Raw genomic sequence first — 72,089 nt, 5'->3', positions numbered from 1 at the left:
TGTCTGACTATTCATGGCCCTGTGGACCATACTGTTCATGGGTTTGTTCTTAGCAAAGATGCTGAAGTTGTTTGCTATTTCCTTCTCCAGCCATCTCCTTCTCTTCCTTCTTACAGAAGCTTAAGTGACTTGTCCAGGGTCACACAGCTAGTAAGTGTCTGAGGCTGGATTTGAACTCAGATGTTCCTGACTCCAGGCTCAGTGCTCCATCCACTGAGCCACCTAGGTGCCTTTCACAACCCATAGCATGTCTTAAAAGATCTTTCTGTTTCCTCCCCTCTCCATGATTTAACACTTTCCCTACATTACTGTTGCTACTTCTCAACCTCTTCCCAAACTTTACTGAATTAACGACCAAGCAGAAAGACACTTGGGATCTTTTTTGGGGGGGTGGGGTGTCACCCAGCTCCTACTAGAAAAATGGAAAATAGTTTTTTATTGCCATGCTATACTCCAGGATCCAGGGAGAGAAGATAATAAGAGCAGTGAGCCAAAGGAAATCTCAGTTTGTGGACAAATGAGCTGAGAGGGGGGAAAATGCTTAGGCAAATGACTCCAAAGACGAGGCTTCAAAGGAGCTCAAGGTTGGCTGTGGTGTCAGGTTACAAAGATCCAGTGAAGCTATTTAAGCTTACCTGTAAGTAGTTTGTTTTGAATCCTGCTGATTTGTGGGAGCTGTCCAAAGTACTTCATGAAACCTATAGTGAAAATTCACTTGCTTTGTTAAGGATGGTGCCCAAAGTGGGCTAAGAAAATTCTGTCTTCTCACTTCTTTTAATTAAATTTCTCTGTCTCTATGTTTCTACATCCTTTGTAAACATTCGATTGTTTTAGATATTAAACTGCACTTTCTGTTTTCTTTTCACTTTTATTATTAACCAAGGCATTTGTTAAATGTTAAACTTAATTTTTCAAAAATAGAAAGCTATTTTATAAGAAGAGGAGGGTAAAGGCACCGCTGTTGTAAATATTGGCGATATTGTCCAATGTTTCCATTTCCTTAGGAGATTAAGATTAATATCTCTCCCCTTCTCTCTGAAAACAAGAAGTGGTATCCTGAAATGTAGGTCTCATAAAAAATTTCAGATGTTGCTCCAGCCTAAATACAGTTAATTAAAAGCTTGTCTCCACCTCAATTCCTAATGTCTGGAGAGTACCAATCGATCATGAGGAATCAATCAGATAGGGAGTGGTGTTTATTTTTCTTTTCCTTTGTTCACAAACTTGCAAATAATCGATGGGCAAATCGAGCCTCTGCTCGGCGTCTAATCGACTCGCTCTTTGGTCTAAGGGAAAATGACCTTGGGGAAGGAGAACGAAGACTTGGAGGCTCTTTTGAAGCCTTGCTCGAATTTTCCCTGTACGAGGAGGGGCAGATTTCGTTTAGGCTCCCGTGTATTAGAAGTGTCAGTGAGCAACACAAGCGAGAAGTGGTGATTGTCCAGCGTCTGACCTATGTCTCCTGTTCCTCCCAGATGTCCACTGTTCTCCCTTAGCCTGAGACAGGCAGAAACAAGGGGAGGGGGAGAAATGCCCCATCCTTCATAGCGCGAATAGCAACTAAGCCTGCTTTGGGGCAGGGGCAAAAGGTTTCACTCCCCAAGAACCATGTGAGAGAGCTGTTTGCGGGAGGTGTCAGACAGAGAAAGGCGGCTCCAACAGCGACTCTGGGGAATGCGAGCTGGGATCCCCCAGTATGCTTACTTAGGCGAATGGAGGTCTTGCCATTCAGCGCGCCCGGCTCTGGGCGACAGGGTCAACATTCCCCACTGACCCCTGGCGGGCAGGTCCCCTCTTCAGGACCTCATTAAAAGCATCCAGGCACTTGTCTCGCATCACTTGGCAGCCTGGGGGTGGTCAAGGAGGAGCCAGGCCTCTGGCTACAGAACACCTTCCCCCTTTTCCTCACTTGAAAAAAGCCAACGTCCAGTTCCCAAGTCAACAATTCCAGAACCAGGAGGAGAAAAGCCTAGCACATCTGGGGCCTGGAAGGCAGGGGGCGGCGTGGAGGGGGGGGGTGGACAGTGGGAAAAGCAGCATAGGAGCAACAGCGGGAAAAGGGGTTTCTGGCCAAAGAAGACCTAGACCTCTCCGTGCAGTGGGAGAGCCCCAGCTCCTGGGCCAGATTATGCTTCTCTCTAGCCGGCTTCAGGCTTGTCTGCCCCCATCAGCTTTAGGAGCAGGGACATTTGCCAAGAGTCCTCGGTGCAACTAATCCTGTTGTCTGCTCTGGGATCAATCTCCATGGCCGCCTACTCCAAGGCGGGGCTGGGACTGGGTCTGGGGCCGTAGTGGGCAAGCTGAGCGCCAATTTTCCCGTTTCCTCGGAGCCGACGGTCAGGCATCCCAGTCCGCGGCCAGCCCGCCCAGCAGCACCTTGGCGGAGAGGACTCCATGAGCCGGTGCCGCCGCGGGCTCCACTGCCCCCGATGGAGCGCCAGGACGCGTTCGTGGACGCCGCGGTGCTGGACTTTGTGGCCGATCTCTCCCTGGCGTCCCCTGGAGGCCCTCTTCTCTATGACCTTGCCCCCGGGGCGTCTCTGGGGGAGCGCGCCCTGGCCCTCAGAGGGGGCAAGGCGCAGAGCTTGCAGCCCTTCGAAGAAGAGGAAGAGGGGGAAGAGGAGGACGAAGAAGACGAGGAGGAGGAGGGAGAGGGGGACGGGGAGGGAGATGGAGGTGAGGAGGGGGAGCCCTTACGGGGTGCCTCACTGCTTCTGGGTCGGCCTAAGAGGAAAAGGGTGATAACCTTGGCTCAGAGACAGGCGGCCAACATCCGCGAGAGAAAGAGGATGCTCAACCTCAACGAAGCCTTCGACCAGCTAAGGAAGAAGGTGCCCACCTTCGCCTACGAGAAACGCCTATCGCGGATCGAGACCTTGCGCCTGGCCATAGTGTACATCTCCTTCATGACGGAGCTGCTGGCCAGCTGCGAGAAGCAGGAGGCCAGCCAGGGAGCCCACCCTTAGTGAGAGAGAGCCGGACGACAACAGAGTGCTGCCAGCTTAGAGATGAAGGGGACAACTTGGCGGCCCAGGCAGAAGGGAGCTCTCAGACCGAACGCCGGGCTTTCTGGGCCACAGAGAAACGTAGCCGCCAAACAATTCTGGATAAGCTGCTCCACCTAGAAGCCACCCCATTCCCCAAAGCCTAGCTTGCCCCCAAATTGTAGAGACTGTAGATTTAATATATGGAAATCTTTCTATGTCTAACTGGTGTCGGGAGGAGAGGGGGCGCTTCTCCCTAGTCTTGGGGGGGGGGGCGGCTGCTTCAGGCGAGTATTGAGATATTCCTTTGCGCTGTCCCCAGGTTGTCTTCTGGAGAGGGATTTCAGGATAGTTTCCTGGGTGGGATGGAGTTGGGGCCTTAGCTTCGCCTTTCGCTCTGAAGTGTTTCCTTTTCTCCAACTTTTGTGCAACTAAATAATAAAAACTCCCACTTGCTTCTTTTGAAGCCCGAGCAGTTGATGGGGTGTGGCCGCTGACGGCGGGGGGGGGGGGGGAGGAGGAGGAGGGCTTTCCCAGTCGGGAAAGACTAGACTAAGGGTAGGGAATGGGGTGATTATGCAGAACAAGGGAGCCCAGATTAGTGACCTGGGGTCAGTCAAGCAGGGGTTAGGAATGGTTATGCACTAGAAGCACGGTGCAGAAAGGGAAAGCAAGAGAGAATCCTACCTCAAGGACAGGGGGGTGGCCAGGGAGGCAAGTGAGGAAGGGAAATCTGGCCACATCAGCCTGGAGATTCATTAAATTCAGGTGGCAGAGGGGACCGAGTAATAAGTAGATGAAAATATGGATGGAATGTGAGAGGGTTGAGCAATGGACAGATGAAAACATAGAAGAAATGACAGAAAAAGAGAGGGGAAAGAAGGGATGGAGACAGATGCATATGGTCTTCCTTTGCTATCTCTAAGCCTTTACAATTCCCTAGCAGGTGACTTAAAAGGTAACCAAGCAGAAGCCAACTCCTTGGTATCCTCCACTTATTCCTGAGAACTCTACCCCTTCCTTTTACCTCACCCCCATCATGATGACTAGAGTGTGGGCCAGATAAGATTGCTTGGAAATCTAGGTTAGGCTTCCTTTGGTGTGTGTGCGTGTGTGCGTGTGTGTCTGTGTGTCTGTGTCTGTGTGTGTCTGTGTGTGTCTGTGTGTCTGTGTGTCTAAGTGTCTGTGTGTCTGTGTCAGTGGCTGTGTGAGACTAACAAAGATAGGAGATAGAAGCCAGAGAAAGGCCAAAGACAAACACATGGGTAATAGGAAGACTGAAACAGAGAAATAGTAAGATGTTGCGTCAGACACAGAGGGACAGATGAACAGGAACAGAGAGAGAAACAAACAGAATATAGACTGTCAAGCAGCTAGACCTCTTGCTCAGGACTGGCCACTGCAGACAGGGACGCCTCAGTCTCCAGGAGGAGACTCCACTTCTCCCCTATATCCACCTTCCTGCTCAGGAGCCGCTGGGCCCCAAGCTCTGCAATGGGATCAATCTTTCTGTCTTAGCCTGGAGGGCTGTTTTTTATCTCGAATTACCTCTGTTTAACATTCTGTCTTGGGAAAAGGAGCTGGGACAAGGCAAAAAGGAAGAGACGCTTAGCTACCCACCCCAGTCAGGGGAATAGCTTGGACAGGCAGGGTGAGCAGAAGCCACTGTTCCCCACCCCCTCTCCTTCACTGCCTGTCATCCTCTATTCCTATCCTTGGCATTTCAGCGCTATCCTAAACTGGACCCCTCCAGGAAAAGAAATGTGAAACTTCCCCAAAGTCCAAAGAATTAAGAGCTTGAAGGTACCTGGGAGATCAGTTAATCTAATGGTCTCCCTCATTTTACAAATGAGGAAGCTAAAACCTAGAATTGGGGGGGGGGGGCTTAATTTGCCCCAAGGTCACATGGGTAACTTGAATCTGTTATGTCTGGGACTTTGGAGTCATCTCCCTCCTACCTCACTTGCAAATCAAGGTGGAAGCTTTTGTTCTATCCTTTTCAGGCTACAGACCCTTTTCCCAATAAAGCCCTGAGGGTTTCAGGGTTTCACTTCTCCTTTCCAGAGCTGGGGGAAGCAGTGGGCCATTTGGAGCTTCCAGCAGGAGAAGAGATTCTAGAACAAGTCCTAACTGTAAGTACAAATGAATTTTAGGCAATAACTCTCATGCTCTAACCCAGTGGTTCATTTTCTACTTTGAGGGAAATCAATACCCTGCCCTGTTCTGGCATAAATTGTGCAGATGAAGAAATATCACTTTTCCTGGGGGCTGTTTTCATAATCCCAAACCTTAGCTTTTCTGCTAGGATGCTTACCCCTTGAGTTTGTCAGGATTTCTATGAAAAGCAACAATATCACCTAGGACAATTTAACAGTTTCCTAGTTGTGCCACTCAATAGATGTGTGACCTTGGGTGAATCACTTCCCTTAATTTGTTTGTTTCTCAGTTCCCTCTTCTATAAAATGAGGTGTTTGGGGCAGATGATCTCTAAAGTCCCTTCCAGCCCTAGCTCTGTGATTCAGGATGGATTTCTTCTAGCCATGATAGTCTGTGTTTCTGTGCTACAGACTGTGTACTTTTCACTGTCAATGATAGCCTGTATTATTGTAGATAGAAACGTGATGAACACTGTCACCATGGCCTCATGTATGGATGTGAATGCCCATCTGCACAGCTGCCTTGCTATTTCCACCTCCTTTAGTTGACCTGTTGGTTGACCTCATCAACAATGACATAGGCAACAAGGTTTTTCCTATCCCCATTGAGAGTAATTTTTTAGATTCCCCCTTAGCCCCCTTTATTTAATGAGTAAAGGGGTCAGATCCCATTTTATTTAATCACTAAAAATATGTTGTCTTGGGATAGTTTTTATTCAAAGATCAAATGACTGTACTTTTCGCTTTATAAAAGGGTGTATATATGGGAAATGAAATCAGGACAACTAAATAGGGACAAAAGTTCTGAAGGGAAAAAAAGAAGAAAAAATAAATTGATACATTTTTAAAAGGTGAGGTTGTACATTGAGGTTTTTTCCCTTAACAATCTAGAACATGTTTAACATTTTAAAATTGCTCTTCTCATCTACCTTTCCTAGGTTTCTTCTTTGCTTTCTTCCACTTCTCTCTTCTTTATTCCCTCTCTTCTACTAGACATTTTATTTATTTTTGGAATTTCACTGAAGCTATTTGAATGTTTGGTCAGTTTCAGGTAAGAACCTTTCTTGATCTGTGGGCTTAATGTAAAGGGACAGGCTCTCAATTATTGGAGCTATCTAAAATGGGGGGTTCTGACAGAAGTTGGGTGCTGGGTGACCCACTTTTTAGATATGTTATAAAAAGAATTCTTATTCAGAGATGAGTTAGGTCTATATGTCATCTGATGGCCCTTGCAACTCTGAGATTCTCGAATTTTGTGGTTCTGCTAATATAAATATAGGAAGGATTTTTATTGGTTTTTCTTTGAGTTTTGAAAATAACATTAGAAAATATTCAAAAAATGAACTATACCCCTAGGTATGTTAAAGATAGAAACATGTGTCTTTCTTTCACCTTCTTGTAGGTTGTAGGTTGTTCTTGACATATAGGTAATGAAGAAGAGTCTTATTAAAGTTCTCCTATCATCCTTAATTCAGTCTTCCCAATTTCTAGTGGAATAAACCACTCCAGAAAATTTCCTCTCAACCTAGCTATACCTTATTTCAGTATCTATTCCATAAGGGCTAATTTTATTGTTTCATTATTTGGAGATACATCCAGTTTCTTTTCAATTAGATTCAGTGAATTATGTCATCAGGACATTTAGGAGCATAATGATAATCATCTGTGGGAATCCTAAAGGGAGTAGAGACTAAATAAAATATGATGAAGTAGATATGTGGCTGGCCTCAAAGTCAGGAAAATAAGTGCTCCAAGCCAGCTGTAAGAAATTCACTAATCTCCCAGTAGCCCCAGACAACTCTCTAAAACCTGCAGAGAAAGGACTGATTTGAATTGGTAGAGGGAGAGGCTTCATCATGAGTTCCTTTTACCAATATGTCACCACCAAGAGCAACAAGGTTCTCCAGTTTATCAGCAGTTTTTGCTATCATCAGGTTAATTTCTTCTAAATTTATGTATATTATCCAGAATAATGTTTGTATCTTTTGATCTTTCAGAGTCCAAAGTACATTAAAGAAGGGTCAGCTTCACAATTATATTTCCCTATGAGACAGGATAGCTAAGTGGCAACAGTGAATAGAGAACCAGGCCTGAGTTCAAATCTCACCTCAGATTCTTTGTAATCCTGGGCAAGTCTGTTAACCCTCTTTGCCTTCCTCGTCTGTATAAAATAAGCTGGAGAAGGAAACGGCAAGCTTCTCCAGTATTTTTGACAAGAAAACTCAGAATAAGGTCAAAAATAGTCAGACATGACTAAAAAAGACTGAATAACAACTAACAAGACAGGTAGGGTCAATATCAAATAACTTTTATATTCCAGTGCTTCAGTGGAAGAATTTCATTCAGGGAGAGGTATTGTTTCCATCAGTATAGATCATAACCAACTTTCTTAACCAGTGCATTTCATGTCCATGTTTTCCTTTAGTAAAATAAGGTCTTCGATCCATTTGGGGGTACCAGAACAAAGGCAAGAATCTCACAACCCATCCTGTCACCAACCTCCTTTTCTGAAGGAATCGTTTTTAGAGGGTGTCACTTACTCTGCTTTGTTTTTGCTGGAAGTCCTTTTTTCTGGTTCCATTGATCACAAGCATGGCAACATTGACAGGAACAGTTTCTCCAGTGGAATGGCAACTGCTCATAGAAAAAAAAAAAGGTTTCACATTCAGAGTATCAATAGTTACATTAATGTTCATACATGGTGTAGACTGTGAATTCTTTGAAAACAGGGAGTGTTTTTCTTTGTATCCCCAGCTCTTAGCACGGTACTGTCACAAAGTAGATGCTTAAGAAATGTCAGTTAACTGGTTGTTTTTTTCATATTTTCTCCCCTTTTTTGCCAGTGCACCATCATCAGTGGTGTAAAACAGAAAGGAATTTATTTATAAACCCCCTACCATGTACTATGTGCTGAGGATACAATTTGAAAAACCAAACAATGCCTTCTCTAAGTGAGCTCATAATCTAGTTAGAGGAGACATAATAAAGAAGGTTTCAGAATATGTAGAGACATTGGAAATGGGCATAGGCTGAGGGACCTTTTTGGGCTTTGTTTCATGTGTCACCATGACCAAATGGACCATTTGTAGCTTCCTAAGTTCAGGGGACATACCTTTCCATATCTATCTGGGTTCTGTTTCTCAAATAGCAGAGGTCTGTCCCCTTGAATCCTTTACAATTTGGGAGGTCCTGTGCAAATATCTGCTACATTAACATAGCTTTGAAGAACATATTGTGATGACACATCAGAGTAGAGAATGTGTGGAAAACGATTACTGAAATCATTGAAACTCGAAATAACCAAATGACTTACTGAAGGTCACAATCAACTTGGACGTAAAGATGGGTTTTTCCCAAACCTAAATCCAGTATCCATTTCCTCCCAGCCCCATTTATTCTTATGAGTCTTTCCAAGATTAAGGGACTTCACTTCAGTGTAGTTCTCTCAATCCAATCTCTCCACAGTCTCCATGCATTTACAACTGTGAAAAAAAATACTAATAATCACGGATATTTCTATAATATTTTAAGCTTTGAAAAAACATTTTCCACATAGTGACTGTGATGTAGGACATATGAATATTCTTATCCCTTTGTAAAAGATGAAGAAATCAAGGTTCAGAGATCTAAAAGTAACTTCCCTAAGTGACATAGAAAGTATCAGTGAAGGATTTTCAGAACAGAGGGTCAAACTGGGTTCCAGATCTAACAAAGTTTCTGCGATAGCACACAGACATAGTTGCTAGAGTGTTGGAATTTGAATCAGACAGACATTTATTCAAATTCAACCTCGACCAATTATTAGCTAGATTATAGTGGACAAATCTCTTAACTTTTCTGACCCTCAGTTTCTCAATCTGTAAAAAGGGGAATAATAATACCAACAGAAGCTCCCTCAAAGGATTATTTTGAGGCTCAGAGGAGACTCGAAGGTGTTTTTAAAACTTTAAAGTGATTACATACATATATGTGTGTGTGCACATGTGTATGTGTGTGTTTTATACGTATGTATACATGTATATGTACAGAGAGATAACCAGCAATTACTAACAATATTATTACAATGACTATAACTGTTACTGCTGCTGCTGCTGCTGCTGCTGCTACTACTACCTACTACCTACTACCTACTACCTACTACCTACTAGCAAACATCCATACCAAATAATATAACTTTGAGTACCAGAATGCATCTGATTCCAGATGTAACCAAGGTTACTCAGAAATATTCTTCTTGGCTATACCAACAGCCACTTCCACTCCAGTAATAGACTCGTCAAGAAACCTTCTCAAAAACTAATGCTATTTCTACTACATTAGTGGCCAAACTCCAAAACAGTTGTGGTATCACCAATGGGGAAACACCCTTTGCCTGGAAAATGTATTGGGCAACTTATACACACCTTCCCACCTTGCATCACTCCCATTCTTGGCCTCCCGCAAATTGTCCACAAAGGGCCTCACTACTCACCACCCACAGTAAATATCATGGTAGAGTCAGTTACTATGGTGGAAGGAAGAGCCAGATAATCACAGGGTTTTGAAGACTTATGGCTTTGTGGAACATATAGTATCCAAATTCTATTTTTCATGTTGCTTGTAGGAATATTTGTTTACATATTTTTTACTTTCTGAAGGCTGTTTTGGGATTCCAAATGTTTTTCACAAAGCTACCAAATTGCTACTAGCATTCACATATCAAAACCAGAAAATAGGTCCTAATTAAATCATATAGGAAAACCATTTGCAAGCTTTCCAAAAACAAATAAAAATAATCAGAAGTCTTTGCTACTAACAGACAGTCCTTAAATCAAATCTCTTAGAACTGAGTAATGGAATACATGGAATAAATACGTGAATAATGGAATCAGGATTCTCATAGCCTGAGAGTGCCTGCATGGGTTTCCTGGCTAAGACCCCTGATTTCTGTTCATTATCACGTGCATCAGAATTTCCATTATTGATGTGAAATGGTTCAAAGTCTATAACAGATTGGTAGAATCTCCACTAGCTGAAACTTGATAAGAAAGGTTCTAGCTTAATGACACATTTTAAAAATAAATACATGAATCTTTCAAGGATATTTCATTTTCATTTCCTAGATACAAGAAAGGTTTTAAGTATATATTATAAACTCTGCAATTTAAATATGCTCATATTTTAAAATTGGATATTTAGTTTTTTGAAGATACAAATGAAATTTATTTTAAAAAAATAATAAAAGATAGTTGAGAGGTTAATGTGAAAAGCTACCAAACAGGGGTAAGTCTGTTCCTTTAAGGAAAATTAGTATTTTGTAAAAATGTGTCTGTTTTTACATGCTTTTAGTAAAGTGTTCAGGCTCTTTGTTCATCTGAAACTTGGCCCAGGTTTACTCAAAGGTTCTCTGAAATTTGCCAGTCATTTGGGTGAAGGTTGGCCTGGTTTTTGGTCAGCGCCCTCTCTTCCTGTGGATACAAAGAGGTTCCAAAGCAAGAGTCAGCAGTCCTGACCATCTTGTTTTGAATTTGGGGTTTCTTTGAATTCAAAGTTGAAAACCAAACCTGGTGGAGGAGGATGACGGAAGGGTGGAGTACAGTAACTTGAAGGGAACCAGATATTGGCAAGTGGGAAAAAATCACTCCAAGCTCCCATGTCAAGTCAACCATCATTTGTTAAGTACTTACTGTGTTCCACTGTGCTTAGTGCTAGAGTTACAAACACAGACAAAAACCAAGGTTCTTACCCTCAAGTAATTCACCTTCTAATGGATAAAACAACATGTAAAGAACCACATACATGTAAGAAATATGCAGAGTAGTTAAAAGATGGCATTCATTGATGGGCTAGAAAAGCTTCTTGGCGTAAGTGGGATTTGAGGTGAGTTTTGATGGTGGTCAGGGAAACTAAGAGCTTTAGGTAAGAGCATTGAAGACATGATGGACAGCCAAGGTAAAGGAACAAAGAAAAGTGCTGGAGGTTTAAATTTGAATAAATGCAAGTAGTTCAAGTAAATTAAAAGAAAAAGTCTCTGGAGGAGTGTAAAGTGTGAAAAGACCAGAAAGTTAGGAAACATGAGGCTGAAGAAAGCATTGAATGACAAGCAAAGTAATGTATTTTTTATCTTGGGTTTAATTTGTAATTCAGTAGTCAAGGAGTAACTTGTGCAGACCTATACTTTAGAAAAATCACTTTGCCTGATGAGTGGATAATTGGTTAGGGTGGGGAGAGAAATGAAACAGGGAGTACAGTTAGAAGGCTAATGCAGTAGTGTGGGAAATATGTTGTAAAGAGAAATATCAAGATTGGGCATGTGGGGTGAGAGTCAGGAGTCTAGGATGACATTGAGGTTGTAAGCCTCAATGGGACTGGGAAGATGGTTGTGTCCTTGACAATAATAAGGGAGGTCAGAAGAAAGGAGTATTTGAGGGGGAAATATAATGAGTTCAGTTTTGGACATGTTGAGTTTGAGATGCCTATGAGATATCCTATTCAAGATGTCCAGAAGATAGCTGGTGATGCAGTATTTTAAAAGAAGAAAGACTACAACTGGAAAGGAGAGAGAGAGAGAGAGAGAGAGAGAGAGAGAGAGAGAGAGAGAGAGAGAGAGAGAGAGAGAGAGAGACAGAGACAGAGAGAGAGAGACAGAGACAGAGACAGAGAGACAGAGACAGAGACAGAAACAGAGACAGAGACAGAGACAGAGACAGAGAGAGGATTCACTTCTATACACATGATAATTAAACATGGCAGCTATTGAGTTCACCTAATTAGATAGTACATACAAATGGAATCGGGTCTAGGACAGAAAGTTGGGAGACATTAAGATTTGTCAGGAATAATATAGATGAAAAGGAGACTGGGCGGGCATTATTGGACATATGAAAAGAGAACGAGGACAGAGTACTGTCATGGAAAGTTAAAGAGAGAAGGGATTTTAATTGACAAGTGCCGAGGACATAACAAGTAGCCAGTACTGGAAAGGATATCAAAGGAAGAATTGAGGACCAGAAGATGTAAGGCATGAGAGAGAAGAGTTTTAAGATGAAAGAAAGTTTGTTCATAATGGAACTAGGTCAAAATGGAGATCAAGGTAGGAACCTTAGGGATTTCATGAGAATGGGAAGAGGGGGTTTAAGCTGGATATAGATATGAGGAAATACCCAGTTGGAGAGATTAAAAATAAGCAGATGGGAATTTAGGATTACTGAAATAGTTTGAGAATCAAGGAATTAGAGTGCTCTGATTAATTTAGAATGAGTCTCACCATAATATCGGTGGGTGGACAGAGGTGCTTTGAGGGAATTACAAAATTAGCCTGGATTGGTTATTCCTTGAGGTACAAACTGGGCATTTGTCAGTGGTAATGTTTCATCCTGATAAGTCCTAGGATGCCTCCTAAGAGTGTTAGTGCCAATGGAGGCATGAAGCCTGGCCTAGAATCAGGGGTTGCTGACTGGGCCTGGAGAGGGCCCAGAGGGCAGGTGATGGAAGAAGTCATGTTCTAAACAGAGCTGTAGCCTTGGAGATGATCATGGGGTACGGACCCAATAAAGCAGGGGCAAGGCAGAGATGCCTGCATACTGCCATTGAGAGAACCCCTGGGTGGCAGCTAGGTGGTGCAGTGGATAAAGCACTGGCCCTGGATTCAGGAAGACCTGAGTTCAAATCTGGCCTCAGACATTTGACAGTAGCTGTGTGACCCTGGGCAAGTCACTTAACCCTCATTGCCCTACAAAAACAACAACAACAACAAAAAAAAACCCAAACAAACAAACAAACAAAAAAGAGAACCCCTGGGCATCTAGAGTCTTGTTTCCACCATGTTCACTTCCTGCATTCTGCCTGCAGCTGGAGAGAGGGAGCCCTGGCATGGCCAACATGCGTACATACATGCATAGTTACACACATACACATAGACACCTAGATACATGCACACATGCATACACATACATATACATATGTGTGTGTATTTATGTATATCGCCTCAAGATTTTCAATATGTTTCATATACAGAAACTCATTTGAGGCTCACAGTCATCCTGAGAGATGAATGCTATTATCCCTGTTTTTCGAAAGAGGAAAATGAATTGCGGAGAAGTGGTCAGTTAAATAGCAAGAGGCAGGATTGACACTTGTGTCCTCCAACTAGCAGGACCATGTTTCTACCCAAAAGGAGGAGCTTCCATTGTCTCCTCCCTGATCCAAGAGTTTATTTCCATGTTCACCGTCACTTGAAGTACATATTGGCCGGTCATTTCAATCAGATAATCAACTACTTATCTCATATATAGCAATTGTTCTAGTCAGTGGGGTTTAGAATCCAAATCAACTTAACTCAACATACTAAATACTTGACATGTGCCAAGCACTGTATGAGGCACAAAGTAATACAAAGACAAAAATGGAAAAGCCTTGCCCTCAAGGAGTTTCCATTCAACAGAAGAAAGCCTAATATATAGACACACAAAATATCAGTCCACAAACATTTATTAACAATGTACTCCCTGTGCCAGGCACTACAGAGGATTCAAAGGCAAAAATGAAACTATCCCTGCCATCAGGGAGCTAACACACACAGACACACACAGACACACACAGACACACACACACACACATTAACACAAAATAAATACATGGTAATTTGGGGTTTGGAGCATTCGCATCTGGAGTGGGAAGGATGAGGGAAGGCCTCTTAAAGACATGACACCAGATCTAATCTTTGAATGAAAATGGAGAGTCTCAAAACTTAAAGGGTATGAAAGACTTATCTAGTTTGATCAAGAAAATGATCCAAAACAATTACAAAGAACCCATGATGAAAAAATGATATTCACCTCCAGTGAGAAAACTGATGTTTTCAGAGGGCAAGGGAAGCATACTTCTTTCACTTGTTTTTCTTAATTTGTTTAATGTTTATTTTCTTTTACAATAAGTTCAGCTGTGTTCTGTCACATCCATTTCTTAGTCAGACCCCATTTGCAGTTTTCTTGGCAAAGATACTGGAGAGGTTTGTCTTTTCTCCAGCTCACTTTACAGATGAGGAAATTAAGGCAAACAGAGTTAAGTGACTTGCACTGGATCACACAGCTAGTGTTCTCTAATTTTTAAATTTTTTAAATTTAAAGACATAATTTTTTTAAATAATGTAATCAATAAATATTTAATGAGATATATTTTATATTTTATTTTTCTAATTACATTTAAAACACTTTTTTAACATTTGATTTTTTAAAATTTTAAGTTCCAAATTTTCTCTCTGCTAAGAATGATTTACTTTCCAAATTTCCTATTCTAATTATTTTTATATGTTTTTCTTCTAGCTAGCATTTCTTTTCTTTCTTTTTTTTTGGGGGGGGGGAGTGAGGCAATTGCGGTTGTGACTTGCCCAGGGTCACACAGCTAGTAAGTGTTAAGTGTCTGAGGCTGGATTTGAACTCAGGTCCTCCTGAATCTAGGGCCGGTGCTCTATCCACTGCACCACCTAGTTGCCCCCTAGCTAGCATTTCTAACACAATATTGAATAATAGTGGTGATAATGGGCATATTTGCTTCACTCCTGATTTTATTGGGAGGGTTTCTAGCTTATCCTCATCACAGATAATGCTTCTTCATGGTTTTAGATAAATTCAATTTATTTGAATGAAAACTCCATTTATTCCTATGCATTCTATTATTGATAGGATTGAATGTTGTATTTTGTCAAAAGGTTTTTCTGCATCTATTGAGATAATTATATGATTTTTGTTGTTTTATTATCATTATTATTGACGTTGTCAATTGTGCTGCTAGTTTTCCTAATGTTGAATCAGCCCTACATTCCTGGTATAAATCCCACCTGGTCATAGTGTATGATCTTCAAGATAAATTGTTAGTATTTTATTTAAAATGTTTGTATCCATATTCATTAGGAAAATTTGTCTATAGTTTTATGTCTCTACTTTTGCTTTTCCTGGCTTAGATCCCAAAACCATATTTCTTTCCTAAAAGGATTTAGTGGGACTCCTTTGCCTATTTTCTCAAATAGTTCATATAGTATTGAAATTAATTTTTCTTTAAATATTTCATAGAATTCATTTGTGCATCCATCTGGTCATAGGGATCTTTCTTTTGGAAGCTCTTTGATAGATTATTCAAATTCATTTTGTAAAATAGGCTCACTTAAGTATTCTATTTCCTCTTCCATTAATCTGGGCAATTTATATTTTTTATAAATATTCATACATATTGCTTAGGTCATCTCATTGATTGGCACAGAATTGGGAAAAATCTCTTAATAAATGTTTTATTTTCTTCCTAAATTGTCAGCAAACTCACCCTTTTCATTCTTGATAATGGTAACTTGTTTTTTTTCCCTTTCTTTTAAATCAAATTAGTCAGTGGTTTGTTTCTTTTATTGGTTTTGTCATAAAACCAGCTCCTAATTTTATTCATTAATCAATATTTTTCTTTTTTTAGGGTTTTCAGTTTTATAAATCTATCCTTTAATTTTCAGGTGTTCCAATTTAATGTTTAATTGGGAGATTTTTAATTTGTTTTTCTAGTATTTCTTTAGTTGCCTGCCCAATAAATTGATCTGCTCTTACCTATTTAGAGATGTAAATGTTTAGAGATATAAATTTTTCTCTAAGTACTATTTTAGCTACATCCTATGAATTTTGGAATGTAATCTCACTGTTACCTTAATGAAATTATTGAATATTTCTATGACTTGTTCTTTGACCCACTCATTCTTTAGGATTAGATTATTTAGTTTCCAATGATTTTTTAATCTAACTCTCCAGGGGCCTTTATTGAATGTAATTTCTATTGCATTATGATCTGAAAAATATGAATGTATTATTTCTGCTCTTCTGCATTTGGTTTGAGGTTTTTATAACTAATGCACGAACAATTTTTGTGTAGGTATCATGTACCACTGAGAAAAAAATAAATTCCTTTCTCTTCCAATTCCTTTTTCTCCAGAGGTCAATCATATCTAACTTTTCTAAAACTATATTCATCTCATTAACTTCTTTATTTATTTTTTAGATAGGTGAAGCTAGGTCTGAAATAGGAAAGTTGAGGTCCCCCCACTAGTATAGCATTACTCTCTATTTCCCCCTATAATTCACTTAACTTTTCCTTAAAGAATTTGAATAGTATATCATTTGCTGCACATATGTTTAGTAATGTTATTATTTCATTGTCTATGGTACCTTTTAACTAGATGTAGTACCTTTGCTTATCTCTTTTAAATAGATTTTTTTTTGCATTTGCTTTGTCTGAGATCATGATTGCTATCCCTGATTTTTTTCTCTTCTGTGTGTCTTAAATGTGTTTTTTTGTAAAAAGTAAAAACAAAAATAAAATTATAAGAATCTGTTTTTTTAATCCATTCTACTATCTGCTTCTGTTTTATGGATGAGTTCATTTCATTCACATTTACAGTTATGATTACTAACAGATATTATTGCCAAGGCAGTTTTCCCTGAAAATTTCTTGAAATATGATGTCTAGCATCTTTGTTTTTTGGTTTTTTTTTGATCATGGATTTCAGGTAGTCATGTGTATATGTATATATATATATATATATGTATGTATATATATACACATACATGCATATATATATATTATTATTATCTCTAGTAATCTCTTTTTTAGGTCATTTTGTCCCTCATGAGATATTTCACATTTTCTTCTGTTTTCATTCTTTTTCATTTTGCTTCCTTATTTCTTGATGCCTCACAGAGTTATTAGCTTCTACCTGCCCAATTTTAGTTTTTAAGGAATCATTTTCTTCAGTTAGGTTTTGTACCTCTTTTTATTTCCATTTTACAAGTTCCACATTTTAAAGAGTTGTTTTCTTCAGTGAGTTTTATACATCTCCCCCCCAGTTTTGCTTTCTTTACAAAGTTGTTCTATTTCCCTTCATTTTTCCTTCCTTTCTTTTATTTTTTAAGTCCTTTTTGAGCTTGATACCAATTCACTTTTTGTTTCCTTTGAGACTTTAAATGCTTTCTTCTCCAGAGTTTGTGTTTTGATCTAACCTCTCACCAGAGTAACTTTCTATAATAAGGTTCTTTTTTATTGTTGATGCTTACTGATTTTCCCACCCTATTTCTTAATATCCAAGAACTTTAAGTTAAAGTTGGGCTCATTCCCAGGGTAGAGGGGGCATTGTCCCAAGCTTCAGGTGTTTTGTGCTACTGTTTTCAAAATTAATTATTGGTGTTTCTAAGTTTTCAGTCCTTCCAAGGTGGTGTGATCTAAGGAAAAGTAGAGTCACTAACCTCCTGGCCTGAGTTATACTCTCTGTGAATTTGATCATTCTTTTCTACTTTAGAACTGTGTCCAGGGTCCCTGGTCCCCTATGTGTGTGAACTCTAGTGTGTTAGTACTTCTCATTACCCTGAGACAATGAATTGGGGCTTCATTCAAGTTACCTTATAGACAATACAACAGAGACCTTCACCCAGGGTCAGCAAAGGGTACCCATAATCTCCCTCTGGCTGGATGATCCACCCCTTACTATGTGTGTGCTTTGAGATCCAGAAGTTAGTGCCCCCAATTCAGTACCTCCCAAGGTCTGTTGCTGGCTTCCTAGAGGAGCTCCCCATAGCTTCTGATGGACTGCATTCTACTCTCACTCCAATGAAATAGAGCTTTCCTATACATCTTCTAAGTTTTCTTGGATGGGAAAATTTTGTTATCCCAATTTATGTTTGCTCTGCCACTCCAGAATTCATTTTTAGGAGTTAAAGTTGTTTAGAAGAGAGTTTGGAAGAGCTCGGGTGAATCCCTGCCTTTGTTCCATATGTACATAACTTTAAAATTAAAATAAAATGTTGAGCTGAAGATGAAAATCATCTCAGGACTGAGGGTAAAGGCAATCTGTACAGTGCCGTGGATACAGGATATGGGATGTAATATGTAAAGAACAACAATGAATCTACTTTTGTCTGAACTACGGAGTGTGAGAAAAGGAGTAATATATAATAGACCCAGAAAGGTCTACAAAGTAAATTTGTTTATCAGTTGTCAGTTATATCTAACTATTTGTGACCTCATTTTCAGTTTTCTTGGCAAAGATCCTGGAGTGGTTTGCCATATCTTTCTCCAGCTCATTTTTTACAGAGGAGAAAACTGAGGCAAACAGGGTGAAGTGACTTGCCCAGGGTCACCCAGGTGGTAAGTGTCTGAGGTCAGATTTGAACTCAAAAAAATGAGTCTTCCTGACTCCAGGCCTGCCACTCTATTCATTTTGCCACCTAAGCAATGTCACTTGTGTATATGTTGGGGGGGGGGAACGTTATCAACTCCAAAAGGGGAGAGAATGAGGTATAGTTTTAGGCATGAGGTGGCAAGTGCGCTGAGTTTTAAATGGAGGTAAGGACTCCAGGAACCATAGGAGAGCAGGGAGAGCAAGTCAGATGTATGGCACAGACTGAGAAAAGATGCAGAGACATTACAATTAAGTGACTTCAAGGGAAGACTTGGACCTCCTAATAAGATATGCGGGTTTCTTTAGTGAGGGGGGTTCAGTCTCGGTTTCCAGAGAAGCTGACAGGGATCATAGAATCCTAGACATGAAGCTAGAAATGACATTACAGTCCATTTCCCCCAATGACTCAGTTTACACAGAAGAAACCTGAGGCTCCAAAGATCACATGCCTTCCCCAAAATCACACAGGGAATACAGAGAAGAGCTCAGATTTGAACCTAGGCCCTCCAAGTCCAAAGATCACTTTCAATTTTCTAGGAGGCAGCTGAAGAAAGACCACAAGAAGCTCTCTATGTCTGGCTGTAGGCAGAGAGAGCACAGGACACCTTGAAGGCATCTCTCTCCTGAGCTAAGACTAGCAAGGATCATTTCCAGTTAGACCATGGGAGGAATGAAGCCTCCATTGAAGGTAAGGATTCCAGGAATCATAGGAGAGCTGCATTCAAATCATAGGAAGACCTGCATTCAAATCTGGCTTCAAACACTTACTAGCTGAGTGACCTTGGGCCAGTAATTTAACTTCTGTTTGCTTTAATCCACTGGAGAATGAAATGGCAAATCAGTGTCCTTGCCAAGAAAACACCACTGCAGACCTTCATCAGCACCTAATGCTACCTTGCACAAACTCTGAGCAAATCTATTATTGCCCAATCAAAGGTGATTCCTCCACTCTTTCCATCCAGCTGTCATCTGTATGCTTCTTTTATTAAGATTTGCCCATAAAAGTTCTATGGAAGATCCACCTAAAAGACCTCCCTGTGAATCTTTGTGTGTTTTTACTTTGTGAGATGTCGGGGGAACAGTAGGCTATTACATTATCTTCAGAACTACTTCATGACCATGTCACTTACTATTCTAGTTGTACACCATACTTGATGATCTCTTTTGAAAGATGTGACAGGCAGCATTTCTATACATGACCAACAAAGCTCAGAAGCAAGAGATATGAAAAGAAATTCCTTTTAAAGTAACTGTAGACAATAGAAAATAATTGGGTGTTTACCTGGCAGGGCAAACCTAAGAACTCTATAAACACAAAACACTTTTCAAACAAATAAAATCAGCTCTAAATAACTGGAAAAATATCAATTGTTCATGGATGGGCTGAGATAATATAATAAAAAAATATAATTCTACCTAAATTAATTTACTTATTCAGTGCTATACCAATCATATTACCTAAAATGATTTTATAGAGCTAGAAAAATAATAACAATATTCATCTGGAAGAACAAAAGTTCAAGAATATCAAAGGAACTAATGAGGGACAGCTAGATGGCGCAGTGGATAGAGCACCGGCCCTGGAGTCAGGAGTACCTGAGTTCAAATCTGGTCTCAGACACTTAACATTTGCTAGCTGTGTGACCCTGGGCAAGTCACTTGACCCCAATTGCCTCACTAAAAAAAAAAAAATTTAAATCCTTTTAAAAAAAAGGAACTAATGAAAAAAATGCAGGAAGCTATTTGGTACTGGCTAAGAAATTGAGTGGTTGATCAATAGAATAGGTTAGGCACAGGAGACACAGTAATAAATGATTATAGTAATCTACTGTTTGATAAACCCAAATACTCCAGCTTCTTGGATAGAAACTCAGTATTTGACAAAAACTGCTGGGAAAACTGGAAGATAGTATGGCAGAAACTAGGAATATACCAATATCTTATGCCATATACCAAAATAAGGTCAAAATGGGTACATGATTTAGACACAAAGGGTGACACCACTCAGCTGCAATGACCCAAGACAATTTCAAAGAACTCACGATGGAAAATGTTCTCCACATCCAAAAAAAAGAACTGTGGATTCTGAATGCAGATTGAACCATACTGTTTCTACTTTTTGGTTGTTGTTGTGTGTGTTGGTTTTTTTTTGAGATTTTTCCCTTGCGTTCTGATTCTGCTTTCACAACATGAATAATACAGAAATATGTTTAATGTGATTGTACATTTATAACCTAGAGGAGGGAGAGCAATTTGGAACTAAAAATCTTATGAAAACAAATGTTTAAAACTATCTTTACATGTAACTGAAAAACTAAAAAATACTTTTTTGATAAAAAGAAAGATGTGATAGGAACAGAAGTGTTTATTAATAGTTTAAATTGTTGAATTAGATCTTAAAGCCTCCATACACTAATAGCAAATCAGTTTCTCAGTACACAGTACCCCATTGAGCTTTCAAGTATAGGTCAGAAAGAGTTTCCTCCATAACATAGCTAGCAAGTGGACAACCAGGCTCCAAAGAAAGACTTCTATTGATGAGGTGCTCACTACCTTCCAAGGCATCTTATTAAAATTTTGGACAGAGTTAATTGTTAATCCCCTCCACCCTCTTCTGTATTTCATCAAGCTTGAATTCTCCAAAACTTACACATTTTGCTCTACCTAGCAGATAGGTCAAGAAAAAGAATTTCTCTAATTTGTTTTTTAAATTATATTCTAGAACACATCCTTCAAAGTATAAACGGTGGTTATATAATCCAAATCTAGATTAAATTGATCTCAATAAGTAAAGTGGGTAAAAATTTAACTTTCCCTACATGACACCAACTGTGAATGTATTTCCACATTGGAACCATGTGTTTTTAGTCCTTGTATAAATAGCACTTTAAGAACAAATAAATATTTGGAATAAACATAGTCTCAAAGGTGAAATCTACAACTCAGAAAGCAGAATACACAGATCTGTGACAACCCATTCAACAACTCCAGATTCTGTTACTTTCTAGTTTATCCTGCCATGTGTGCACATGCGTGTGTGTGTGTGTGTGTTTTCCTCTGCTTGATCCTGAAATTTTAATTAATTTCTTTTAGAACAACACAATATCCCAAGTAATTTCTCATACAGAAAAAAATCAGCACTAACTGAGGGAAAATAAAAGAAGTTTCTGACACATATATTTATATAAAAATTAAAATTAGATTTAAAGCAAAAATATATATTAAAATAAGTTTAAAATGAAAAGAAATGACTAAGCTTCCATCTTTCATTTACGTCCCAAATATTCACATTGAGAATGGAAATAAAGCCTGTTAGCATTTTATTTTTTGTTTGTGTGTGATTTATCTAGAAGAAAATCAGTGATTCAATATGAATGGATATTTTTCATTGAGTATAAAAGCAACTCAAATTGTGTGGCTGCTCTGTTTCAAATCTGCCTTAAACCTTTGGGATTCAAGCATATTTACTCTTGGCAAAAGATGACTTCCCAATTCTGAAAACACCTTTAGAATACCAAGTATCCTTGGCCAACAAACAGCTCATAAAAGAGGGGTGGGAGGTAGGGATTCAGGAAAGTGGAAATTAATGAGAAATGTAAGGATGAAATTTACCATAAAATGCTGGGGATTTAGAAATTAAGAGGAAAAGCACTTAGGAAAAATATACTTTAGGTTTCACTGAACCTGAAATGGAAAATTCAGTTAAAATGCTAAAAGATTCCTAAGCACAGCTGCTTTAAACCATAACTACCTGGGGGTAGAACAAGCCAGTAAAAACAGTGAAGGCAGGTAGCTCTACCTGTGCTGATGCCCAGCATCCTATATTAACTTTCTGAGAAGAAATAAAGAAGGTTCAAGTAAAATCCCAGATACCAAAGCACCAGTATGCCAGTTTTATTTTCTATTTCATTTCATAGGATACTAGAACATTTGCCATATATTGTTTTTGTTCCAAAAGAGGATTCTATTGGAATGTGATGGAGAAAAACTTGAAAATATTGAAATCCTCATGAGACTGAAAATTGAAGGAAGTTGATTGTTAACTCTGAATAACTCACTGAAACATTTAAAAGTCTTTAAATTATGTACAGCTTTAATTTTTTAAGTGTAACATTCTCTTCATCAGAAACTACAGAACTCTCTGGAACACATTCTCTCTGTCTCTCTGTCTTTCTTCTCCTCTTCCTCTCTCTCTCTCTCTCTCTCTCTCTCTCTCTCTCTCTCTCTCTCTCTCTCTCTCTCTCTCTCTCACACACACACACACACACACACACACACACACACACATTTAAATGTAAATGCCTATTGAAATTGAGGCATTAACTGAAGGGAAATCATTCATTTGATTTATGTTAGTAAAAAATATAGATACTGTGTGCAGTGCTATTCCAGGAAATTAGACGGTAAGAAAACTACTAAATAGGTGGAAATTTGAGCAGAAGAATTTGGATTAGGAATAAGCCCTAGGTTACAGATCAGCTGGCTGTGTATGCCACAAGAGAGATAATGATTCTATCACAAGGTCTTGGCAATTGCTCGATCATTCCATCAATCAGTATTACCTGAGTGGCAGGAGAGTTTCAAGCACTTTGCTGTATCCTGCAGATCAAAACACACACATATGCAAAAAATGATACAGACAATTCCAGTTTTATAGTATTTGTAGATCATGTTCATACATATTCAATTTGGCTTAGTTAACTAATAAAAGACCTAGACCTGACATCAAAAACACCTGAGTTTAAAAAACACTACTGATTCTTTCGAGGTATATGACCATGGGAGAGTCACTTCAACTCTCTGAGATTCTGATTATTTATTTATCTGTAAAATGGGGATAGTAATTGCATCTCTCTTTTTAGAACATTGTTATGAGGCTCAAATTAATATTGCACAAGTAAGCATTTTGCAAAACTTAAGGCAATATGATAATAACTAGCATAATAATCTTTGCAATTTATATAGCACTTTAAGATTTGTGAAGAACTTTATGGATGTCTTATTTGAGCTTCAAAATAGTATTTACCTGGAGTAGTAATTCTTCTTTGGGGCTTTAAAGTTTGCAAAAGCTTTTCCTGGGTATTGTCACCTTTGACACTCATAGCAAACTTTCAAAATAGTCATAGCAGCTACTATTGTACTTATTTGATGGAATTGAGGCCCAAAAAAGTTAAATGACTGGCCCAAGATCAAATAGCTAGCACCAGAGAGAGGCATTTAGTAAAGGTATGCCTGTCCTCAAGTCCAGTTCTCTAATATCATACTACACTGATCTTCAGTCATAGTGCCAACATCTGCCTAAAATTATTTCTACTCTGTAGGGATAGAAACAGAGAGAGTGGGTATAATGAGCTCTGCTTTGGAGTAAGAGGACCTGAATTCAAGTTCTGGCTCTGCTACATCCTATATGTGTGACCCTGGGCAAGTCCCTTCCCATCTCTTCCTCTACTATAAAATAAGAGGTTTAGGTTCTCTAATAAACTAGTAGTCAAAGAACGTTTGCAAATATTTTTTCAAAAAAAAAAAGAAATACAAATGATCAAGTGACTTGAAAAATAAAAGTAATCAGAAAAATGCTAATTAAAACAATGCTGAGGCATGCCCTTTGAGTCACCAAGCTCACAAAGATACTAAATGATAGTAAAACTCACCAATGGGAAGATTATTGTAGGAAACTCATTATAATTCTATGCTTGTGAGGCTATAAAATTATGTAAACATTCGGAAGAAAAAATTAAATACTAGAGAAATAGTTCTTAAATATTACATATCCCAGTGAAGAGAAAAGACCCCTATTTAGAGGACACCATCATTTGTGCTAACAGAAGTTGGGAAAATTAAACATCTAATGATATATGAATGTCTTTAAATATCATTGTGCTATATGGAAGAGATGAATAAAAATTCATAGAAACATGGAAAGACATATATCAAGTGTTAATGGGTAGGAAAAAACAGAAACAAAAAAGTCAACAAAAGATCTGGAACAATAAACTATAGAAAAGCAACTAAACTCTATTTTATTTAAACGTTCAGCATTAGTATCATACTGGGCGAGCTAAAGGATACATCCCCCTGGGTGGGAAAGAGAGAAACAGCAATGTTATTTGAAAAGATATTGATTGATTAAATAGATGGATGGATGGATGGATGGATGGATGGATGGATGGATGGATGGATGGATGGATGGATGGATGGAGTGAGTGAGAGACAGATATGATGGATAGATGGATAAAGAGAGGAAAAGATAAGTATAGATACCTACATACATAAACAGGGTCTTTGAACCCAATGACTATCAAAGTCTCTTTAAGTTCTGAGTCTATAAACCTTTCCTTGAGATATTTGTGCAACTATTACTCAAGTAGATCTTGCTCTTCTCATGAGAGTAGGATGTTTTTGAGGACATAGGTTGAGAATCCCTTGAAAAAAATGGAGGGGTAAGTCCACAACAGAAGTGCTAATCAAATGGTGTTTAAGAAAAAAGCCATGGAAAAGAAATCAAATCTCTCTTCCATGAGATAGTCCTTCAGATAACCAAATACAGCCATAATGCCCCTATTAACTCTGTCTTATTCCACCAGGATAAGCTGTTCCTCCAATTCCTGTTAATTTAATATGACAAACTACATGGTTTGTAATAACAAAGAAAACAGGACAAAAAATAGATTTGGACTCACTCCACCCTTCATCTGCTGCTTTGCCTGGTTTCAACAAGATGCTCTCAGGTTAAGCTCATCGCCTCTGGTTTCACTATCATGCTGGTAACTCAAGCCTTGACTCACACTACCTCCCTCAGTCTCTTCTCTTCTCTGATTGGATGGCCAGAAGGTGAATTACCAAACTGATCCCATGCAAAGCACTTTGCAAATATTATCTCACTTGTTCCTTATAACAACCCTGGGAAGTAGGTTTTATTATTATCCACATTTTACAATTAAGGAAACTTAAGAAAACAGAGGTTAAGGGACTTGCTCAGAGTCACACAGCTAGTAAGTGTCTGAGATCTGATTTAAATTCAGATCTTTTGACTTTAGGCCCAGTGCTCTACCTACTCTACCACCTATATTCCTGTTGTAGAAACTCAATATTATAGAAGGGGAAATGTGAAAAGTTAAGACAAGTTAAGAAGTTAAGACATATGAGTGAGGAGGGTATATAGCAGTGCTTTAAAGAACAGTAAAGGATGGAGAGGGGTAGAAGAGTATCTTTACATAGAACAAAGTGAGCAAAGGTCAAGCACCTGATAACATGTGTTAGGAATGCCCTTCTACTTACTCCTAGACCTCTGGGGGAGCCACTAGGCTCTGCAGGTAGCCCCAGCACACATGGTTTTGTTGTTGACCATACAAAGAGGCAGGATAAGGAAAAGAAGGCATGTTTTCAGATTGAAGTCTTTTAAATCATAAATTGGTTTCCCCTGAAATAACATCTCAACTGCTAAGAGTTTTTCCAAGGCAAAATATACTTTTTCTAGTCTTTCTGTCATCATCTGAACAGAAGGATAGGAATAAGAGTACCCCCTACATCTTTTTTGCCCCTGCCTACTCCTGGGCTCTGGCACTGAATCATTGGGTATTTTTCCTGCACACTTTGGATAATTTAAAGTACTTAGTAGCAATTGCTTTTTAATACTCATCTCATCAATAACCAATTTTCAACATATTCCCATATTATATTACACCTTTCCTGCTTTTTATCCATCATTCATGCCATAAAATAAATGCCTACTAGAGAAAAAATTGCAATCCATCTTTCCCTTCTCTGTGCATACCTTATTTCTTTTTCTTTTTTTACCCTTTTCATTTCCTACTGCCACCCAGTCTCAGCAGGTGGAGTCATTAAAGGGGGTTCACTGTTTCTCAGGCTTTGTGTTAGTGCTTCAAAGACCAATGAGTCTTTGGATTCTTCCTTCACCACTGCAGACAGAACTCTTCTAGGCCTTTGTAAATGCTCTTCAGGAATTTTTGTGACCACAAAATTGGTCCCCTCACAGCCAAGCCAGTGATGAGCCACACTCAAGTTTGGTAGGTTTGTCCTCAGATTTCAAATATTCAATCCATCCCTGAGTTTGCACACAAAATCTTTACCATTTCATCATTTAGTCCAAAGATTGAACTTTGTTGTCACTGCTACTGAGAAGCCTTGGTCACCTCAACACCATGCTGGGGTTTCAGATGAGGGGGCCAGTCCTGCACTGGACCCATGATTTCATTAATGTGGATCACAGCAGTGTCACAAATATTAACCTTGGTAGCAAGCAGCAATCTTCATGCCCATCAAGAGTCCTTTTCTTTATGGGTGTCAACAAAAATACATGGAAATTTTATGTTTCTCCCAGAAACTGATTGTCAACATTATCTATAGACCTAATAATAGTTGATGATTATATCGTTTTAAGGTGCATCAGTCACTTTTTATATATTTTATCTGATTTGTTTCTACAACACTGTAGAATGTTAGACTACATATATAGAAACATCAGAGCAAAGAGAACAATATGCACAGGCCTGACTTAGGCTACCCTTTCACTTGGTGCAGGAAGAATCATATTAAAAAGATACTTAGGATCATAGGATTGTAACAATGTATCAGTCACTATGCAGGAGGCTGGAGATACACTCTCCCACTTGAACCCTTGGCTCGAACACAGATGAAGTTCAGGCTTGTGGGAGCCTGGCCTCTAAAGAGGTGGTTCATGGTCCTTTTCTCAGATTCTTCCCATCTTAATAACCTCACTCTCAAAGTCCTAGAAAGAAATCACTTAATATTCAGGTTTGGCAGAAGGAAGAAGAAAAGTAACTAGTGGACAATGTGAGTCAGACATGTGTGAGAAAATAATTATTAATGTTGGGTTTTGGGGGTGACCCAGGGATCCCATTTCAGAAAGTGTAGTTTTTAGAAACTTTAGCTAATCCCTTTTAGAACCAGCCCAGGAGCCCATGGGCGGATCAATAAAAATGGAGATTGACTAAATGAGATTAGCCACACCTGGACATTATCTGCCTTGCCCTTCAGAGATGGTCTTTTTTGTACAGTTCCCCATTGAGTCATTACATCATTAGGTCATAGGTAAAGTTCATTTTAATATTGACCACCCTCAGGTCAGGTCAACCAATTGAATTGAATGATTCTAGCCAATTAGCTTTGAGAACTGTGTAAGAGCCACCTCTATGGAAGAGGTGAATGCTATTCCGATACACAGTCTGGGTGAGGAAGGTTGTTGGGTAGCCCTCTCTCCAGGTAATGTAAGACATCTGAGCTCTGCTTGGGGCCATGTGCTCTCTTTTAGCAATAATATGGTGCTGGGGGATTTTCAGCTTGTGTTAAATTTGGTCAATGCTCTCTCTCATGCTGGAGATGCTCTTGAACTAGCCACATGCCCTCCCTCTTTCCTGGGACTCCATGCTGGGTATATAACTAGGGGAGAACTAAGACAGACAAATGGTCAATACTTTAGTAATATGTGATCTTCATAATAAATGATTATTGCCAAAACTGGTGCAATAGGCATTAATTTATAAGGAGCAATATTTTAGAAAACCCCAGACTAGTTCCCCAATATTTTAGAACAGAAACTGACTAGTCCCCAAATATTTTAAATGACACACATGGCATTTCTATTTGTTTCCTAGGCAGAAAGGAAATGATGACAAAGCAAAAGACTTATATAGTCAAATAAACAAAGACTTGAAACTTATACAGTAACCCATAACTCCCATTATACTCACCTGCAGGGCTGATACTTAAATCATGAAAGCATGGAACACTTAGAAGGACTATTGAATAGGGCATTTTGCCTTCACCTTTGCTTGACATTGTCTGAATAACTCCATGTTTCATGTCTTCTGGAAGGCTAAGTCAAGGCTTGGAGTCACCTTTCTGTCATTGGTCATTTCCTCTGAGAGGCCTTATAGTAGCTACAGAGAGTATCTGCCACAGTATAGCCAGCACTTACAGGACTCCAGTTCTCCTGACCTCTCAAACTCATGAAATTACGTCTCAGCATAGAAATATTCATCTCTCTGGATCACTTTTGGGTCACCTATGCTTAGAGAAAGAAAGACAAGGAAGTCAGGGCCTTGAATTACTAATTCAAGCCAACCTAACTCTTATATGCTCCAGCTGTCATGTATGAGCTACTGCCAAAATTTAGGTGATACAGAAACAGCCTGTCTCCCCACCTCCATTCAAGTCCTACAGAGAATTTAGGAGAGAGCAAGAGGAGAAACTTTTTCTTGCATTAAATTCTACAGCATGCACTGCTCCTCATTTCTCAGTAGTCAGTCCTCTTTTGACATGCCTCACTTTTCACCTGCTGCCAAGACAGGGGCCATGAGATGCCAAGTCCTTCAGCTCAGCACTAAGAACTCACATATTTAAAAGTAGCCAGTGGACTCAGCATATGTTCCATGGGATAGCCCCCACAGGTCCATTCCCATATATTTCTATCCATCCAGCTGTTTATTTTTTTAATTTATGAATAAAACAATCATTTCTATAACATAGTATAATAAAAATGATGATGTAATATAATTATATACTACAACTTGTTCAGCCATTCCCCAGCTATTGGGCATCCCCATAATTTCCAGTTCTTTGCCTCCACAAAGAGAGCTCCTGTAAATATTTTAGAAGGTATAGATTCTTTTCCTTTTTTCCTCAAGCTGTCTATACCCTCTTTCCTAAAGCCTATATTGTATTCATTTCATGTGTACATGCTTTGCAAATTTCCAGTATATATACATACATATAAGTAAATGTTATGTGTATACTCATATGTTACATGTCTTCTATAATTTTGTTACATATTACATAGAACAAGTTTATTGCATATTCTATATTGCCAATCTCACAAGCACACATAAGTAAAATATAAAAGAAGATAAAAATTGTCTAGATTTCAACCTGCTTCTGAATGGAAATCTTATAAAACTTTTGCAAGAATAGGTGCATCGGGGACCCCACAATTCAGTTAGTCAATGAACTGTCCCAGAGTGGAAAAGGATAAGAGGATGGAGCTGGATTGCTTTCAGGAAATTGTGGAACTCTTCTATTGACGCCAAGCTTTTCCTAATATTTGAAACTTATCTTGTCAATATAATGTTGTTGTTTTTAAGCTGTGTTCCTTTATGACACTGAAACATGGAACATCAATACTTTTGAAGACCACAAGATGAACAATAGATGCACAGGGCAATGAAGCACTGAATAGAGAGTTGTACAAGCTACAGCTCTCAACCAATGAAGAAATAGCAAGAAGAACAGTCAAAGGTATCAGTTTTTACAATCTTCCCATGTTTCTCAGACTTTCTCATGTTATTTCTTACAGTGTAATAACATTGGATTCACGTGTGTTCATTCATGTATATGTGTGTATTTTTATGTATATTTTCATGCAATTTCTTCAGCCTTTCCTCGTGAAATGGTACCCCATTTTTGCTACCACAAAATGGTTTCTGCAAATATTTTGTTTAAACAAGAGACATTTCTTTCTGCCTTTGACTTCATTCGGGTATATCTATGCCCACCAGTATTTTATTTTAAAAAGAGCTAATTCAGGAAGGGATTTCCAAGGTCATCTAGCCCAATCCCCTCATCTGATCGAGGAAGAAATGGAGAAAACCTGAAAAGTAAAGGACAGTTGGTGGTATCCATCTGTGACATCTACAGGATATTCAAGGATCAGGTTTCTAGCACGTTGTCTGGGTCTTCTGTGAAGGTTCTATAGAAATACATTATTGGAATGAAAGGGCATGGGTAGGTTGTGATGGTTATAAAGTGAGGGAATGCTTACACCAATTCACAGATCCACCGAAACATTGAATTCTATTCTCTGAGCATGTCTACTTAATCATTTCAGGACTGTTTAACATATTTTTTGTTTGTGGGTTTGTTTTTAGAGCAGTAAACAGGCGCACAGAAGGATAAACCATTTGCCTAATTTAGGGTTAAGAAATGAGATGAGAACACATGTCCCTGACTTCAAGCTGAGGGCTCACCTACTCCTCACTGAATCCTCATTCCTACACAAGCAATTGAGAACACTCCCAAATGCTGCTTGAACCAGATTGCAAGGTAATTGTGGGATGTTTAGTGAATAAAATACAATAGAACATAAAAATATTGATACGTGGTTATCTAAGTCAATATGTGGCAGTTGGGGATCCCTTCATTTCTATTTGAGTTTGATAGAACTTTTGAAGAGGAAGCCCCTCTAAAATATGTTACTAAAATGATAAATCAGTCTGTGTTTGAAAAGTTACAGGTAGGGAGAGACCTCATCTTCAGGCTGCTCATTCTGCTCTTCACTAGCTCTCACAGTTACGAAAAATTCCCCTAACTCAACTCACTTCTCTGCAGCTGTTACCCATGACTCCTGGTTCTCAAGTATGGAACCAGGCAAAAACTATGTGATTTTTCAACTGTATGAAGACTGCTAGCCCTCCCTCTGCCCATTCCCCTAAAGGTTTCTCTTCCTCAGGCAAAGACATCCTTGGGTTCTTCCCTTGGACAGCCTTCAGTAGCATGCTATCTAGCCTTTCTCTCTTTCATTTTTCTGGTCCTCTCTGATTGGTCATACTCTGGCTTGGTAATGTCTCCACCTAAAATGGTGCTTGGAACCTTCATATGATCTTAAAAAGAAAGGACCTGGAGGTCTGAGAGTTTATCAGGTTCTACCCCCTCATCTTAGAGATGTTAAAAATGTGTCCTGTCAAGGTGAGGGGATTTGCCCTAGGTTTCACAGTTAAGTACCTGATCCAGCATTTGAGCTCAAACCTTCCTTCAAACCAATTTCTGTTGCCAAGCCCCTTCTTGGATGTGAGCAGCAACACGGTGCCTCCATTTCCTCACTCCCCTTCACTTCTGAGAGCCCTTTCTGCCCTTGGGAAATTCTTCACAAAACTCCCTTTAAGGAAGGGCTGAAGCTCTTATTCCCTCATTCTCTGGATACAGATACCCCATTCTCAAATCATATTGAACCTGTAGTCCACAAAAAGACCAGGATTTTTTTTGCCTTAATTGCCATCTTTTTCCCATGTGCTATATGTGTGAATAATGTTGTAAGCTCTCCTCAAGAAGTCAAAGGAGATAAATTACATCAGTTGTCAGCTCCTCTGGATGAATACAATGACTGGATGTCAATTTTAGGTTGCCTTCATTTTGTGTCCTTTTCCTTCTTTCTTACTATTCACACACACACACACACACACACACACACACACACACACACACACACATTTCCAGGGCATAATATCTTGTTCCCCTCTGGCATGACAAACTCCAGGAGTTAATTCCAGCACTTAAACAAGTGATTCCATCCTGATATATTCAAGTGTCCTTCAAAAGAACTACCACCCATCTTTAACAGAAGGGCCTTGTTGTGGTCCCCTATCTCCCTTCCTAATCTTCCAATACTGTGTTAAACTACAAGGAAAGTATGGTAAGGCTTAAAGGCAGTAAATAGTTAGCCTGTGGCATTGACACTCTTGGGAATCATGGGAGACAAATGGAAATGCCATTTTCCACTGCCAACTATGGGCATGACCCTTACGCTTCTTCCATACATGTTTATTTACTTCTCACTCTTATTCTTCTACTTAATTTTCAGCTAACTTCTTTTTTGTTCTTTTCTCCAACTCTTATGCCTGTCACTCTTCCTCCACCCCAATAGACTACACAAATGAATCTGATTACATGCATATTGAATGAGGAAAACAGGCCAAGTTTCTTACTCATCCAAGCAGTGATTGCCAAACTTGTTTTAGGGATATTCAAAGTGCCATGAAATTCTTCTCCTAATGATCAAGACCAAATTGACTACAAAGAACTTTTTCTTTAAAAATAAATAACAAAAATTTGGCAAACATGACAAAAGATGAGAAGAGTAAATTTTAGGTGAGTGGGGAAATTCATGCATTATAGGTAGAAGTGTGAATCATTAGGACCAACCTGAAAAGTGATATTAATTGTACAAATAACCCTAATACAAATCTTCACACACTTTGTCCCAGATATTCCACTATTCTTTGTATACACTAAGGAAGTTACTGACAAAAATAAAGATACTATATAAATAAAGATATTTATAAAATCATTTTTCAGGTCACAACTGGAGGAAAAGCAGCTGTCTTCCAAATGGGGCATGGCTAAACCAATAATGACACATGAATGTAATTACTCTTCTGTATGAAATAGAATATGACGACTACAGAGAAACACCAAAAGGCCAACAGAAACAGAAGAGAAGTAAGATAAGTAAACCGAGGCAAGAAAACAATTTACATAATTACCACAATGGAAAAATAAGGATCAGAAAATAATATAAATTTAAGTTTAAAATTGTAAAGAACAAAGTTTATCCCAGAGAAGACATAGGAGAAGACCCTTTCCTATATACCTTTGCAAAGGAGAGGACAGAGAAAAGTTCATAGCAGTGAAATTTGGATAAATGAGGATGGAATTGCAGGAAATCCACCTCATTTTAGCGCTGATTCCTTAACTAAATAACAACACATTTTAATCACCCAAAAGATCTTAGACTGAATATGCTAAGTATTTGAAAGCCACTGGATGAAGTTGAGTGATTCTAGACTCAAAATATATTCAGATATACTGGGGAAATTGGTCATGACTCCAGCCACCATGTATAAATTATCAAATGAATGCAGAAGATAGAGTAATCCCAAGCCCCCAAAAGTATATCTTTCAAATTTACCAATAAGGTGGGAAGGCAGGAATGAATAGTGACAGAGAAGGGAGATATCCGGGAATGGCCATCAGCTTTATAGACATCCCAAGAGCAAAAAACCCAGCCTGAAGGAAGTTCCAAGGAAAGGTCAGCTTCTTTCCTCAGTGCTTCTCTACACACAGGTACCATAATATAATCTGCATTTTACATTACCTAAATATTTTTGGTAAACTTAATTTGGCTTCAGCCACTAAGAATCCAGTACTAGAGACAGATAAAAATAGAAAGTTAAGAGAGTGCAACCTCTGCCTGAATGTTAGAAATGTTCTTAACTGGGGGGTCAGGGTGATTGTGACTGAACTCTTGACCCTTTTGTTGGAAATAATGTCTTTACATTAGGTGTTTTTCCCCCTTAAATGTACATTTTTATAGGTATTTCTCACCCAATGGTAGTGTTGCTAAGGCTCCTAGTGTTGCTGGTACTGGCTGGTGCTGGTGCTGGTGGTGAATACAAGAGGGAGAAGTAGATTTTTGTTTATTGAAAAATAAGATAAATGAAAATAAATGCTCCACTCCTGGCATAGCAAAAGAAACAATAAAAAATAAATACTCCAAAGCCTAGGAAGAGGAAATTATATGTACAATAAGTACTTTGCAAGCCTTAAAGTAATATATAAGAGCTTGTTGGAGCAGCTAGGTGGCGAAGTGGATAGAGCGCTGGCCCTGGATTCAGGAGGACCTGAGTTCAAATCTGGCCTCAGACACTTGACACTTACTGGCAGTGTGACCCTGGGCAGGTCACTTAACCCCAATTTCCTCACCAAAACAAAAAAAAAAGAGTATGTTGGTGCTGTTGTTAACTAGGTGCCATTATATTTCTCGATGCCTCCAGCTTAAATGGGCTAATTATCCTAACACATAGATATATTACCAGCTTTTCAAAATATATTGTTTTTTTCTAAGCTTATTTTATTTTATTTCATTTTATTATAATGGATTGTTCTCTGAGGAAAGAGTTACAGAGGAAAATCTTGGTAATATCTCAAAAAATGACATCATAAAATCAATGAAAAATAATAGCTGTAGAGTGGGAGCATGGCAGAGTGAATAGAGGGAAGGCTTCAAAGCCAGGAGGTACCTGGGTCATGACTCAAGAGAATAAACCTAGAACTAGAGGTTAAATATGACCCAAGACTTTTAGCTTAGATCCAGTGCCTTTGATGTATTTCTGACTGCATGACACTGGACAAATCATTTCCCTTCTCCAAGTACATAGCAGTTATGGATATGCATTAGTTAAAAGAATTTACTCATGGAAAAGATCCCCACATCAGTGAAATCACATCCAGCGAGAATCACTAAATAAACAAATGGCTGCTACACAACAAATGGAAGGGGGAAGCTAAAGGAACCATTTTTTTTTGAGGGGGAGGAGTTTACAATTTTAAACGGCCAACTTCTTTTTTAATCGTCTCAGCTCTGATAAGCAAAATGCAGTACTTTTCACGAAGACTTTAGAACTCTTCTGAAAAAAAAAAGCCGCTTTAATTATATGACTGAATGAGATAAAATCAACTTCCAGATGTTTGACGTATGGAAAACATTTTGTCCATAAGATAAAACCCAAATAAAAAAAAACTGGATTTTTTGGAGGAGAAGACTCTCAACAAAATTGTTTTAAAATACTGCTAATGTGAAATCAACATGTATTGAATACTTTTATGACAAAAAAAAATTGTTTCAAACTTTGCACTGAAATTGAATGGAATCAAGTACAGTTCTTTGTCAAATTTGCTCCATCTTCTAATGTGAAATACCAACTTTTAATAAAAGATTATATTCATACACTGATTTCAATATATGACCTTCCTCCATTTTTACAAATCCTGTCAGGTAGACAATTACAGGTATTATTTTCCAGAATTTGAAGATTAGAAAACTGAGGTTCAGAGTCTTTAAGATTCCGCCATTTTTTTTCTTTAATCATAATGCTTCTATATCTGTGTGCTGCTCCTGTTGACAAACATGTTTTCTGAAGGAAACATTCACATCCTTACTTTAAAAATGCAATATTCGTGGTTTAATGTAAATTCCTTTGTGCTCTCAAAATGAATGAGAACCAAAGGGACATAAATAAAATACGCTTGTCCCAAAGAATGTGACACGGATTTTCATAATTTCTTACCATCCCATTTAGCCACGGTTTCCCCCTCTTTAGACAGGTTTTCCAAGAGTTCTCTGGCAAAGTGCGTCCTCTTGTGGTCAGTGTCTAAATGACACTACATAAAGAGAAAAAAAATGTGAACCACATAATGGTCAGTGGGACTTCATAGGAAATTCAGGCAAGAGAATGAGAAATTGTACAGAATGATTTTTCATGCAGTTTACATGAACAGAATGTAAGGAAACTCCTAGAGAAACAAATGGAATAATTTTTCAGAAATCGAAAGTACCAAAAGACAAGATGGAAAGAGAAGGTACCAACGTGATTGCTGCAGGTGATAAGAAACCATTGCAATAATAAAGAGGATTGTTTTCATTTTATGAATTGAATTCATTTCACACCGTTAGCTCAGTAATTTCTCCAACATTCCTCTGAAATAAATAAGGTGAGAGTCGCTTTAGAGGTTTAGGTGGAACATGGATAGTATCTTCCCAAGATAACACAAACAATAATGGTATCGACGAGGAGCTGGGCAGCTAGGTGGCACAATGAATAGAGCGCTGACCCTGAAGTCAGAAGAAACTGAGTTCAAATTTGACTGAGTGACCCTGGGCAAGTCATTTGTGCCCTGTTCGCCTCAGTTTCCTCATCTATAAAATGAGCTGGAGAAGGAAATGGCAAATCACGCCAATATATTTGCCCAAGAAAGCGCCAAATTGAGTCACTGAGAGTCGAACACGACAGAAATGACTGGAGAACAACAGGAATAGCTAGCCTTCAAGATCCCATGTTCTCTGGAATTTATTTTTAGGAAAAAAATAGGGAGGTTTCCCCTTTTTTAGGAAGGAGGGGAAAAATAAAGAGGCGGGAAATAGGGGAGGGAGGAAAGGAGAGAGGAAGAGAGAAGAGAAGAAAAGGAGGGAGGGAGCGCACCTTGAGGAGCTCACACTTTTCTGCCCCCCAACTCTCGGCTTTACAAAGGGTCTGCCACTATATCTGTTCGCCTCCATCCAAGCCCCACGTTTTAAAGGGATATGAATTTTCTTCCAATGTACCATTGCCACCTGCAAAATGAGCTCAACAGATAATAATGGTATTAGGTATTAGGTTTGACTTTGCTCTATTTTTCGAATTTCTGATTTGGGACAGGAGAGAGGGGACTGTGATATCTTCAGCAGTGTTAATGAGGTTAAGACGCGGGTTCCACCTCAGAGACGAAAAAAAAATCTCGTCAAAGTTGTTGTTTTGAATAAATAGTTTTTCAGTAACTGATGCCGGTGAGAACCCTCCCCCACCGCACCCCCACTCCACCACCAGTGAGCCTCCTTTACCTATTTGGGTCACTTTTATTACCTGAAGACAGGTCGAACACCTCAAGCAAGCCTCCTTTCAACTTCAGCGGTCTCCTGGCCGCCTTTCTTCGAATAACGGAGCATACGGGAGGGAATCGCTGGCCTTAGGTCACCTGAGAAGAGAAGATGCCTTCTTTTGGCATTGGACTCCAATGAACTCCCAGGTCGCTGCAGGAAAGACTCCAGCAGTCCTCACCTGACTCCTCCTATTCAGCTCCTGTACTCGCCTCGCTGGTCGTCAGAGACTCTGCCAAGCTTCCCCACTAGGTCTACAGGTGAGGTCCTCGGGCTGCTCCGCGGATGCCAGGCGTGGCCAGCTCCCAAGGCACCGCCCACAAACACAGTCGTTCTGATTTTCGAATCTGTGTTTCCTGTTGTGTTTTCTTCAGACTTTCACACGACCGATACACACTCCTCCCTGTGGACTGCAAAAGAGCCAAGTTTGCAGTTTAAGAGCAAAGTTGGTTTTGATTTATGGAGGGAGGGGGATGAATGGTAGTTTATAAAAGGGGAGATAGGAGTGAGGGGAGGAAAAGAAGGGTTCCTTCAAAACAGAAAACTTGTCTCTTTTTTATAGGATCCTCGCTCCAGAGCTTCAAAGGACATCGAATCCATCTGCTTCATTTTACAGATGAAGAAACTGGGACAGAAACAAAGTCCTATAGCGAGTATGTGCGGCCGAAATTTGAACAAAAAACTTCCTGACTTTAGGTCCACTAAACCACTGCTTCACGAAAGGAAGCCTTTCCATGTGCTTACAATAAAGAAACAGATAGATAGAAAGATAAACAAACAAATGAATGAATGGATAGGTGATAAATAAATAAAGGGACGAATAATTAAAATGAAGATACAGAAGCGGCCAAAAGGATTTTTATGCACGTCAGACTATCTCGGTCTTTGACATCTTCAAAGCCGGACCTGAGTTCAACCTATCCGTTTTAGAACCAGATAATCAAACGAAAAGCGTCGAAATGCAATGCTCCAGACTCTGTGCTGGGTGTTGGTTGCACTAAGGCTAAGCCGAGACAGTCCCTGACCTCAGAGGGTTTTCGTTCCTTGGAAGAAGACAGCATGTACATATACATATATGTAGGGGTGTATGTGTGTGTATGTATATATATACACATACATATATATCCCCTTTCTATATGGGTGTATATATCCATATATATGTATGTATGTATACCCCCATATACACACATATGGGGGTATACAGACAGACAGACAGCCTCTCCCAGATTTCTACAGTATTATATAAAATAAACACGAGACAGTTCGCTGTCGGGCACATAGTGAGCGCCATAAGCTGACTAATTTGATTATTTGATAGCAGGGAAGCTCCCTGAATGGCCCCTTCTTAAGGCTGTTTTAAGGAGCTTCAATGAGGGCTTGCAGGGGGAAGGGCCTTTCCTCTGTACCCAGACTTTTTCGCTATGACGGCTGACCTCCACAGAGAAAGTCACCGTTTTAGGCTCTGATATAAACTTGGCGGTAAGGAAGGGAATGTTTGGGCCCTATCTCATTCCAACCTGCGGCTGAATTCAACTACATGTCAGTTGGAGAGCCGGGGAAGGTGACACAGCCTCGCCCTGCAGAAATAGACCATCTTTGGCCACACACACTTGAGTACGGATACCCTGGGGCTGTGAGTGCGATGGCACCCCCTCCGGGAACCTTTAGTTGCAGAGTTCGAAGAGAGAGCTGAAGTGACGGTGGACTGAGGGGCTAGTTCATACTTCTCTCCTGCACTAGCTCAGGACCACAACCTGGCGGACCCAGCGAACTAAAACCAGGGCCCAGCCTGGTTCTCCAAGGCTGGCAGGGGGAAGAAGGAGCTCAGGTCAGCAGCCTAGACGATCTGTGGGCTGTGCGAGATACGTTGGTCGCCGGAGTAACAGAGATCGAGGCTCGAGACTGAGAGGTGTCCTGTCGACTTCGGCTAGGTCCTGCCCGCCCTGGCTCCGCCCAACCTTTACAGAAGCTCCTGGAAGGCCGATGCCCAGGCAGGGAGGGAGAAGCTTGGTTTCACCTACTGGTTCAGAAGGCACTTAAAGATGTCTTTTCCTAAGGAGGGTTCCTCCTGCGTGGTCCGGACCAAACGTTGGACTGCTTCATTGTGGACTCAGTTTCCCTTCCTCCTCACTCCCAGCCCACTGCTTTTTTACCTTATGCCTTTGTACGGGTAATGTTTTGATTACACTTATCCCGCCTTTCTGTCCTGCCCCTTCCTAGTGCAGTCTCCTTCCGCCTCTCCCCACCCCTGGTCTAGGAGTCACGAGAATAAAATTATTCTTTTTCTTCTCTTCTCTTTTCCTTTTTTTCTTGTTTTTCTAGATCTCTCGCTTTCTTGTTCTCTCCTTCCTTTTTCTTCTTTCCTTTCTTTCGTTTTACTTACTCAAAATTTATAGCTTTCCTTTCTCTCTGACTTTTCTTCCTTCCTTCCTTCCTTCCTTCCTTCCTTCCTTCCTTCCTTCCTTCCTTCCTTCCTTCCTTCCTTCCTTCCTTCCTTCCTTCTTGAGGGAAGAGGGAGGCAGACAACATGGCATGCTTTCATTGAAGTGAGTGACCAACTGATTCAGGTATGAAGCAAGTATCCCGCAAGATCCTGGGCCCGACCTCCGGGGTTATGGACCTTATGGTTCAAGCTGCGGCAGAGTTGTGCTGGCACTGAATGCTATGGGCTTGCGGGTTCTGGAAAGTTTGGGGAAGCTAAGAGATCGCAGGCGTCGCAGGCACTTAATTCTGCTTCCCAGGAGAGCTCAGGCCTTCAACAGCCATCAGAGCCTCGGGAAGCTGCTCTTAGTAGACTTTCTTTTCACTGAAGCTTGGGTGCTCAGGGGCTAAAGCCTAGGTCCTCCAGAATTTCTCCCTCTCTCCTCCCCCCTTACCCCTCTCTCCTCGCCCCGTGTGCTTCGCCAAAACATTTCACAGTAGTCTGGGGGCACAAGCTTCTTGACCTGCACGCAGGGAGTTAACTACTCATGTATTTTAAAGAAAAAACTAAATCCAGGCACTATGGGCTGATCAAATCAGACTGGGTAGTGCTTTTATTTCCCTGCAAGTGGGATTCTTCTTTGCCTGCCTACCTACAGGCCTTCTTCACCATCACTAACTCCGCTCAGTTTCTTTTTCATCTGTTGACCCAGAGGAATCTTAGACATCCCCGCCTAGTCCAGCTGCTGGGCCAGAGGGAGTTTGCTGAGGATTCCAGTCAATGGGGACATCAGCTACGGGTCTCCTCTGCTGGACTAGCCTTGGCCACGATTCCAATCTAGCCCCCATCTCCTCCGCCCCAGTCCTCAGGCAAGCGAGGACTTTCACTCTCAGGCAGGCACTCTGGAAATAGCCAAGCAAAATTGAGCCACAGAGTTGTTTTCGGGTTTCAAAAGTGCCAGAGTGCACTCCCCCGCCACCCCCCCCCACACCCCCGCTCCCTTTAACAAAGGAAAGGTGGGAGACTCAAGAAAAGCGCCCTCGGAGTCCATGGTCCAGGGAGACAGCTCCCTGTAAAACAGCTGAGTTTCTTTAAAATAACATAAAAATGACTTAAAATATTGGAGAGGCGTAGATCTAGAGGACCCAGAGCGAGAGAGCATTTTGTGGTCTCTTTCCCGGGAACCTCCGTTCCCGCTTATCCACGCTTTGGCGGGAGGGAAACCATTCCCCCGCCCCAGTTGTTCCCAGGTCCCGCATTTACAACTTTCCCCCTCCTCTTTATTGGTTTTTACTCTTGCAGAAATGCTTAGAGTCCTTTAATTCGCATGCGTGTATGAGTGAGAATGGGAGCACGTGTGGGAAAGGGAGATCACCCTCAACTTGGGGAGGGGGAGCATTCAGGGGATTTTAAAGAGGAGGCCACGTGGTCTTCAGAGGAATCCAACTTCACTCTTTTGTGGAGCTGTGATTTAAAGGAACACGCCACCTGCTGGGGGGGGAGGGGGAGGGGGATGGAAGGGATTAGGTTTTAATGTGGCCTTCTAGTGTCAGCCTCCTGCCAGCAAAGGACTGTAGTCGCGTCGGGCTCTCCACACCCCTGGGCCTTCCTTTCTAGGAAGTCTTATCTCCTGCCTTCCACCTTGGAACAACTGCTGCTGCTACAGAGCTTGTGGGCTCCTAGGGACCGAGGGTTCACACGGTAAGTGATCAGAGGTTGCCTCTCTCTGTTTCTGCAGGTTGAAAAGCATGCCTGTAGCAGATGCCCGTACCTAGAAATGCCCAGGGGCTCTGTAGCTCTATGTGCCATCTGAATAAATCCGACGATGTATGGGCCCGGCCGATACGCGAAAGGTCCAGGTCCTATCACACTGGCCAGTGGGGAGTGAAGTCACCAGCTCTTCTGGAATCATTCCTGCCTGCACCCCTAAAATACCACTCGTTGGCCCAAGGGCATCCCAGGCTGCCCACCCAGTGTTCAGGGAGAAATGGGGGAGCAATGAGGACTCTGCTGAGCTGGGTCAGACTCTTCTTAGGCCAGCCGAGCCAGGGCCGTCGGGCACTAGCAGTAGGGGCAGCGAAGACTTCGGGGCACGGGTTGCTGGAGCTGGGGCAAAGGCAACCCGGGGGATCTAAGCAGCCCAAAGCTTGGAGGGTGGAGGGATGAAGAAGAGGGACGGGAAAGAAGAACGGAGGGGGTTTGGGGGCTGGGGGGCGGTGTGGAAAGGATAGGCGGGAAGAGGGGCCGGGCCAGCCGTCATGAGCAGGCCCGTTTGAATGGCTGTAGAAGAATGGTTAGGCCGGGAAGGAGAGCCGGGGGGCGGGGAAGTGAGCGCAGCGAAGGCAATGGGGAGGGGGGAGCGGGGGGCGCAGAAAGCGGAAACTTGCCTCCCCAACTCCGTGAAGTCCCTCCTCCTCGCGTCTGGCCAATGGCGCGGCAGCTGCCCCGGCCTCAGGCCCGCTGGAGCTATAAGAACCTCTCGGGCTACGACCTTCCCCCAACTCCCAGACACTTCACGGGACTCCGAGGGAAGCATCACGCCGAGCGGCCCGGCTAGAAAGGGGCGGCCGTGGCGATCGAGAGCGTTCGCTTCCTTTGGGGACCTCGCAGCGGTCCACACCTCCCCCTCCCTCCCTCTCCCCTCCCCCGCATCCCCTTCCTCCCTCCCTCCCTGGGCTCCGGCCCTTGCTGCCTCCTGTTTCTCGCGGGGCGCGCAGCGGCAGCACCCACCGGGAGCGGAGCCCCGACAGGCGGCCGGGCCGAACTCTTGGGGCCGGCGGGGGCCACGAAGCTGGCGGGTTAACGCGCCCCTCTGGCCTCTCCCCCCTCCCCTCCCCCAGCCTTCCCTGCCCTTCGCCCTCCGGGCTCGCCAGTCCCGCGTCCTGGCCCGAGAGATGATGCAGGACGTGTCCAGCTCGCCAGTCTCCCCAGCCGACGACAGCCTGAGCAACAGCGAGGAAGAGCCCGACCGACAGCAGCCTAGTGTGGGCGGCAAGCGTGGGGGCCGCAAACGGAGGTCCAGCCGAAGGAGCGGAGGCGGCGGCGCGGGCGGCGGCGGCGGCGGCGCGGGAGCGGGCGGCGGCGCGGCTGGCGGAGCGGGAGCGGGGGACGACCCAGGCAGCCCGGCCCAAGGCAAGCGGGGCAAGAAGTCGGCCGGCGCGGGCGGCGGCGGGGCCGGCGGGGGCGGCGGCAGCAGCAGCGGCGGCGGCAGCCCCCAGTCGTACGAGGAGCTGCAGACCCAGCGGGTCATGGCCAACGTGCGCGAGCGGCAGCGCACTCAGTCGCTCAACGAGGCGTTCGCGGCGCTGCGCAAAATCATCCCCACGCTGCCCTCGGACAAGCTGAGCAAGATCCAGACTCTCAAGCTGGCCGCCAGGTACATCGACTTCCTCTACCAGGTCCTGCAGAGCGACGAGCTCGACTCGAAGATGGCCAGCTGCAGCTACGTGGCCCACGAGCGCCTCAGCTACGCCTTCTCCGTGTGGCGCATGGAGGGCGCCTGGTCCATGTCGGCGTCCCACTAGCGGCAGCGGCCGCCACTCGGCTCGGACAGGCCGTGAGACCCAGGTAAGAACAGCGTGGAGGCCTTGCTCCAGCCCGCCTCCCCTCCCCGAGACAGCCCTCGGAGTCTGGGATTCCAGCCCCCCACTCCTGGCTCCCCCTCTTCTGCCTTCTCCCGTCCTTTCCCCGGGGGGGGGGGGGAGTACAACTGAGACTAAGGGGTCGATACTAGATGGTGAGCATGCCTCTGTGTGTGTGTGTGTGTGTGTGTGTGTGTGTGTGTGTGTGTGACAGAAACGGACATAAATAGGAATCTACAAAGTCATTCAGAGAGAGGCTGAGGGGCACTAAAAGACAGGTACGCCCAAACACCTTTACGGCTTGAGATAGAGATACTCCCAGTCAGGGGCATGAAGCTGGCTCTCCAGCCCTGATTTCTCTTTTGGACAGAATTAGGGAGATGACCTGCATAGACATTCTCTAAGGAGTACTCCAGTTTAAAATCCCTATATTTACAGCCAGGACTGTTCCCCCGCCGGGCTAGCTCCAGGGCTTCAGCCACAGCCTCAGGACTTTGCTTCTCTCCTTAAAGTAGATCTCCCAAATTCCACCCCCTCCACACATACACACACACACTTCCCCTTTCCTTCCACCCACCCACTTCCTCTTGCCTTAATCCTTCCAGGTTGTTATAAAAGCTCTTCTTTTCCCACTATGGTGGGTTAAAGGGCAAAGTTCAATAAGGGAAAGAAAAGCAAAAGAAAAAAAAACACCCTTATAGATGTAAACTTGAAAGAGGAATTTGAGTTATAATAATATAACCCAGATTTTTCCCACCTCTGGATTTTTACAGATGGCATTGCTTCCAGAGAAGGAGAAAATGGACAGTCTAGAGACTCTGGAACGGGATAATTACAAATAGTGATAATAATAATTACAGAACGCCAAGGATTTTCTTGAAAATTGCAAGAATTATTCTCAAATCCAAAGCATCCAGGCATGGGGAGCAATTAAGAGACCAGGGGCTTTGGACACGGCCTCCCAGCTGGGCAGCGGGAAAGCCATCCTCACACCTCTACATTCTGATAGAAGTCTGAACAGTTGTTGTCGTTATTTGACGAAGAATGTTTTTTTTAATTTTAATTTTAATTTTTTCCCATGCATGCATTCTCAAGAGGTTGTACCTGCCAGCCACAAAAAGGAAAGGTACTCGTTGTGAATGGTCTCCATTTTAAAATGGTAACAACCAGAGGAAATTAAAAGGAAACCTTTAGAGATTTAAGAAAAAAAAAATATAGGCAAAACCAAAATAAAACCCTGGGCTCAAACTGTTTTACACACACCTGGCCCAGATGCTTCTCTTCTTTCTTTAAAAATTCTTCCTCTGAGAAAAACAAAACAAAACAAACAAACAAAAAAAACCTAAAACTAAAACAAAAACTAAACTAAAAAAAAGTCAAACGACATTCTATTTATTTATTGATGACCCATGTTAAAATGCAAATAGATCTGGTGTCTAAGTGCATTCATATTTTTATGATTGTTTTGTAAATATCACTGTATATTATTTTTCTGCAATAAATGAATATGATCGAAGTTTTAAGAACCTTTAAGTTTGGACCATATTCTTTTTTTTTTTAACTCGGTATTAACTGGAACTAGATACTTGTTACTTTAACTGTAAAAACTCCCAAGAGAAAGGGGTCCTATTGATAGAAACAAATGAGGGGAAAGGGCAAATAAAAGGTCTTGTGGTAGACCCAGGGCATGTTATTTCTAAGAACAGCTTCGGTATTATTCTGCTTATTCTGCTGAGGTGTTCCTTGGATCTGGGAGAAGGAGTATTGACTTTCAAAGGCACCTCAGGAGAGTGATAGGTATGGGTATAGCCACTAGAGACTAGAATACAATAACTTTTGAGGGAAAAGAACAGAATTGAAGTTACAGTCTTCTATAATTTATGAGAGTTCTGTTGTCTTCTCCACCCCATTGTGTCCGTGTTTGTTTTAAGTAAAATTTTGTACTTTATAGAAAGGGGTGTGTGTATGAGAAGAGTCATAAATGCATAGCATTTAAATGCAGCTAATCAAATTTTAATATATAATGAGAAATTGAAAATAATCATCTTTACCTAAATGATAACATTCTTCTTAATTAGCTCAATAGAAATTTCAAATCTAAGTCTGTTTTCACATCACTGGCTGTTGGACTAGGGCCTATCACAAATGTACCTTCATCCGTGTATATAAAGCACAATTTTAGGGGGGTGGGGGGCCTGAGGTATTAATAATCTAAGCAATAATTAAAGGAGTTGTGGTTGATCATTTATAATCAAATTTTCATTTGTAGGTACTTTCTGACTTTTAATTCCAAAGTCTATCTGTATGTTCCTCTACTACCAAATTAACCTCAAAGCAAAGCCCCTGGACGATCCATTTGTTTTTTATTTGATATGGATGGGGGGGGGCAGAGGAACAGTAAGGTATTGCTTGGTCTGCTATTAATAGGTCAGGAAAAGGAGTTGTTTACACTGCTTAGTTCCTAACTGAGAGACTTGTATTGAATTTTATTACCCAGAAAAGTGATTAGAGTCACAGTCTATCTCTGACTTCTGCTGTATGGATGAGCAGACCATGTCTCAGGCAGGTCTGTATGTTTATTCAAAACAGATCGGTTTGCGGAGCTCAGGTTGGGGGGTGACTTGAGTGCCGGATTGTTTTGGTTTCCCGATCTTCAAATTACCATCTATAGCCCACCTAACGTTTTGGTTCATTTTTCACCCAGGATCTTTTAAGAAGGAAACACACTGGATTTATTGGTGTTATAGTATGGGGCAGACTTTGAAAATCCGGACTTAGATATTGGTGGCCCTGTCACAAATATCAGAAAGGAAGGGAAAGGGGAATTGGGGAGGGAGGGGTCTATTAAGGGATAAAGGGATAGGGAGAGACAGTGAAACTTCAGATGGACATTTTCTTATTTTCCCTCAGTTCTCTATAAAAGCATTGCCTTGATCTCTTCAGTTCTGAACATTTGATATTTCCAATGTCTTCTTATACATTATTATGGGAGAGGTTCAACAGTCCAGAAAAGATCATTTTGATCTCTCTCATATCTGTGTGTATATAGATAGATACACAGATATATTTAAAAACATATTTAGATTTATCTTTATTTTAATGTCATGCTTCCTCCCCTCATGTCCCAATATATTTTAAAAGAGGAAGAATTTGGAGAAAAGAGACCCCACGTTTGTTTAATAACACAGAAAAACTAGTCCAAAAAGAGCTGGAAAACATTAAACAGTCCCCATCTCCAACTTTAAAAGGGGGAGGGGAGTGAGTGAAAGACAGTGAAAAGCTTTCTCATTGCTTTATAGCTGGAGGAGAGAGATCAGAGACCATCTAGATGAACTGTCTCTTTAAAATGAGGAAAGGAAGGCCCACCAACAATGAAACGACTTGCCCAGGATCACATAGCCAGTCAGTGGCAAAGCTTCCAAAACACTGGGCCAGGTCTTCTGACTTTCAATTCAGTGCTCATTACTCAACACCCTGATGCCAGTTGTGGGAAATGATTGTGGAAAATATTACATGTTTAATGCAATTTTCTGCTTAGTGAATACTTTTGTATCACCTAACCTTTTTCACATGCAATAAATCACCAACCTATTTTTTTAATAACAGGAATTAATCCACTAGCATTATTGTTACTGTTAATATCATCAATTTTGTTTTTTAATCAAGTAAGATGAGTCACTTTGGGAAATGCAAACCTAACCATCTCCATTTTATATTTGGAGTTTGCTTGGGTTCAGGGTTTTTTGCAGTTGAGCCAGAATTCATTAAGATAGAGTCAGCATCATTAAGGAAAACTATGAAATTTTCCTCTGGGAGTAGTAGACACTTTGGAAGTGGAATGTTACCTCTTGCGAAGACATAATCATTTCTAATCTCGTGCTCAAGGCCCTGGAGCCATATAATCCCATTTTCTTATGAAGGAAAAAAAAAGCAGATAAAAGTTATTTTCCTTTTATTTATTTCGTGGCAGGGGTGCCTTTAGCACCATAAAGATTGACAAAAATTCCAGAATAATTGCAGATATTCGCCTGAAAAAAGACAGGATTGAAACTCCTACAGTCGATGGAATTGGTTACTTTGTTTCCCATTTAATAGAATATTAATCTTTGGTTATTTTGTTTCTAACTTAATTCTGGAATAAGATTCGGATTCTTTCCGTTTCCAGTTCGAATTGATCATTTAGATTTCAAAGGACACTTAGCCTTTAGGGGGAAAAATAAAAGAAATAAATAAGGAGTATTTTGCACATTCCATGGTTTGGCAAACTCAAAAGTAGCTCTTCTCTCTAGTCCAGTATCAAATTCTTCTCAGGCATATGATTTCACTTGAAGTCCTGCCCAGGAATCTTTCAAAGTGAGCGTTTGTCCCGCTTCATGATGTCAGGCGGTTTTCCCTGAATCTGTAATTTTAAGGAAAACAAATAAACCCGCGGGGAACAAACTTTAGGGAAACCCAAACAAAATTCAGGGAGGACTAAGGGCTCACCTGCGGGGCCAGAGTGTGGAGGGGGCTGAGGAGGAACGGCAGACAAATGACAGACATACGCCAGGGGCAAGAATCCTACGGGATGCAGTGGGGGTGGGGGTGAAGAACGGTAGCCATCTTTCAGTCACTTCCCGGAGAGCCCAGATCCCCGGAATAGAGCAGGCGGTCACAGTGGTCCTTCGGAAAACAGCAAGAAGACGCTGACCTCTGAGACCGGGTTTACAGTCCGGAGTCTACAACCCAGCACAATTTGCATAACGAAAGGCAGAGGGAAAAGCCCTTCATGTACCTCTCACAAGGTTTTCTGCTCCAATATTCCTGGGTTCTTCTCTCTCTGGATGTGTTCTGAGATGTGACAGCCGAAGGAAAGGGGTCCTCGGATGGATTTCTCAAAGGCAAAGAGTTCATCCGCGGTTTCTTAAAACTGCATACCCCTTTGTAACCAGAGACTTTACAGTTTGAAACCCCAGCGCCTCTCCAGATCCCGTCCTCCACCCCCACCTCCTTGGAATCTCACCCCAGTAAACACTTCACAGAGGAGAGAGAGAGAGAGAGAGAGAGAGAGAGAGAGAGAGAGAGAGAGAGAGAGAGAACTTAAATTTTGCAAGGGCTCCTGCGACTGGAGCCCCCTTAATGTTCTTGGCAAATCAAAGCACGTGTCCTTTGAAGAAGGTGTGTAATTGGAGTTTAAGGCATGTATGGAATTCCCAGATGTCTATAAAATAGGAAGGAGCATGTGGCAGGTCACTTGAAGGTGGAGAAGGTTACATTCACTTGCATGAGTCCCCCCTCTTTTATGAAAAACACCCCCCCCATTTTATAAGGACCAGGCGATAAGCCTTTGGAAGAGATCCCAGCGATTTTATAAAGTCCGGATAATAAATATCTGATTCCATGAATAAAAGTCAAAATACAGTGTGGCAACAGCACCCGGCCCCGGAGAAGTAGGCAGGTTGAACTTGGCTGCATCTCGGTTCTGGAAATTCCTCGTAGTAAACGTCGGATGTTTCTTTTAGTCTTTTAATTCGTTTCTGGGGATGGTTCGGGCTATTTTTGAGGATGACCTAGTCTGAAATGAGGGAACAGAATCAGAAAAGAAAGAAAAAGGACGAGGAAGAGGAGAGGGAAAAGAAGGGAAGGGAAGGGAAGGGAAGGGAAGGGAAGGGAAGGGAAGGGAAGGGAAGGGAAGGGAAGGGAAGGGAAGGGAAGGGAAGGGAAGGGAAGGGAAGGGAAGGGAAGGGAAGGGAAGGGAAGGGAAGGGAAGGGAAGAGACAGGAGAGGAGGAATCTCTCGCTATGACTCCGTCCCTGTCTCTCTGCGTCTCTGTTTCTCTGTCTCTCTCTGTGTGTCTCTGTCTCCCTCCCTGATTTCCGCTTACCTCCTTGCCTCTGCCCTCTTATACAAAGTTAGTAGCAATGGCTTGAAAAGCAATAACAACTTCAGGCTTTAGGATCTGATTAATAGTGTAAGGGGGGGGAGGGAGGGGGCACTTCAAGCTTTTTAAACCTAAGCCTTAATCTCTCAGTTGTTTCCTCTTCAGATATTTTGCCCATAGTCCAAATATACAGCACATGCTAATCCTAGGTCAGATACTGTCCTCTTTGACCTTCCATAGTCAACTCGGAGTTTAGAGGAGTTGAGGAGGAGAAAGGAAGAAAATGCTGGCCAAGGACCCTGGCACTGTGGAGCTCCTGGGGCAGGGCGAGTGTAGAGCAGGGCAGGGGTGGGCAGGGGGCGGCTAGGAGATGGGAACAGGAGGAAAACAGGCGGCCAGCAACACAACAGCTTCCGCTCCAGAGAGACCAGAGTGTGTATAGGCTAGTAGGAGAGGGGTGGGGAGGGCGGGGGGGGGGGAGCCTCGGAGGTGAAGGGAGCCTGACATTTGAAAAGTGAAACAGGTAGGTTTATTTTGACCAGATGTTTGAGCTTTTCTGAAAATGTCACGTGAAGGGAACAGATGTACAACTTGCAAACCCGACCACGCCTGCTCTAGCAAAGGAAGGAAAAGGCTTGAAGGCAGGCAGAGCAATGCCAATATCAATCACCCTCCTTGTTTCTGTACGTTTTTCTGCTTAAATGTTTGTTGTCAGCGAGGCCCGGCAAAAGCGCGAACCGCCGGGTTCGGACGGAGGCGGCGGCGGCTGCAGCAAGGTGGATCGGGCTCAGAGCGCTCTCCCGGGGTTCGCCCGCGGCCTCCCGTGCTCCCCGGAGCCCTCCCTTCGGCTTCGGGGGTACTCAGGAACCCGGAGCAGGGCATTTGCCCTTGACTCCCTCAATCCCCACTTTCCCCTTCTCTTTCTCTCCGCCTTCTCCCCCTCCTCTCAGCACACCAAGGGAAGTTTGTTTGATCCTGGGAAACGGATCGGCTCTGGTTTGGAAACGCTGAGACTAATCAATTGCCGTTTGGAAGCTGAGAGTGGGGGTGGGCATTAGAAAAGCCTGGAATGTTGGTCCTTAATCAGCCTCCAACTGCAAGATTTAGTCACAGCCTGAATGGCGAACCGGCTCGGTGTTTGCAGGGCTGTGGGCTCGGATCGAACATAAGAGCCCTCTCCATTACCCTCAGCCTAGTCGAACGCGATTCTGCTTAGCTCCTGAGTCAAGGAAGGATGGAGCCTGCGGACCCGCGGGGCCCTAACCGGATGGGCGCCTTCTGCTCAGCCTAGGGGTGCGGGTTATCAAAATGCAGATTGGTTTTTAGCTCAGAAACCACAATATCCTTCGGAGAATCAAGTACTATAGAAGTTTGACAGTTTGGGAGGACACACACACACACACACACACACACACACACACACACACATATCAAATTCTATCTCCCTTCGTTTAAGAGAGGTGTCCGCTCCCTGAATAGCTCTAATTCCAGGGAAAAGATTGCATGAAGCTTGCTAGTGCTATATTTCTACCTACAACCCACCCCTCTCTCTCATCTATCTCCCAGATATGTATGTATGTATGTATGTATGTATGTATATACACATGTGTACATGTATACACACATATACTTATACATGATATATCTGTGCATTATTTGTGTATCAATATCCATGTCTACATAGATATAAGCACAGGCATATGCAGCTATTTTGTAACTGATGTGCATATATATATATTCATTTATACACATAACTATCATCCATATATCTATCGTCTATCTATCTATCATCTAATCTAACTATCTAGCTAGCTAGCTAGCTATGGCACAAAGAAAAAAACAAAAAGGTCACGAGAAAAGAATTTTAAAAATGACCTGCTCCTACTTATTTAGCTTACAAGGAAGATACTGGGGTAGCCAAGCACACACACACACACACACACACACACACACACACACACACATACACGCAGCAAAAATATAAAGCGGGAATAACTAAATATACAAATGAGACAACATCTTAAGAGATGGAATCACTTTGCCGATTTCGAACTAAACAAATGCATTTCTATAATATTGCTAGCTTTCCTATATGCATATGGCTCCAAAGAGATGCCTGATTTTATGTAATATCTCCATCTCTAGATGTACTTCTTTTTAAGCATAGAGGTATATAGGTATGGAGGAGTTTTCCTCTGTATTTCTGGACGTAATACCACCTCTGAGATGGTCAGAGATCTGCTTTATTGTCTGCTTATTTTTATAAACATCCTTACAGATATTTTTAAAAAAACTTTTTTAAAGGGAAAAAATCCCAGAATATAACAATACTAAAATTATTGCTGATGCTAGGGCTTGAGTTAAGAATATGGTTTTATCCTCAGGTTTGTATTAAGAGATATTTTACCTTAAGCTGGCTCTGTGTATTGTATTTTTGTCTCCACCCTGCCCAGTCATGTGTAGATGGGTTGACAGATACAGATATAGATATGCAATTATAGCTATATAGATGTGTACATGTTGAAAGGTGTAATATTAAAAACTTGATCGGTGAATGCATTGTCTTTGATGGTTTTTGACTATGCTTTATAACTATAGATTGCCATAGAAATCTAGATTGGTTTTTTTGGTTTTTTTGTTTTTGGCCCAGATCTCAGATTTCAACAGCCTAGGGAGCTCTCTGCAGTCAGGAAACTCCTACTAATGCAGATCAGCAACTGTTCTGCACCTTCACATTTTTTTTTTCAGAATCTCAGAGTGGGGATTGGGGCTAAATGACTTACCCAGGATCACACAGTCAGCATGTGTCCTAAGGGGGAGGCCAGCTCTCTCTCCATTAGGAAGTACTGCCTCAGATAACATACACAGGCCATGGTCTTCAAAACATTAATTCAACTTTACCATTAATGTGTATCTCATTTTATTTTATAGCCCTAGTCACAACAGAAATATGTTTAAGTGATCACATTAGCTTTGAGAATGACAATGTTAAACAGACCTCAGATCAAATATTGCCAGATAAGACTTAACTCTCCACTACTCCTAAGGTAAGAGGCTCCCCAAAGGATCCAGACCCAGATATATTGCCTAATTTAGATCGGGATCTGATTTTCCTTAGCAGAGCTATATGTAGTTGCTTGTTCATCACTTTTCAACTGGCTCGGAGGGCCTTGTACCTTTTTTGTTACCTCACGGTTAAGAAATAGACACATCAGCTATGTTCCACAGGCAAAATCAGCAATCCTCTTAAAAAAATAAATAAATAAACAAAACAAACAAAAGGCAACCAGAACAAAACCTCCAGAATGAAGCATGTGGTGGTTGCTACTAAGTCTTCGGGTTAGTGACAGGGGTGGGCAAAGAGAGAAGCTTCAAAGGAGAGCAAGAATAGAAAGCAATTTGCAAACCTCTAATCATCGTATGAATTTCAATACTACTACTGCTGCTACTATTGTTGGTATTATTGCTATGATTCAAAGAGTAGACAATTATTTTGGAGAGGGACTCTTTCAAGAAATTGTCTCCTCAGGGCAAAGGGCCTTTTTTTTTTTCAAAGAGAAAGATTTTTGTTGTTGTTATTGTTTTGTTTTTAGTGTAGCAGCTTAATTAGCAAGTTCTTGAGCATCTCTATCGGGCCCCAGATCCAAACTTGATGAGCATTTCCATGTTCACTTAAATTTGTATGCCTAGTTCTGAAATTTAATGTTGGATACTACTTTTTTTTTTGTCATATGGAAAAGGAAATAATTTTCTTCTTTGGCCATCCCGAGATCTCTTTGTCTCTGTATCTCTCTTCTTCTTCTTCTTCTTCTTCTTCTTCTTCTTCTTCTTCTTCTTCTTCTTCTTCTTCTGCTTCTGCTTCTGCTTCTGCTTCTGCTTCTGCTTCTGCTTCTGCTTCTGCTTCTTCTGCTGCTTCTTCTGCTGCTTCTGCTTCTTCTGCTTCTGCTTCTTCTGCTGCTGCTTCTTGTGTTTCTTCTTCTTTTCTTCTTCTTCTTCTTCTTCTTCTTCTTCTTCTTCTTCTTCTTCTTCCTCTTCTCTTCTTTTGTCTTCTTGTTTCTTCTTCCTCTGTCAGTCTAGTGTTTATGCCCACCTCTGTCTCTGTTTCAGTGTCACTGTGTCTGTGTCTTTTTCTGTCTCTGTGTATCTGTGTCTCTCCCTTTCTCCCGCCTCCAATTCCCCTGCATCTAATTTTGGAAAAATAGAAAAGAGTTCCAGGACATCACAGGACCCTTCCTTTTCCTTCTCTGTCCTGCACCCAGTTTTGACCTATCCTAATCTCCTAATTAAGTTTAAATTTGATGACAACCCTCCTGAAAATTTAAGTGCAAACTGGTATCCACACCATGAAAATCAAGAGAATCTATTAGAGACAAAGACACTGACCTCAGAGGCATTTTGGTGAAGGGAAGGAGAGGGAAAGAGTGGCAGCGGGGGGGGGGGGGGGGGGGGGGAATCCGACTTCAATTCCTATTTTTAAGCCCTGCCAGAGAAATAACGGCAAAAAGAAACAACAAAGTAACCCTTTGTTGCGAGAGAGACAGAGACAGAAAGAGACAGAGAAACAGACAGAAATATAGAACCAGATTCCCAGAGAAAAAAAAGAGGCAGGCACACATAGAGATAGGGACCCAGAAAGAGAGACTTTTAGAGGTTGAGAGGAAGAGCCACAGAAACAGAGATACAGAGACCGACACACAAAGAGAAAGAGAAACAGACACACAGAGAGATAGAAAAAGAGATAGAGAGAGGAGAGAGAAACAGAGACAGAGACAGAGAAAGCGAGACAGAGAGAGGATTAATATCCACTCCAGTACTGGCTTTTCCTTTACCTCTTAGGTTTTGGAAGGTTTTGTAAAGAGATATCCCTTTCCCCTTTCCCCTTTCCCGCCCCCGGCTTTTCTTCCTCCCGCCTTCACAATTAAGTGGGGCTTTTGCTAATGAGCTGGTACCTAAGGTAACTAACTAACTAGGGACTCCAGGGTCCTGCCTCCTCCTCTTCCCCCGCCCCAGCCAAGTACCCTAAGAGCAGAGCTCCTGCCTTGGGCTCTCCCTCAGGGTGGATAGCTGCAGAATACAAACCAACTTCCTTCCATCCTAACCCCTGGCTCAACACTTTGGAAGCTCGCAGTTTTTGCCACGGGCATGGAGTAGGTTGGGGAACTGTAAGACATTTCGAAACAGAAGGACAGATGGGCCACGTCTGTTGTTCTAACTTTTCATTGCCACTCCCACCCCCCACCCCCACCCCCGCCCCCGCCCCTGCGTCCCGTTTCTAGAGCATTGGTTTACCTTAAACAACCTGTAACGGAAGCCCGGGACAAGGCAAGAAGCCTGGGGAGTCTTCCCCTCTTCAATAGTGGGAGGTGGGAAGGAGAGCTGAAGAAACCAGGGGGAAGGGGATTCAGGATGCAGCTTAGGGGAAGGCTGCCAGCGGTTTAAACAAAATGCGGTTAATTGGGGGAGTCCAGATCTACAAAGCCGCTTCCTGATCAGATTGCTTTGTAAATCTTTCGAAGTGGATTGTGAGAGATAAGAGAGACGCTTGATGAGCTTGGACCCAGAAACGGGGTGAGCCTCTTTGCCCAGTGCCAGTACCGGCGTTTCTTTTCACCTTTCTCTTTCTCTCTCATCTACCTGTGTGTCTCTGTCCCGGTATGTCCTGAGACTCTTTCCTTGTTTATTTCTTTCTCGTCCCTTTCTGCCTCCGGGTGAGTCGCTGCCTCTAACTGCCTTCTGTTTTTTTCTCTTTGCCCATTCCTGTCTGTCTGTCGGTCTTGCCTCCTCTTCATTCCCTCAGTCTCCTCTCCTTTCCCTCCTGCCCTCCTTTGTCTCTTCTTTCCCTCCCCAAACCAGTCCAGGCAGCCCAGCTATCCCACCTAGAAGAGTAGTATTCCTTGACCCGGGTTGATCCATTGGTCCAGAGGCAGCTTCCTTCGGGACATGGCAGGGAATCAGCGGGAACTGATTTTCAAACACAAACAAACAAGAAACCCAGCCACCAGGGCCATCCCCTTTCCCCACCCAGACAGCAGCTCTTCAAGGAACCAAAACAAAGTGACCAAAGAGCTAGCTTTCAGTCTAGGTCCACCATTCCCCCTCTCCCCTAGATGGGGTTGTTTGAGGACCTTCCTTCAGAGAGAAGAAGGATGTTAACTGAGGTCTCCAGCTGCCAGACATCCCCAGCCTCAACAACTAGCTGGCCTCGAGCCAGGTATGTGGGCCAACATCATGCCTGCCCCAGTCCTGATATTAGGCCCCAGAGGTAACTCTCCAGCTTTGTCCAGTGCTCTAAATTGGACAGGGAAATCATCTTTTTGTGTCGATCTCTTGTGCTCCTCCAGAGGTATTCCCAGACAGTCCCTGTATGTGAGTTCTTGGCAAATTTGGGACTAGAGAACCCTATAGTCTATAAAAATAAAGAGGAACTTGAGCGCCTCCCGCTACACACACACACACACACACACACACATTCCCTGGGCACTTTCTGCTCCACTTAGACTCCATGGAATTGGGGGCCCTCTCCCATTTCCTGGCTTCTTCATCCTGGAGCAACTCAGGGCTGGCCTCTAGGGCACCTGCTGCTCTTCTGGAGGACACCCATTTACTGCTGGGCAACCCCATGATCTCTGTCCCTCTATACCCTGAAACCTCTCATCTCCATTTGGGAGGCTCAGCGTAGGCCCCTCTTCCTTGGTAAGGCTAGTCCTGCCCAGAGTCAGGGGACAGACAGCACAGGCTTCAAGGTGCCTGCTTCAGACTGAGGACTGGGGGCTGCTCAGTCCCCCATTCTTCTCCTTGAAGCTGAGAGCATCGCCTGGCTGAGGAGGGTTCTTTAGGGAAACTGTATTTGTGGATCAGGCTGTGGGCCTTTGATCTGTGGATTGGGGGTGTGTGGACCAGATCTCCAGGCAGTTGTCTGCCGGGAAGGCAGCTCTGAATGATTTATGGCAAAGGGCTCTTTTCTGACACTTCCAGATGCTGAAGGCCTTCCCTGGGGCTGGGGGTGGGGTAAGGAGAAAGTGTGCGCATGCCCGAACACACATACACGAACATAAACTCATACACAAATGCATGTGCGCACTCAGTAACATATACCTGAACCCATTCCCACATACACACATTATCTACAACACATGCAGACATACAAATACCTTTACCTATGTGTATGCACCACTCTTTACTTATGCAAGTAAAATCAACAAGCGATTGTTAAGGACTTGCTACAAGTGTTGGGCTAAGTGCTGAGGATCCCAAGAAAGACAAAAATCCAGTCCCTGACTTCAGGGAGCCCTCATTCTAATGGGTTGGGGGACATGTCAACAATATCCAAGATCTTTAGAGAGTACATGAAAAGGATCATCACAAGTCCACACTTGCACAAAATACTCCATACACACAGCTGGACCACACACAACATGTGCCAATATCTAAAGCCATATGTCTATCTATAGCTCTATCCTTGTTTATATCTAGAGGTAGCCAGATATCTTGAAGTCAGGACCACCTGAGTTCAAATCCAGCCTCAGACAATTACTAGCAGTATGACCCTGGGCAAGTCGCTTAACCTCTACCTCAGTTTCCTCATCTGAAAAAATGGAGATAATAATGGCAGCCATCTGTCAGGGTTGTCATAAGGATCAAATGAGATAATAGTTGTCAATCCTTTAGCACCTAGTAAGAGCTATATAAATGTTAACTATTCTTATGATTATCTATGATCTACATCTTTATCTTCACCTACTCTATTTCTATATAGCTATATTTATGCTTATATCTATATGGACACCTACACTTCATACCCTTTCAGATTTATGTAGATGCAGATATGTATATACATGCATATAATATATACACATGCACACCCTATACCCACATACATGCACTATGTATACATACGTACATACATCGCAGAAAACAGAGACCCCCCCAATCAACACTACTGATACTATACACACAAACTCATGTATAGACTCTCACATAGACACTACACAACCCAAAACCCAAACACACTTTATCCACAAGCTACATACATAATATATACATATGGACATATGCACATACAATACAAGCATACATACATACACAGGACAAATGCTCAGACATTCCACATGCAAAGAAACCCATCATATACAAATGCACACATGTTCCATTTATGGACATACACACAACAGAGATGCAAAAAACACTATCTAATTCTCCAGATCATCCCCAGTTCCCTTGTGGTCCTGTCCCTACTTGTTTTACCTCCCTCTTGCCCTACCCCAAAGTCGTCAGGGAGAAGCTGGAAAGAACTGGCAAGGTATCCTTTTTCTGTCCTTGTGACAATTTCAGGCTTTCACATGATTCTGGGTGAAGAGAAAGTGTGTATTGTTGCAATGGCAGTGCTAATATGGGTCAGTGTCCCATGAAAGCATACTAGATCTCCTATTTGGGGTCTGTACATACAACACTTGTTTGGGTAATCTGGATCCTCTCATACTTGCAAACCTCCCTCTCAGTCTAGGGATGCTTTGATCACAAAGTTGTGGGGTATTTATGTCTCTGCAAAATGGTCCCAGTACCCAAGTTCTGAGCCACTTGGATGCTGTGAATGAAGTTTGGTGAGACCCTAGGGTCTCAGAGGTTTGGCACTGGGGCAAGGGCAGTCAGAACTTTGGACACTTTGGAGTGAGGGGAAGAGAGTAAGCTAGCCCACGTGAGCCTGGCCAGGAAAAAGAACCCTTTTAATGAATGCTCTCCCTCATGGTCAGACAGCTAAACTACTTGAACTTTCTTTTTGATTCATCACCTGGGAACTAGGTCAGGTTGAGGCGGTAAGGGCGAAGCAGGCTTTCAGGGCTTAGGTCAGTGCTTATTCAGGCTGTCCAGAATTGACAGAGAACACTGAAAGTCTCCCATATCAACCCTCAAGTGAATTCACGAGATGCCTTTGGTTCCCTCCTCAAAGGAAAGCTCCCTTGCTAAAGCTCCCTTTAAAGATACACTAGTTCCATCTCCACAGTGGTAGAGGTGGGAGTTAGAGGGTGATATTTATCTTGGGCTCTTCTTTGCAAGACTAACGCTCTTTAAAGTAAAGTCTGAGGCCAGCAGCAATGACCAAGGGCAGGAGCTGACTGTATGCAAGCTGAGCTCCTGGCTACCATTCATTCCTGAGCATAGGGACATTCTGGACTCCCAAGAGACCTTTGCATTCAACAAGACTGGAAAGACAGAATGTTTGGAAAGATGATGCGATTTTTAAAATCCTAAGACGACGGTTTTAAATCCTTCATTTCCAAACCCTGCTTATACATCCAGGCTTATATGGTTGGGCTACTCTTTCATGTTTGCCTCAGTTCTTCCTTTGTAAAATGAGCTGAAGAAAATGGCAAACCACTTCAATATCTTTGCCAAGAAGGCCCCAAATGGGGTCATGAAGAGAGGAACATGACTGAAATCACTGAGGTCCCCACAAGGTTGTTGTGATGATGAAATGAGATAAAGGACATAATGTGCATTGCAAAATGTATAGGACCATGTCGATATCTATTATAATTATTGTTCTCATTGGTGGTGAAATGCTACAATGTTACTACTTCAGAAATCAGTGGGTAGAGTTACTGGAACCCAGAACCTTGAGTCACCAAGTCCTGGGTTCAGAATTCTTTCTCAGACATTTACTAGTCACGTGTGTCCTTTGAAGTCCCTTAACCATTCTCATCCTTAATTTCCTTTTCTGTGAAAGGAGGCTAATAAGAGCACAGACCTCAAAGAGTCATTGTGAACAATAGATAAGATCATGTGAAAACTGCTTTGCAGATTTTAAGTAGTTCTATGTGTATACATGTATATATGTAAATATGTATATAAATGTTGACCCATTATCATTTCTATTGTTACTTTAATGTTTAATGGTCCTTGAGCTATCAAACATCTACATTCTTGTTTTTCATAAATGAATTAAAATGTTGATACTACAACTATAGTCTCCTGTGATTTTGGATTTGACTGGTATAAGATATTTGTAATCAATAGGAAACAATAGTTTTTATACAGTACTTTAATGTTTATAGAGTACTATACATATTATCTCACTTTTTTTTTTGGGGTGAGGCAGTTGGGGTTAAGTGACTTGCCCAAGGTCACACAACTAGTAAGTGTCAAGTTTCTGAGGCTGGATTTGAACTCAGGTCCTCCTGATTCCAGGGCCAGTGCTCTATCCACTGCGCCACCTAGCTTCCCCTCTCACTTACTTTAATATCCCAATTTTACAGATGAGAAAACTGAGTCTGAGAACAGTCAAGATTTGCCCAGGGTCAAACTCCTAGGCAGTATTTGAACTCAAGTGTTTTAGACTTCAGGTCAAATATTCTATCCACTCTGCCACCTAGCTGCCTACAGTAGAAACTCCTACATTTCTAGATCTACACCTCTATACATTTAAAAAATATATTTTATTTTTCCCCAATTACATATAAAAATAACTTTTAATATTCGTTTTATTTTTTTTTAGTTCCAAATTCTCTCCTTCCCTTTCTTCTCCTCCTCACCCCACAGTTGGTAAGAAAATTTATATAGGCATGACATAATGTAGAATATAGTTCCATATTAATTATGTGTAAAAAGAAGGCAGTCAAAAATCCACCAAAAATAAAGAAAAGGAAAAAAAAAGGATGCTTCAGTCTGTATTTCGACTCCATCAGTTCTTTCTCTTGAAGTGGATAACATTTTTTTTTTCATCATGAGGCCTTTGGAATTGTCCTAGATCATTATTTTTCTCAGATTATCTATGTCATTCATGGTTGATCATTATAGAATATTGCTATTATAGTGAAACTGCTATATAAATTAATTAATTAAAGAGTTCTTAGAGGTTAAGTGACTTGTCTAGAATCACTGAGCTAGGATGTATCAGAAGCAAATCTGAACCCTGTTCCCTTTCTTTTCTGCTATTTTTGTTATTGTCATTATTACTATTCATTATCAATTATCATTAGTGAAATAAAGCTAATGGCCTGGGTGAAAGCTTGAAGCAGGGAGCGTATGCTTTAAGCAAGTACTCTCCAAAGTAGGAAGGTTTTTTCTTACTAAGACTAGGTATCAGAGTTTATCAACTTATAGAGAACTGAGCCCAATTGAATAAACAGACCAAAAAAAAAAAGTGATTTCTCTCCTTCCTCTTTTACCCACACCTTCTCAAAGAGCAGTGTGATATTCTTTCAAAGGAAATTATTTTTCCCCTCCTCATGTCTGAACACTAGATCAAAAGGTTTGGGTCCCTTTTTGTCTTTCCTAAGTATTTTTAAAGAGTAAACAACCATTCTTATCCCCAAAAAAGAAAAAAAGTAAAAAAACCTTCCTCTCTCCTCCTACCCACTTCAAGGCTATCAAATGTTTAGCAGCTGAAGGATATTCATCTTTGGGAGGCAGGCCAAAATGTCAATAAAAATTTAATTATTTCTCAAACATATGGGAGCACTTACAAGACCCAAATGTGATCCTGAGTATTGATATTGGGAGGAAACTGAACAATATACTTTCATATTAGCTGGTCAAGACCCTGTGCCCACTGAAAGGAGCACTAGCCACTGCAATGTGAATTTTTCTTGACAGAGTCTCAGAAGTTTATTCCAAGGACAGGTCAGTAGTCCCCCAAGCTACCTGTGTTCAGGGTAAAGGCCTATAGGTGTAGGGGCACATGTTAGCATTTATTTTCAGCAGGAAAAATATTCACTTGACAATATGAACCAAAGCCTTCATGATAACAGGTGCCTGTGGCAATGAAGGGATGACAGAGTCATATGGGTGAAGACATTTGTCTGTAACAACTGATTGGAATCTTCCTGCAAATTAGATCCATCAGAATGTTCTAATCTTAGTCATCAAGCAGTTCTCATATGCCAGACATGGAGATGAGTTCAGGGGTTACAAAGAAAGGTAAAAGTATCTAGGCAGTTAAGGGACTCAAAGTGCCTGGTATATAGTAGGGGTTTTTAAATTATTATTATTATTATTATTATTCTTGCATAGTAGGTTTAAATTTTTGTTTTTTAGTGAGGCAATTGAGGTTAAGTTACTTGCCCAGGGTCACACAGCTAGTAAGTTTTAAGTGTCTGAGGCCAGATTTGAACTCAGGTACTCCTGACTCCAGGGCTGGTGTTCTATCCACTGCGCCACCTAGCTGCCCCTCTGCATAGTAGGTTTTTAATAAATGTCCATTTACTGACTTTAGGAATGCAGATTCACCCAGTCTTTTTATTTGGTTTCACAGTCTCTACTTTTCCTCATGCCCTGGCCTGGTGTCGCCATTATGTTGTAGTACTTGTGTCTCCATACAATGCTTTTATGTTCAATATTGATAACTGGAGGTGAGAAAAGACACCTCTATCCTACATCTGTAAATAAAGGGGACTAACAAGATATGGTTCCATGTCCTGTCTCTGTTGAGAGAGTACCATCTGTGGGACCCTTGGCAAGTCATTGTAACTGACCTTCTCAGGATTCTAGAGAACTCTCTAAGACTCTGTTACATATGAATTACTCTTTTTTTACATATGAATTACTAATGGTCTTGATGGAGAGAGTTCCACTTCCACATTTAAGAAGGTGTAGTCAAGGGTGGAGCCAAGATGGCAAAGGAGAGGCTGTGATTCACACAAGCTCCCAATAAACCTATACACTCACTCCAAAATAATGCAATAATAAACAACCCCCAGCGCAGGCTAACTCACATAAGAATAGAGTGAGACTATTTTCTAGCCAAAGAAGGCAACTGGGATCACCTGCTGGGCTCAGCATGGTACGGACCCAGCTAGAAACAGACCATGCCTGCAGCACCTTAGTCTTAGGTGCCAGCAGTTTATTCTGAGGTGCGGCTCATAGATCTGTGAGGAGGTTCAGTGGTTGGCCACAGTGAAGTGGCTGCAGTTTCTGATGGAGTTGAGGCAGAGTCCTGGTTCTGAAGCAGTGGACTGAATTGAGTGGTGGTGATCCAGTGGGGGAGGAGCATAGGCACACCAAGCTTCCAATGATAGAGAATCAGATTTCAATCAGGCATCTGCTTCCGGGTTGAGTCAAGTAGACAAAGGAAACAGAGGACAATAGACAGCTTCTTTGGGGGAAGGTAGACCAGAACACACCCTCAGAAGAAGATAATAACAAAGTCAAAGTTCCAATAGCCAAAATTTCCAAGAAAAATAAGAATTGGTCTCAGGACATGGAAGCACTCAAAAGGGACTTTGAAGAGAAAGTAGGAGAGATAGAAGGAAGATTTAGAGAGATGGAGGGAAAAATGGAAAGAGACATAAGAGCAATGCAGGAGAGTCATGAGAAAAAAGTCAACATCTTGAAAAGCCAAATGGTAAAGGAGATACAGAAGCTTTCTGAAGAAAAAAATTGCCTAAGAATTAGGATTGAACAGATGGAAGCTAGTGACTTTATGAGAAACCAAGACAGAGTAAAGCAAAAACAATTGAATAAAAAATAGAGGACAATATGAAATATCTCCTTGGAAAAACAGCTGACCTGGAAAATAGATCCAGGAGAGATAATTTGAAAATCAATGGACTACCTGAAAACCATGAACAAAAGTGTTTAGACATCATCTTCCAAGAAATTGTCAGGGAAAACTTCCCTGATATTCTAAAAGCAGAAGGTGAAATAGAAATTGAAAGAATCCATTGATCAGCTCCTGAAAGAGATCCCAAACGGAAAACTTCCAGGAATATTACAGTCAAATTCCAGAGAAGGTATAGGCAAGAAGAGGAAAAAGATGAGGAAACGGAATAGGGATGGGAGAACTCAGATTATAATATATTTAGGAGGGAGGGGACCTTAGAAGCTAACGGGTCTGACTCCCTTATTTTACAGAGGAGAAAATTGAGACTAAAAGAGAGGGAAAGAGAGTGAGAGGGAGAGAGGGAGAAGCGGAAGAGAAGGAAATAGAAGTAGAAAAGGAGAAGAAGATGAAAGGGAGGAGGGGCATGAAAAGAAAGGAGAAAAAACAGAGGAGTTATCAGTCTTTCTTGCTGCTTGCTTCTTATAATCTGTATATGCATGATTTCAATTAATCATCAGGGCTACCCACTTAGGAAAGTGTATTATCCCTATTTCACAGATGAGGAAAATGGGGTTTAGAGAGGTGAATCAATTACTCAATCAACAACTGTTTTTTAACAACTTAATCCATAGCAGGAGCTACATTGGATTCTAGTCAGAAGACAAAAATTAAGCAGTTGTTGGCTCGGGAAGCTGATGATGCATTAGGGGACAAGTTGCATACACTTGCCCATGGGATAAAGGTAATGAATGGCAGTAGCAACATTTTAACCCACTCTTTCCCACATGAGAGGCTTGCCTTCTCACATGCCAGCCCATCTTCTTTCCCTAATAGTTGGAAGTTGACTTATGCTTTCAAGACATCAAGACCCTTCTACTTCCAGCTGCTCAGTGACAGCTTGGTCTGTTCATATGCCATTGCTATTTCTGAGCATGCTGAGCCATGCTGTGTGAACTTCAGCCCAGTCTCCTCCTGCCTGTGCCTTCTATCCTCCCCCCCCCCAATGAAGTTCCTCCTCCAATGATTGTTCTACATCTTGTTGTCATCCAATCTTGCAAAAAAGAGAAAATGCAAAGCCAAACATGTAGAGGTCACTTGAGATGTCCTTCAGGATTGGTCACCAATAGGTTACAGGTGAAGGGCCAGAGAAGCCAAAGAAGAATGAGCCTTTCATCAATAGGGTTGGGAGAGGCACTATTCTGTACCCAATTTGGGTTCTGAGGAAGAAAGGATCTGTGAAAACAAGTATCTTAACTTCCTTTTGGTTGTTCAGTTGTCCAACCCTTTGTCATCCAACTTGGGGTTTCTTGGCAAAGGTACTGAAGTGGTTTGCCATATCTTTCTCTAGCTCATTTTACAGATTAGGAAACTGAGGCAAAGAGGGTTAAGTGACTTGCCTGGGCTCAAACAGCTAGTGAGTATTAGAGACTGGATTTGAACTCAGGTCTAGCACTCTCTACTGTTCCACCTAATTTCCTCTAAAAGAGACACATAGTAGATACTTAATAAATATTTATTGACTATTTCTATCTCCCTCAATTTTTACCTCCATTAAATGATTCCCTTTCATTAAAAAGGTATGATCCTGGGGCAGCTAGGTGGTACAGTAGATAAAGCACTGGGCCTGGATTTAAGAGAATGTGAGTTCAAATCCAGCCTCAGACATTTGACACTCACTAGCTATGTGACCCTGGGCAAGTCACTTAACCCTCATTGCCCTGCAAAAAAACAAACAAAAAACCAACCAAAGAAAAAAGCAAACAAGAAAAAGGTATGAACCTGAGTTTTAGAAAATGAATACAAGCTTTGACTACTTCTATCAAGTCAGTTGCTATCTGTGCAACTTTGGATTGGGCCCTGAGCCTACATTTCCTCATTTGTAAAATCATGGAGTTGAGTTGTTTGTCCTTCAATGACATCTGGTGACATCATGACTTCACTGAATTGAATTTAAGTGAGGGAGGGCTGTTCAAGGTCACCAATCTTACTCTCCAAAGCCATCTGGGTCCAATGTCAATATATAGATCAGGACAACTGGTGATGGCCCCAGATGTTTTGAGGTAACGGGGGTTCAGTAACGTGTCCAGGGTTAGACAGCTAGTAAATAACTGAGGTAAGATTTGAACTAAGGTCCTCTTGACTCCAGGGCCCACTCTCCATCCTCTGTGCCACCTAGATGCCCTGAGAGTTGAGTTAGGTCATTTCTGATGACCTACTGGTTCAAGCACTGGAATTTGGAAATGTTTCCTGGACAGGTTGTTTTTCGGACTATGACATATTGTATTGTAAAGAATTAATTGTTAGCTAACACTCCCCAATTAAAAATCGCTCCCCACAGTATGAAGGTAAGTCTAAGTGCAAAGAAGTTCCTTAGCCATGGCTGGGCAGCTGGATGATGACTTTTATGTTTTCTGGTCACAGAAACCCCTCAAATTATCTATGGGGTTGCATATCTCTGTAAGAAAAGGGAGTGCTAGGGCAGCTAGGTGGCGCAGTGGATAGAGCACCGGTCCTGGAGTCAGGAGCACCTGAGTTCAAATCCAACCTCAGACACTTAACACTAACTAGCTGTGTGACCCTGGGCAAGTCACTTAATCCCAATTGCCTCACTAAAAAAGAAAAGAAAAAGAAAAGAAAAGGGAGTGCTGACTGTGTGGAAATTCTAGATCCCTGAAGGATTATCTCTCAAAATAACTTTTGCACTGGATATAGTTTTTGTTTTGTTTTGTCCATGGACCATCTTACCTAAGGTAGGAGAGGGTCATCCCCACACTGATGACAAGGTCATTGCTGGGGGAAGGGAACCCCTTTACTTGGAGCTCTGTGAGTGGAGGCTAGATGATCACTTGTAGGATATGCTGTAGGTTGCTCAATAAATAGAAAGCTGAGCCTGAAGTCACAATAACATGAGTTAAAATCCCACCTAAGAAACTTACTAGTGATGTGACCCTGGGCAAGTCATTTAACCTCTGTTTGCCTAGGTTTCTTCATCTGTAAAGTGAAGATAATAATAAAAGCATTTGCCATCCAGGTTATGTGTATCAACCAAGATGATAATCATAAAGTAGAGACAGGTAGGTGGTACAGTGGATAGAATGCTGGCCCTGGAGTCAAGAGTACCTGAGTTCAAATCTCACCTCAGACACTTACTAGCTGTGTGACCCTAGGCAAGTCACTTAGCCCCAATTACCTTAAACATCCAGGGCTGTCTCCAGTTGTTTGGATCCCTATCTTGCCACTGGATCCAGATGGCTCTGGAGAAGAGAGTAAGTTTCAAAACCTTGCACAGCCCTCCCTCACTTAAATCCAATTCATTGCAAGTTATGACATCTGTAATGGTCCTCTTCAAGAAAGGACAAAAAATAATATTCATAAAGTTATTTGCAAACCTAAAGTACTACATTGCTATTGATTTATTATTGTTGTTGTTATAGCTATTATTCTTTTTCTTTGTGTGTTAGACTAGAGGATCACTGAGGTCCCCCCAATACTTACATTTGGAGAATCTTTGAAATCACATTTTGTTGAAGTTTCAGAGCTGGTAGGAGGAAGGACACAACCAGGGCTGTGAACCTCAGGGCACCAGTATGGAGAGGAGACATATTGTTATCCTGGGCCATCCTTCAGTTTCTTGTCAACACCATGTAAAGAGGCACCACAAGTCTATCATCTCTCCCCTGCTCTCCCTGCCATAAATGCAGGCTAATGCTTCATCCCTTCCTCCAACACAACTCTCTCCTCCTCTTGGACATGCGACTGGGGGTTATTATCCATTCTGTATTACTTGACCAACTCTTCTCACCTCAGCCCTCTACATTTTCCCCAGGTTCCATATTCCTAGTTATAGCTCTGGGAACAAAAATGAATAAGGATAGGAAAGATAATCATTTAATGTATGATAATATAATATAACATAACACAACATAGTAATGCAATGTAGAATATGCTATGCTATGACATGATGTGTGTATGTATATATATATGTATATGTATGTATATATATATATGAAGCAATATAATTTGTTATCCCAACTTTAATGGTTAATACATAATAAAACAAAACAACAAAATATCTATGGTCAAACAGTCTAGCTAAGAACCTAGTTTACCTTGCCCAGGACTGAGAGAAAATTAAAGACACAGTGTTATAAGGGGCTTTTTACTGCTTTATGTTGGCATTTGTGCTAGATAGTCCCATAGGTCCTTCCAATTAGACCATCTGGTCTCTATGATCTAATTCTGATGTCTGACATGTTCTCTGGAGCTAGTCTTGTTTCTAGGAGTTCCCAATTTAAATGTCAAATTGTACACAAACTGTAAATATTGTAATTAGGAAAAACAACATCCTATGTAAACTGTGTTGTATGTTCTCAGGAGAAGCATCTGGTGAGTGTTTTAATTTGGAGATAATCTGCTCATTTCTGGGACCCATGGGGATAAGGGAAAGAATCTAAGACCTGAAGAAGCATTCCAACTGCTCTCATGGCCCCCAATTTAAAAGTAGAACGGTCACATAGGGGGAGCCTTCTGGTCCTTTGTTGGGGCAGGAGACAGGAGTTTTCACTATAATCCCAGTGATTAGTATCTTTTTGACAATTCTCAAAAAGATGTATTATTTCATCAGTTGGCGAGTTCCTTACAGATGATGCAAATTGAAACCCACCCATGCCTGTATTTCCTGGGAAGCTTTTGTCCATGTTCTCCCGCATTCCTCAATGGAAGTTCAGTCAATGTCCTATGTCCTGTCCCCCCCTTTTCCCTCCTATTTCAGGGGCACCAATGGGGCACTTTTTTGTTTCATCTGTCATTCCTTGCTTTTGCCCAATGGCCAGCAATCTTCACTTTCAGTCATAATTTCCTTAATGACATAATTTTCTTTTTTTTCTTCTTTAGAACTACTCATTGATTCTCTCTTGCAGACTGTCCACACTAATCCTGCCTCTCTCCATTTCCCTCTTTGGGATGTTCATCTTTATTTCTTCAAGACAATGGTATTTATTACAGCACTGTTACATTGCAAGAGTGGTAAATCATAAGTGTTGAAAAGATGGACCATTGATTTTATGGTGATTTTGAGTTCATTAACAGAGTTTTGGATTCTGCAAAAGAATTCTGACCAACTCTCCTGTTCCTTAATTTTAGGCCCAAATCATTGGCTCTCTCTGTACCACCTCTCCTGTGTCCAGTTATTGTTGGAGAAACTCTATGGGATGTCCGTCCAAATGCATGTGGAAATTTGAGCAATAGATGCTTTTCATTTGCTTGATCTTTACTGTGCATGTGTGGGGTGGACAAGGTCACGTTCTTTTGAGTGATTACATCTCTACTAGGAAGCTCTGCAAAGTATTTGGACTTGATGAAATTAGTATCAAATCTTCTGTAAAGAGGTATACATGAAGGACATCACCACTTACAGGAAATCTCTCCACAGCCAACACTGCACTAGAACAATAATATTGAAGATAATTCTAGCAACAAATAGCTATAATAACCCCCAACTCACATTTCTCTACCATATTTAGAATCAACAAGTCTGTAATGTGTAATTATTGTTATCCTTATCTAACAAAGAAGATGAGACTCTGAGAGGTTATGGACCATTCCAACTTGCTGGATGATCTGCAAGTTAGTAAAGGTGAAAGAGATAGGATTGGAATCCAGGCCTCCTTATTCTGAGGGCTAATTCTCTTTTCAGTACCACTAACTGCATAAAATACAAGTAAAACCTTCCATGAACTATCATTGAAACTTGGTATTTTTATTGCATTTATTTTTATTTTTGTAAGTATTTAAAAATTGCTACCATTTGATTTGATACCGCCTCCATGTTTGAATATATCTCCACTTCCTCCCCTACCTAGGGAGCCATGTTTTGCTTAAAACACCCAATTATTATTGTAAGTCCAAAGGCTTATAATAATAGTCCCTCAAGGTAATATGGTTCCCATGTGTTTGACTTTTGGGATGTTATTTTAGATTTTAAAATATTAGGAACCCAATCATTATTGCTCTGAGCCCCCAGGTACAAAATTCCTACTATTTAAGGGATGGTTAGCATTTCTGTCTTAATTTCCATGTATATTTATCCCTTGGCCTCTTTGGGATCAAGGATAACTTTAAATTGCCAGAAACATTTAGATGGAAAAAAAGGCAGAGTATACTAGAGTATACTAGATTAGATAGGGACCTGGAGGGGAAGTTGGAAAAATAAATAGACCTTTGATTCAACTTCCCTCAGTCATTAAGGAAATGGATACAAGTCCCAATCTTCTTTCTGAGATGTGCTCACAACTGACCAATACATCAGCAAACAGAATATTATCCCTTAATATAGGTGGGGCAGGGTGAGGAGATTGATTTATTCACTGAACCCTCACCCTTATACAATGATTTTTAAAAAAAAAATTCCCACAGAGAGAGGGACTAGAGATGGATGTATAGAAACTTCTTCTGAATTGCCACTTAGAAACACTAGGTACATAGCTGTTTTGGAGTCATACTAGAGGCCATTGTTTTATTTTCTCCAAATATATCTAGCTTACCCCAGGGAAAACAAAAATCACAGTTTTCACTTTGAGAATCTTAGAATCTTGGGGCAGCTAGATGGTGCAGTAGATAAAGCACTGGCCCTGGATTCAGGAGGATCTGATTTCAAATTCAACATCAAGCACTTGACACTTACTAGCAGTGTGACCCTGGGCAAGTCATTTAACCCCAATTGCCTCACAAAAAAAAAGTTCAAAAAAAAAAAAGAAAGAAAGAAAGTTATTATATTTGTGGGCAGCTAGGTGCTGCAGTGGATAAAACACTGCCCCAGGATTTAGCAGGACCTGAGTTCAAATCCAACCTCAGATACTTGGCACTTATTAGCTGTGTGACCCTTGGCAAGTCACTTAGCCCTCATTGGCTTGCAAAAGAGAGAGAGAGAGAGAGAGAGAGAGAGAGAGAGAGAGAGAGAGAGAGAGAGAGAGAGAGAGAGAGAATGAATCTTAGAATATTTCAGCTAGAAGTGGGTTTAGAGGCATCTAGTTCAAGGCATGAATATGAATTCCTTCTTCAACATACCTGAGAAGTGCCCATTCAATTTGTAAGAATTGAGCGAGTATCTGGCAGCTGTCAGGGGAGGGAAGGAGAGACAGACAGCGAGAGACAGACACAGAGACAGACTCAGAGGCAGAGAGACTGAAGTGATAAACACCTCAGACTTCAGTCTTGGCTCAAAAAGGACCCTGTGAACTCAGATATCGAGTATTTCCCACCTTCTCATTCATGTCTCAACAGCATTCCTGCTACAGCTGGTATCTACTTCAGGAGCCATACTGGACACAGCCCCACAAGGAGATCAGCAAAGAAGATACATTAAATCCAAGGAGAACTACTCAAACACCTCACAGAGGAGATGAAATCACTTCTATCAGTCAGGAGCTATAGCTTAGGCCTTTGCCACATGTGGTCATTAAGTATGGACTTGCTTGGAGTTGTGGGAGAGTGTGTCACACACTACTGCCATGGATGTTTTGTAACACCCATTCTTATTATGGTATCTTACTAAACACCCTTCTCTTATAAGCTAATAGAGGCTGGCTGAATAATTCAGAATCCACACAGATTCACACTGGGGAGCCTATTGGTGGGGGCTTGTGAGTATAAGAAAGATAGCCTCCTACTTTCTCATAGAACTCTGAGTGGAGATGAGCAGTCAAGATATAGGAACCTGATGGTGAGTGAAATTGGGACTTGGGCTAATGGCTTCTGAGCTTTGATACAATAGGAAAAATTAATTTAGCCAAATAAATATCATCATCACTACATGGAATAGTATGTATCACCTTAAAGTCAGGAAGACCTAGGTTCATGTCTCACCTCTGAAACATCCTGAATAGGTGATCCTGGACAAAACACTTCATCTTTCTGTGCTTCCAGACAATTTCCTAAGACTTTAAATCAGCAGCTGCTAGAGTAGGAGATAGTTTTGGACCTGGGATCAGACAGTCCTGAGTTCAAATCTGCCTTAAGACCCTAGCTGTGTAACCCTAGGCAAGTCACTTAACCTGAGTTTCCTCAACCAGAAAATAAGTATAAAAGTAGCACTTACCTTTAAAGGTTCCTGTAATTAACAAATGAGTTAATATTTATAAAAATGTTTAGTACAGTGTCTGGCACATAGTAGGAGCTAAATAAATATTTATTGCCTTTCCTTCCCCCCTCCCTAAATTTCTCAGCTTACCTTTTGGATAGGCTAGGGATTCCAATATAGGAAGGTATGAACACATATTTATTGTGTCTATTACATTGGCAGACACTCTGTTGGATACTGGTGTTATAAACACAAAATACACTTTCTGTCCTTGACTAGTTTACATTCTAATATTAGGATACAACACACAAGGGGAGTGCAATAAAGGGTTAATGTTTGGTCAAGCAAAGAAATGGTGTCCTGGTAGGTGGATGGCTGAATGAATGAATGTCAGGCATGTTCTGGGGTCAGCTGGATAAAATGGGTTAGGTTGAGTTCACACTCACCATTGATCATAATAGCTCAGACCCTAGACAGATTGTCAAATGCCTAATAGATTAATTCACTTTCCATCTTCTGCTCTTCCACCTACCCCTAAACCAAGTTGGGAATCAAGTAGCAGAGTGAGGAGATTGAGTATTCAAGGCATGAGGCATGCCATGGAAAGAGAATAGAAAGTCATCTTGTTTGGTTACAAGGTAGAGAAAGTAAGGAGGAACAATGGGAAATATGTGAAGAAAGGTAGGATGAAGCCAATTTATATAAGACTTTAAATGCCAGAGAGAGTACTTTGCCTTTTTCCCCCTAGAATTGAGGGGTCAAAGAAGCTTCTTGAGCATGGAAGTAATGTGAGATACATACATGAAATTGCAATATATGTGTGTATTATTTTGTATTATGTTGTATCATATTATATCATATATCATATCATGCCATATCACATCGTACCATATCATATAATATGTGATATTTTATCATATCCTATTTTGTAACATATTATTATATTACATTATACCATCTATTTGACAGCTGTTGGAACTCTGAATTCCAGATGAATGAAAGAAGGTGGTAGAAGGGGTAGGTCTCTGCCTGTTAATAGAACTTCTTTGTGAGAAGGTTCAGCTTTTCCCCTAGAAGTAACATCAAGCCTAGAGCCAAACTGCTTGTGCTGGCTTAGTTTGCTTTAATTTCTTAAGGTTCTGGGTTTGAATTTTTTAATTTTGGGCTTTTCTGTGATAATATATATTTTGTTAACCAGTCCCAAAGTAAACTACAAAGCAAGCTTTGCTCTATAACTATAATGATTCATATTTACCTAAACCTCCCATCCTCTAGAAGCAGGTCATTGAAAACCACCACAATTCCATTAGGACAAGCCCAGGCAATGGGGCTTGCTATTTTCTTAAACATAGGGTACCTCAACCCCCTATCTCCAGACAAATTCCTCTTACCACTTTCATCCTTATGGTGTCCTCAGCAGTCACCTTGAGTTGGCAGCTCTCCCTTTCCAAACTCTCTATTACATCAGAAGTCTTCCCAGTGTATGGTAAGATGTTTGGTTTTTTGAGGGTAGGGACTGATTTCATTTATGCCTTTGAATCCCCAGCACACAGCCTAACACCAAGTAAATATATAATACCTATGCACTGAATTGAATAGAGTTTGGATCTATAAATTTGTTTTGTTTCATATTGGAAGAAATATGCACTGATTCAGGCATTTAGAAAGGGGGAGGTGGGGAAACAATAATTCCCTGCAGCTGGTCATGTTAGATATTTTGAGGATCTGTATGAGTTCAGTGACACATGAGTGCTTTAACCAATTTGTACACAGTTCTCCTCTGGGCTCTTCCAGGTGATTCTGAATTTGAATTTTTCGTGAAATAAAGGCTAAGTCACTGATCTTGGTGGACTTCTGGGACATTAGGAGAATTTATATGGCTTATCAGATCTTCTAAATATAATAGTGAATAGTAGAATCACAGCCAGGAGGAAAGCAATGATCTTATGAGCCCTTCCTTCTTTCCTAGTGATTTAAATTGCATCTTGAGCTACCATAGTAGCTTTTAATGGTCAGGTTCTCCTTTGTATTTTTGATTCTTTCCAGAACCTCATCCAAGAAAATAA

At 41.4% G+C, this 72,089-nt stretch overlaps 2 protein-coding genes across 2 annotated transcripts; both read left to right on the top strand.

Annotated features, from left to right (window-relative positions):
* Positions 1-2,429: 2,429 nt before the first annotated feature.
* FERD3L (Fer3 like bHLH transcription factor) lies at positions 2,430-2,966 on the top strand. The gene has a single exon (XM_043967473.1). It carries the CDS (start codon positions 2,430-2,432, stop codon positions 2,964-2,966), a length of 537 nt encoding a protein of 178 aa, XP_043823408.1.
* Positions 2,967-41,862: 38,896 nt separating this feature from the next.
* TWIST1 (twist family bHLH transcription factor 1) lies at positions 41,863-44,016 on the top strand. Its single transcript, XM_043968460.1, has 2 exons — positions 41,863-42,535; positions 43,323-44,016. Exon 1 carries the CDS (start codon positions 41,863-41,865, stop codon positions 42,490-42,492), a length of 630 nt encoding a protein of 209 aa, XP_043824395.1. The 3' UTR covers positions 42,493-42,535; positions 43,323-44,016.
* Positions 44,017-72,089: the final 28,073 nt, after the last annotated feature.

This window comes from Dromiciops gliroides, chromosome 5 (genome assembly GCF_019393635.1).
Source record: "Dromiciops gliroides isolate mDroGli1 chromosome 5, mDroGli1.pri, whole genome shotgun sequence".
Taxonomy (NCBI): Eukaryota; Metazoa; Chordata; class Mammalia; order Microbiotheria; family Microbiotheriidae; genus Dromiciops; species Dromiciops gliroides.
Note: the sequence above shows the minus strand (reverse complement) of the source record. Positions and strands in the feature narration are given on the sequence as shown.

Coding starts and splice junctions, on each gene's coding strand:
- TWIST1 (XM_043968460.1), top strand. CDS start 41,863: ATGATGCAGGACGTGTCCAGCTCGCCAGTCTCCCCAGCCGACGACAGC.
- FERD3L (XM_043967473.1), top strand. CDS start 2,430: ATGGAGCGCCAGGACGCGTTCGTGGACGCCGCGGTGCTGGACTTTGTG.